Source organism: Stegostoma tigrinum, chromosome 9 (assembly GCF_030684315.1).
Source record: "Stegostoma tigrinum isolate sSteTig4 chromosome 9, sSteTig4.hap1, whole genome shotgun sequence".
NCBI lineage: Eukaryota > Metazoa > Chordata > Chondrichthyes > Orectolobiformes > Stegostomatidae > Stegostoma > Stegostoma tigrinum.
The window spans coordinates 13,125,159-13,197,247 of record NC_081362.1 but is presented as its reverse complement, the minus strand read 5'-3'; the positions used below and the strand labels follow the sequence as shown (position 1 = coordinate 13,197,247).

At 40.5% G+C, this 72,089-nt stretch overlaps 1 protein-coding gene and 1 long non-coding RNA gene across 4 annotated transcripts; one reads left to right on the top strand and one right to left on the bottom strand.

The window, feature by feature from the left end:
• Nucleotides 1-37,545: 37,545 nt before the first annotated feature.
• Nucleotides 37,546-42,200, top strand: LOC125454626 (uncharacterized). The gene is made up of 3 exons (XR_007248060.2): nt 37,546-37,969; nt 40,031-40,204; nt 40,725-42,200. It is a non-coding gene; the product is annotated as an uncharacterized LOC125454626 (long non-coding RNA).
• Nucleotides 42,201-42,964: 764 nt separating this feature from the next.
• LOC125454990 (homeobox protein Nkx-2.2-like) lies at nt 42,965-53,845 on the bottom strand. 3 transcript variants are annotated; one of them, XM_048536418.2, is made up of 3 exons: nt 53,810-53,845; nt 44,570-45,186; nt 42,965-44,269 (listed from the first exon to the last, which is right to left on the bottom strand). In XM_048536418.2, exons 2-3 carry the CDS (start codon nt 44,826-44,828, stop codon nt 43,686-43,688), a joined length of 843 nt encoding a protein of 280 aa, XP_048392375.1. In that variant the 5' UTR covers nt 44,829-45,186; nt 53,810-53,845; the 3' UTR covers nt 42,965-43,685. The 3 variants fall into 3 exon arrangements, with proteins under 3 accessions (XP_048392375.1, XP_048392373.1, XP_048392374.1); XM_048536416.2 differs by lacking the exon at nt 53,810-53,845 and adding an exon at nt 52,838-53,141; XM_048536417.2 differs by lacking the exon at nt 53,810-53,845 and adding an exon at nt 46,354-46,571.
• Between the last annotated feature and the right edge of the window lie 18,244 nt (nt 53,846-72,089).

Sequence of the window (72,089 nt, the reverse complement as noted above, 5' to 3'; positions counted from 1 at the left end):
GATATCCTCTGGAAGGTGTCAATGCACAGACAATGTTTGAGAACTAAAGTGTGGTTGGCATCATGATCAATGCAGCCACCAGCAGAACTGACAGGTAAATGTGTATTATAGCAGAGGCAGTGGAACTCGACAAGGATCAGTTCCTTCAGACAAGAAGCTGAGAAAATTGATGAAGAACAAAACACTTTACTGACCAATAGACTCCAATAGGAAACAAGACCCACTTCCCTCATTTGATTGTCTTAAATGAGACTTACCTTGATCATCAGCAAAAAGAGGAACAATCATTCTCACTCAAAACTATAAAGATTATAGAAATGTAGTCTGCAAGATCCTGTCCAAGTAGAATGCACCTATTCACTAGACTACTCTCAAAGATGACATTGTTGGCAGCTGTAATGATCTGGTGAAGAGTTGTTCCTCACTGCACAGTACAAGAAAAAATGTTGGCAAATAAATGGAATTCCTCAAAATCTAAAGCAGCTTGAATTTGGCCACAACTCCATATAGCGATCCAGATTAGCACAGCGCTGGAAGGTGTAATATTAGGCTGAAGTACTTTAACTGGTTCTTAAAAATAAGTATAAGAAGATGCATGTGATATGATATAAAGCAAGCTTATTAGCTTGAATTGCTTAATATATCTAGATTGGAGCTAATTATTAGCTGATTCTACTTTAGATATATTGGAACTAGTTATCATTTTAAACCAATTACATGTGTTCAGACAAGTCAGCCTCACATCTTTTTGCCTGTTGGGGACCACTCAATGTTGTTTGATACTTGGAACTAATCTCAATTTCCATGGCGCTGGTTGTGAATCCTGTCCGATGATTAAGTCCAACAAACCATGAAAAGTCCCTGATATTAATGGTATACTAGATTTGATGTTACATGCTGAATAGCCTCTTCTGACCACTTTTACCAAGCATTACTTCTGCGCTTGGTGGGCATAAACATGTCCAGATGTCACTGCAAAGCAGCCTGGCACCAGATCCAGGATAAAATGTTATGAAGCTACTAGGTGAGCCCAGAAGGCCAATCAGCATCAGAGCAGCAGGAAAGCTGATGTTTCAGGCTGAGACCCTTCCTCAGAAATGGCCCCAGATCCCGTTCATTTTCTTGCAAAATAGTCTGTTTTCGTTCCATCAATTGCTTAATGCAATGTCCAGTTAACCCCTAATGATTTGGTTTGGAATGCCATTTGGGGTATCATGCATTCCAGAAAGTAATTAAGATCATGTCTTTGCATTTATTTTTATTTATTTTCAGATTCGCTGCTATATAACAGTTTCCTTAGCCAGGAGGGTGAAATGCTTTGGTCTGTGGATGGCTACATGGACACAGACGCGGCTGTTCTATAATGACATGGCAGAAGGTGTAATTTTTGAAACAACAACAATCTTACTGAATTTCTTCCTCTTAATTCCTTGAAACAAGGAATGGTCATCCACTGACGTACAAAGCTTCATAAAATTTCTTGGCCAAGAATATGTATAACTTATGCAGTCATGGTTACTGTGATCAAATGTCAATCAGATCCTCTAGTTGGAACCACAGTGGTCAATTTCTGCTCAAGTTTCTATTCCATCCACGATGTTTAATACTCGATCAAAAACACATTATTCCCCACATAAGAGACCGAGCATCCCAAGTACTTTCCCTTTTTACTACATTATTGTAAATTTACATCAGCTCCAAATAGATAGTTGCTTCAATGGAAATTTAATTGTTGATGATTAATTTCCATAGTGGCACTTCAGAGTGATGTATAACTACCTCACATTTGAGTTGGTGTAAACTATCCTGATTAAGTTCACTATTCATCAATTTCAACAGTTTTTTTATATATTTGGCAACAGTGAGATCAGCATGGGTGGTGGCTTGGATGAGTTATTGAGTCAAACAATGTGAAGAACTAAATTATCTTCTAGATTCACTTAGTCAACGTGCATCATTGATACTTTGCCATTTGAATTGCTCCTGTTAATTTAGGTCTTTAGTGTTGCTCAGTCAATTTCCTTAATGGTGTCATCAGCTGTCACTGTATAAGCACACAGTAAAAGCAAAAGGTGAGAATTAATCATCATTTTTCAAAGTATTTTATCTTTAAAAGGTTACTGGTGATAATACTTCCTTTTTATGCTTGCATTTTGTCGGCTGCAATCATATTACCTCCACTGACAATGAAACCTTTTGAGAATAGTGTTAATAAATGAGCAGAGGAAACAAGAATATAAAGTAAAGCAACCTTAAGCAACATTATTAATCTACCTGGAGGGTAAATTGCAGTTAGTGATAGCTAAATTGTGCATATGCTCTTCATATATGCATTCACAACTTAATTACAGTTATTGATTCCATCCCTATTCCTGGCAACCAGCTGACATTAACTGAGCCTGCTTAAAACCCTCATTTAATCCTAAAAGAACTTACAATCTATCATTTTTCCCATCATTAAGACTGTCTAATTACACCTCAGTAACATTATTTGAATTTTCGCCTGTCTCAGCTCATCTGCTGCTGAAATCTTCTTCCATGCCTTAATTTTCTTTAGACTTGGCTATTATATTGCATGTGTGACTGGTGTCCCAAATTCTACACTCCACAAACTTGAGGTCAGCCAAAACTCTTCTGTCGATTCATTAACTTGCAGCAAATCCACATGCTCTATCACCCTTATGCTAGCTGACCTACATTGACTCCGAGTCAAGCAAAATCTTGCTTTTAAAACTTTCATCCTTGTTTCCAGAATGTCTCCAGCCTTACCTCTCCCTAACATTATATCCTCTTCTGACGCTAAAATCCACCAAGATGGCTGTGATTCCTTAATTCTAGGCTCTTGTGCTTTCATATTTGTAATCATTCCACCATTTATTCTTAAGTCTTTAGTTGCATAGGTCCTAAGCTTTGGAATTCTCTACACCAAAGTTTTTGCTCAGCTGACTTAAAATATCCTATGCAACTCAATGTTACACTTTGATTTATAAGGATCTTGTGAAGTGCCTTTGGGCGTTTCATTATGTTAAAGGTGCTAATAAATACAAGATGTTGTTATAGACAAAATCAAATATTCACTTGGGTACAGAAGTGGTGGTCGCTGCATAATTGGTCAGATTGTTTAGATAATTGACTTTGCTGTTCGGTGTATGACATCATGATAGTATAACCCAAGAGTGTATCTGCAGGGCTCCTTGCTGGCTGATTTGGGTGCTATATTTTGCACATATCCTCATGTTCACTTCAACGGTCTTTTGGAAGATAATGTGAGAACTAATTGGCGAAATAAGGTGTGAATTGTTAAGGTTCTGTTTTTTATTTGCTCAGCCTCGGGTAACTGTCTGTGTGGAGTTTGCACATTCTCCCTGTGTCTGCGTGGGTTTCCTCCCACAGTCCAAAGATGTGCAGGCTAGGTAGATTGGTCATTCTAAATTGCCCGTAGTGTTCATGGGTGTGTGGGTTATAGGGGGATGGGTCTGGGTGGGATGCTGCAACGGGTGGTGTGGACTTGTTGGGCCGAAGGGCCTGTTTCCATACTATGGGGAATCTAATCAATGGGGCATGGTATCGCTGGTTAGGCCAGCATTTATTACTCATCCCTAATTGCCCTGAAGAGGATGCTGGTGAGCTGCCTTCTCAAACTGCTGCAACCTTTGGGATGTATGGACACTCACAATGATGTAAAGAAGGGTGTTACAACATTTTTACAAGGAGACCCTAAAGGATTGGTGTTAAAGTGTCGAGCCAGGACAGCGTATAGATTAGAAAGGATCTTGCAGGCGATGGTATTCTCATTGATCTGCTGCCTTTGTCCTTCTAATGTGGAGGTTGTGGTTTTGGTAGTTGCTGTTGAAGGAGTCCTCAGTGCACCTTGTAGAAGGTACACGCAACTACCATCGTGTGTGGCGGTAGAGGGAGTGAAGGTTGAAGGCGAGGTTGATATTTCACAAGCAGCAAGTAGAGAATTACAGAAACAGTCAATTTTTAATTTGTAAGCACTTGATTAAATTAATCTTTTCTTCTCAAAATAATTGGACAAAAGAAGAAGTTCTGGATAAGCCTGCTTTTGACTTGGGCTGACTTTCCTATTTTTGATACGTCTTTGACCTTAGACAATTTCTATTAATTGCAAGCCCTGATCTCCTTGATCTTTTAGCTTCAACACAAGAATAGACCTTTATTCCAACTGCCTCATAAGCTCGGGCTTTTCCTTTCTTTCTTTAAATTCTGACCCCAGATGGACAGCATTTTGACACCTTCCTGTGCAGAAATTCACTGGTAGGTTACAAATAAATTGACTACCAGGGAAGCATTCTCCCCAGTCTCCTCATGCTGTGTTCACATGAATAGAATTGTCTTTGCCACAATGGGTGTGAATGGCACCGAGCTTTAATGAGATGACATCCCTGGTTACCCTGGCTACAGTGTTTGGGGTGAGTCTATAGATTATCATTGTTTTAGTTTGAAATGAATTGAGTGACTGATATCCAGTAATACACATTCACCAAGCTGCAGCTCAAATATTTTCTCTTTATCTGTAAAAAAATCACATTGCTTGAAAACAACATCCTTCAACATGACTCAATCCTAAATTCTTTCCTTAGAGGATAACTTTGAAATTACAAAGCATGGCAATAATGACAGTGGAAATTTCTACTCCTTGACCTGTTAATTTTACATCTGCAATATCATTTTATTATTGACAAGGCTAGAAGATGAATTCAAATGAAAGCCATGCCATAGATTTTGCTGGTGCTCAATGTTATCTGTGCAAGGCAGAATTTATTCCATACCTGTCAATGGTTCTTATTATTCAATGGCACTGTAATATTCTTTTAGCCCCAGTATCGAATGCCTTTGGTTCATTATTGTTTGAAGTGGAAACATTGAAGTATTTTTAAAGATAGCAACTAAAGAAAACAAGCAGAGATATGGTAAAGCATTTATAACAAGTTTTTTTCATGACTACTATGGAATAGTGCCAACACTGTGGCTCAATTCCTGCACCAGCTGATGTTACCATGAAGAATTCTCCTTCTCAACCTCTCCCCTCACACACGTCATGGTGACCCTCAAGTTAAACCATCATCAGTTGACTCTCTCTAATGAGACAGCAGCTCTATGGTGACTTTACCTTTATGACTACTGGACGTCTCAAAGCTTTTTACAGCCAACGAGATACGATTGTAGTGCAGTTATAGCTGTAATGTAGGAAACGCAGTTGTTAGTTTACAATCAACAAACCTCCACAAACAACAATACAATTATGATCAAATAGTCAAATAGTCAGTTTTGTGATGGTGATTGAAGGATAAAGATTGTTGGATAAATAGGGATAGCTCTTTTGCTCTTCTCTTAAGCTATATAAAACTAATTGCCTCTCTGTTAAGGGGACACAGAGAGAGAGAGAGAGACATGATGCTTCATGGACTATAGCTAATTACTTTCCACAGTGACATGGCACCTTTTACATCAATCTAAGCAAGCAGGTGGAATTATAGTTTAATACTTCATTCAGCAGACAGTACCTCACACAGATCGGCACTTGCATGGTACTGCACTGGAGTGTCAGCTTTGATTTTTGTGGTCAAGCCCTGGAATGGGATTTGAACCCAGACTGTGTGATTCAGAAATAAGTGTATAACCAACGTAGCCAAGATTGATGCAAGCTAGGAATTTTTAAAAAACCGGACAGCATCAGTTGATAATCCACTTGCATTACGATTGTGACAAGTTCTACTTGGAGATATTTCTAATAAACCTGTTCAAACGTACTAATGCACACTTCTGGAACAAGTGGGACTTGATCATGATCCTCCTTGCTCTGATGTAGGGACACTACCTATACACTACAAGAGCCCTAAATTCCCAATATATATTTAATAACACTGTCCAAGACAACAGCTTGACTGGACTGGATGTGTGTAATGTTTCCTGTAAGTTCAATTGGCTTTTCTTCAGAAGCATCATGGATATTGCCTGAAATTGTTTAAAAAGCAGAAAGAGCTGGAAAATCTCATAGGTCTTGAAGCATCTTTGTAGAAATGCAGCATTAACACTTTGAATTAATTATGATGGGGAGGTAACAGCCAAGTAGGATCAATGGACTGTTATTCCAGAGACCCAGATATCATTCTGGGGACTAGGGTCCAAATCCTGCCATGGCAGATGGTGTAATTTGAATTTGACAAATATCTGCAATTAAGAGTCTAATGTTGACCATGAAACCATGGCTAATTGTCTGGAAAAAATCCCATCTGGTTCATGAATGTCCTTTAGGGAAGGAAACTGCCATCCTTACCTGGTCTGGCCTATGTGTGACTCCTGACCCACAGCAATGTGATTGACCTTTAACTGCTATCTGGGCAATTAGGAATAGGCAATAAGTGCTGCCTGGTTGGCAATGCCCTCATCCCATGAATGAATAAAAAAAAAGAATTCTTCAGAACTGAAGGAGGGTAGATTCTGCTTGGTTCTGTATTTACATTTCTAAGAATTATATTTATAACAAGGTCGACCTTCATGGTATCCAACAGCAATGTTATTGAACAAATGATTTGAATTTTCATCAAAACAATGTGGATTTTGTAAATATTTCCGAAAATAGAAAGAAAGAATGACTTGTATTTGTATTGCACCTTCCACAATCACTCAACATCCTAATTTGCTGTATAGTCATTGAAATACTTACTGAAGTGTAATCATTGATGTTTCATAGGAAACACAGCAGCCAATTTTGCGCAGAGTATACATTACGTGAATCTAAAAACAAGCTGATTAGAAACAAAACATATTTTAAAAATTGTGTTGTAAACCATCAGAAAAATACTTTACTGCAGTGTTTACAAATAGTCGTGATTTGTTTTCAGAATTTGGAATTGTTCCAATAAAATTTTGCTCAAAGAGATCTGCATAATGTAGTATTGTAAATATTTTGAAAAGTTCAGAAAAAGTAATGAATAAACACTCATTTAACATGTTCAAATGAAACTATTTTGCCATTTATCTCAGATACAAGTATTTGTTATGAGAACTAAACAAATTAACCATGAATTGAAATAATGTGCAAAGGAAGTTCATATAAGTGCATTATAGCTTCAGTGATAATTGCACAATATAATTTCAAGGTCTTTATAATTTAATGAAGACTTTTGTAGGATGTCATGAACCATGAGGACAACACAAACATTGGTAGTCATCATCGGAGCCCTGACATTGAAATTCAGTGCAATGGATCTGTTGCTGTGTTGTTAAATTTGCATACAAATAGGAAAAGAACTAAAGATGTCACAAGAAAAATAATTTTTATGAAGCAATTTGTCATGATCCAGGACACATCACTTGTAAGACTGGCTGAAAAGGATTTCATTGTCATTTTCAAAATAATAAAGCCTTGAAGGGGGAATCTCACAGGCTAAATAGGAATTCACAGAGAGAGGGGACTAATGGGAGGACGTAATCAAAGAGTTACGGTCATCTGAACGGCCAATGGTGCTGTATTGTGCAATGATTGTATTTCAAGATATGAGTTTGGACTCTAATTATAATTGTTTCAAAACAGTTTTTGGCAAAGCAAAGAACATTCACTGTTCCAGCACTGCAAAACACTTTAAATCTGACCAGACTAATGAATTAAATTAAGTTAAGGAATGTCCTGAAAGTGACCTTTATATGTGGCAATCTGTTCCAATAATAGTGCAAATTGAAAATTAACTACACATGAAGTAAACACTACTGCAAAACCATTTATTTTCCAGACAGAAATGCAATATTTTGCACTATGCTTACACGTTAACTTTTCTGTTTCCTTCCAGTCGTTCAACTAGAGAGATAAATTTATTTGATAATAATTAACTAATCACTGTTGAAATATTATGATTGCTGAAAAACTGTAAGAAAAACAGAAAATGCTGGAAAGAAGGACAGGCAGAATTTATGGAGAAAGGAACAAAATTAATAGACTAAATATTTGAACTGATGGTTTAACGGTGATCTCCTGTTTCTAAGTTAATCCCTAATGGCAAATGCTTTGTGAATTTTGTGCTTACAGCTGATTTGTTTCTTAAAAATTAATTAATTGGTCGATCTAACCTCCTCTGAATGAGGATCTTTGCATCTTGGAGACAACATTGTTCTTTTTAGCTTTTGACTCAAAGAATGATTTGATATAGAAACATTTTACAAAGTGCAGTGTGGCACGTATCATTGCACTGTGCATTATTTCATAATCTTCTAAGGCTTTGACTCATTACCAGTCCATTTTCCAATCTTGCCTGAAGTCTAAGCAAACTGGCAGAAAACAACATATCTCAGCTAGGATTGTTCCTGTGCCGCCTCACAACAGCCTGTTTAAAAGCGGAGGTGGAATTATTTGTGAGCCAGCTATTGATATCTTATTCAGCCGCAGCTACAATGCAAAAATATTAATTGTCATTATTGATTAATAATTAAGTGCCAAATCTTTAAATGTTTCAAAGGCTGGCCTAGAATCTACGTGAATACTGCATCAGCGCTTATAGCACACAATTTACTTTGGCCAGAAGCAGATGGCATTGCAAAAGTAGTTTTAAAATGTTTTAGGTCAAAGTTGCCTAAAGTAATGAAAGGGGAACAATTGCACTAGGCTTCCTCTAAGCTAATTTTTGTGGCATTACATGGAGATATTATAGCCAGCTGTGCTCCTTGGATATTTCTGTCAGTACTTTTCATCAATGACATTAACACATTGGTGTTAGATTTACAAAAGAAGGTACAGATGCATGTTATATTTATCTCTCTCGTGGCATGAAGGGTTTTCAGTGATAAGTTAGTCTTGTTATAGCAGCAACATTACACTTGATCATTTGTTGATGACTTCATTCAGTAAGGCAAGATAAATGGAAGCATTTAATTGAAGCCACCAGATATCCAGTCAGGAGTTCATGTACTTCTTTGCTATACCAGCTCTTACAAAAAATGCCGATATAAAATAATTGATATCAGGTCATTCTAGAAGTAATGCCCTAGTTATGGACTAAGAGAGTTGCCATTTAGCAAAGCAATCGCCGAACATTGGTTTACCTATTAAGAATTCAGTGGAAATCCATCAGCTCTGAAATTTTGTGTTGAGATACTAGCGTGTGATCATTTTCAATGAGCTAGTCAGAAATTCCTGTGCTTTTATGTTTATTGTGACTTACTTCTCAAACTTCCTGGGGAATTGGACAGAAAAAAAAGCATTTCAGACAAATGCACTATCTTTTGATAGTTAATGTCTCTTGGAAAAATGTCTCCAGTTCACACAAAAATGTGTGAATAGTTAATTGAATGACAGAAACAAGAAGTAAGGATTGATTAAAAAATAATATTTAGTTTCCCTATGGTATCTTCAAAGTTTTATTTTAGTCAGCTTTGACAAACAAGAAATCAGGAACCCTTCACTGATTAAGAATAGGGTAGCCAGTTCTGAGAAAGGGCCACCGGACCTGAAGTGTTGACTCTGATTTTTTTCTTCACAGACGCTGCCAGACCTGCTGAGTTTTTCCAGTAACTTCTGTTTCAGCCAGTCCTCTTGTTGTGCAGAGCAAAACTCAACCATCTTTAAGTAGGCCAGTAATCTGCACAAAGAGACTAAAGTAGATCCTCTTGGATAATGAAATTATTCAGACTTATCGGTGAGGCCTACAGCATTGAACTCTTTGGTTTCTTTCCAATACAACAACAATGCGTAATTATATAATTGCTTTAATACCCCAAAGCACTTCATAGGACCCTAATCAAACAAAACAAAATTGACACAAAACTATAGAGGAAGTCAAAGTCATATGGTCACAGAGCTGTGATCAGACCCCTCAATCCAATTCCTCCATGCCGACCAGATATCCTAAATAAATCTAGTCCCATCTGTCAGCATTTGGCCCATATCCCTCTAAACCCTTCCCTACTCATATACCCATCCAGTTGCCTTTTAAATGTTGTAACTGTACCAGCCTCCACCACTTCCTCTGGCAGCTCATTCCATACACACAGCACCCTCTGTGTGAAGAAGTTGCCCCTTAGGTCCTTTTTAAATCTTTCCCCCTCACCTTAAACCTATACCATCTAGCCTTCTCACCCAGTACATGATGCAGAATTCTCATTATGGCAGAGAAATATTTTTTAGTTTATTTCAATTTTGTTGAAGCGCTGTTGCAGTTTTTAAAGTCCAGGAGGAGAGAGAAGTGAGAGCCTATTTTACGGCTTATCTGAAAGTGATGAGCACTAAAATTAGCCCCACAATATCTGCTTAGCACAGCTGTAAAGGTATGATACAATCACTTGGTAACTGGTACAGTAGAAGAAAAGAACATAATGGATGCTTATCCTTGTTAAAATAAGTGATATCAAATATTTTTTGTGGATTATTTCTTAGAATTACAAAATGTTTCTCATCTCATTTGCAGAATTGTGACTCTGAGTTTGAATTATTTAGCTGGTTCCTCCTCACAAGCACTTTCCAGATTTGGCAATGAAAATGGGAAGCAATCCCGAAAAATTTGTACATACGTTGAAGTATTCAATGAATGTGCTTTGCACAGGGGCAAATTGCCAAACACGTCATCACCTTAACACACAAACATTAATGATAGTAGTAAATAATAAAATCACTTGTCAGGTAACTGTGTCATTGTGAGTGTGGAATTACCAGCAACGTTTGAAGTTTGCCGACCCATATGAAGCTGATTTACTTGAGATTCCAAGAACTGTGCATGATTCAAAGACAGACCTTTAATGTCATAATAATATTTATAAAACAGTGTCAAATACATATTTTGGGCCTAATTAAAATCATATTTTTAGCTGTCCTTACATTCCAAGGACTTGCTCATTCTGTACTTTATGCTTTTGCAATTTTGCCACCATTACCAATATCTTGAGTAAATGCACTTATTTTGCCCAACTGTTTCAGACAAGGTAGTATCTCATTGAATTTACTGCATCTTCAACTCTAAGCTACCTGAGGTAAAGGAGAGAGCTGGACTCAGCTCCATTGTGCATTTCATCTTAAAAGCTTATTTGATTAGTCACTAGCTGTAGGTTCAAAATTGTCTGGACCTTAAACAGAGGATGCCCTTGTTGTGCAGCACTTAAAAATCTTTTTCTCTTTCTCAAGACCAGACAATGAAATCTTCTACTCGTCCTTGGGCTTTTGAGAGTAGGATTTCAGTGCAATTTGTTCTTCCACTTTGAACTGTGAAGAAAAAAGGGTAAATGTGAAAACATAAATTCTTAAGTACGTGTATTTTCAGTTTTACATAATCAGTTTCTGTTTAACCAATTGAAATAAATGGAAACAGAAAATAACAGGATGGTGCTCATTTCCTCGCATGCAGTTACAGTTGCAGATGCTATTTTGCAGCAATCATTCCTTTATAGACAACTTCTTCTTCATAACTAAATATTTTTGTAAATGTTAGTTACCAGGAGCACTGGTGCTGGTACAAGGACTGCTTGCGTTCTTCAAAACCTCAGACATTTAATCAAAGTAAGATACAGAGTAAAGATTTTTCTGATCCAGAAATGTGTTTCACTTCCTGTGTCAAAGAATTCAACTTGCTAGATCGTGCAACATTTTCTTGTTCCCTTATTAATAAGCCTTGCCTCCTTTTCTGAGGGATATTGTCACTTGGTCACAAAGTGGCAGCATTTCTGTGCTGTGACTGTATGCACACTGAGAACTGATCTAGAATTAAGTTCGTAAGATCCTTTCATTAAGCGCCTTTATAAGCAGTAGTGCAACTTTCCAAAGCACCATGCTAGAGTGGATTAATGTTTCAAAGTGAGAGAACAGCGTTCTTGCACAATGCAAACTACATTTTTCTGAATAAATAGCCCAGACCATCATTATGGATAAAATCCAAAGATAGTTGAAATTATGATGGGGAATAGGGTAGTGGCAGAGATATTTCTTCAATATCACAATATTTTGTGCATGACTTCACAATAAAGAGATACAAGTCGCATCCCGAAGCTAGAGATTAACTAAATGCTTAAAAAAAGTAACAGAATTAACAGCATTAATGTCAGCAGAGAAACTTAAGGGTTTAAGATCTGAAAATCCCCAGCGTCTGACAACCCACATTCTAAGGTCCTAAACAGATAGCTGTAAACATTGTGGATGTTCTGACTATGATTGCCCACAATTCCCTGGCTTCTGACACCAGCAGATTGGAAGCTAGTAAATGTAAAGCCTCTGTTTAAGAAAGGAAGGAGAAGGGCAATAGGGAATTCCAGATCAGTTAGCCTGACATCAGTTGCTAGGAAACTGCTGGAGTCTATTCTAAAGGAAGTTTTAACAAGGCACTTACAAAATCACTATATCAGATAAAGTCAACATCATTTTATAAAAGGGAAATCATATCTGGAAAAAAATCATGGATTTTTGAAAATGTAACAAATAGGATAGATGAAAAGAAACTAATAGAAGTACCATACTACGATTGCCAAAAGACATTCAGTAAGGATACCACACAAGGTTGATAGATAAGATGGGGACCATGGAATTGGGCAACATTATGCTAACTTTGATAGGGTGTTGTTTCGCGGACAGAAAACGAAAAGTAGGCATTAATGAAGCATTCTCCACTTATAAGTTTGTGATTATGGCGTACCATAATGATCAATTCTGGGACCTGGGTACTTAGAAACTGCATTAGTTACAAAGAGGCAAGAAATAATTTGTCAAAGTTCACCAATGATACAAAACAAGGTGGGATTAAAAGTTGTGAGCAGGCACAGAAAGGCTGCAAAGAATTATATACAGGTTAAGTGAATGGGCATCAAGATGGCACATGGATTAAAAAGAAGACTGAGGCTACTGACTTTGGACATGAGAACACAGATGCAGAATATTTTTGCAAGGGTGTGAAACTTGACTATGTTGATGTTTAAAGAGTTTCGGTATGCTCATGCAAGGAATATAGAAAGTTAGCAGGCAGATGCAGCTAGTAGTCAGAGAGGTAAATGGCTTTTTGGTTGTATTCCAATAGGTTTGAGTGCAGGAATAATGAAATCTTGCTACAACTGTGCAGGGCTTTGGTGAGACTATACCTAGAATACTGTGTGCAGTTTTGGTTTCCATGTTTAAGGCAGGATCTCAAGTTCAGAGGGATGCAAAGATAACTGTGTTCATCCTCAGGAGTTGTTTGGTAGGATCTTGGTAGATACTTAGGTGACTGCTACAAGTGATCTGCAGGTGTAATGTTCTGCCACAAATAAGACAGGATGCCAGACTTAACTGAGTTTGGAGTGAGTTGTGGCTCAGGATTTCCTCTCCCTCATGAGAAGCTGCACATTTTTAAAATTTTGTGTGCCAGTTGCACTGATCTTTGTTAACAATGATTCGAAGTTGATACCTTAACTCTTAAGTGAAGCCTTTAGAATGTGCTTTTTTTTGATCACCATAACGGTGCACCCGAGGCCCAAGCTCTCCGTAAAAATACTTGCTTTAGTAAGCAAGCATTTGGCATTCTGGCTATGGGAGCCAGCTTAACTAAGTTGCGAAAGGCCTCAATCTGATATGAATGATTGACAGGCCATTTTGGACAACCACCTCTGTATCTGACATCTTGCACTGCTTTATAATTTACAAAAGCTTCTGAAGGCAACTGCAATGAAGGATACATCAGGTGTGAAATCAGGAGTTGGGTGAGTGAGGTAATCATGAGGGATAACCTCTCTCTGAAGTCTACTTTTTACTTACAATTAGCAGTAAATTAAAGTTACTGTTTAAAACAGGTAGGCTATTGTTTATAGGAATTAAGTTAAGACTCTTAACTGACTTAAATTTCTCTTAACAAGTTCTTTTAGAGAAATTATAACTAATAAACTAACTAGCTTTAACAGATTTCTCTGTTCTAGCAGGGATGACTCATTGTTTTTCAAGGAGTATAAATATGAAGACTTCTTAGTCCTGCAGAGTTGGCAGGAGTTGGGTGAGTTGGGGAATTTGAAACAAGTTAATACATATAATTGGCGAGAGAGGTGATGTGTTATGCCTGCAGCATATGGGAGCTCCTGGATGCCATGGCAATCTATGTTAATCACATTGGTGGTAAGTGACCTGTGTGGCTGCAGAGTTTGACCTGGAGGCTAAGCTGTGGGTGCTGAGATATAGAAGAAGGGGGATGTGACTGAGACACTTTGTTTCAGAAGGCAGCCAGAACATTTAGGTTGCATTGTCTAATTTTGTCACTGCTCACTGATAGGAGTGTGTGCCTGTGAGTCAGGCCAGTAAGGGGAACAAGAAGATGGGAGTGAAGGAACCTCAGCCTTTGTAATTGTCTAGTAGGTTTGAGGATATGGCAAAGTGTATTAACAGGAGTGAGGACTGTAGTGTGCATGAAGCAACTGACCATGATGACATGGCACAGGAAGCCATTCAACTCCAGGGTGTGAAAAGGAACGTAGTGGTAGTTGGGGGATTATATTCAGGGGAATAGACACTAATTTCTGCATCTGGGTGCTCAAATCCAGAAGGCTGTATTGCCTGCTAAGTGCTGGGGTTCAGCATATCTCTTCAGGGCTGGAACCTAACCTGCAGTGAAAGGGAATGAACCAGTTTTCATGGTCCATGTAGGAACCAATGATGAGGTTGTAGACTTGCTAGCCAAGCCAGTGTGTTTGGTTGTAGACGTTTTGTCACCCTGCTAGGTAACATTGTCTGTGCACCTCTGGTGAAACATTTGTGTTCTGTCCCGCTTGTTATTTATATGCCCCGGTTTGCTGGGGTGGTTGGCATTACTTCCAGTTCTGTTTTTCAGTGGTTTGTGTGTCAGATCCAGTTCAATGTATTTGTTGATGCAGTTCCGGTTGGAATGACAGGTCTCCAGGAATTTCCTGGCATGTCTCTGTTTGGCTCATGCTATTATGGATATGTTATCCCAGTTGGCTTCATGTCTTTCTTTGTCAGTGACTATTGAGACCAATGAGAATTAGTCATGTCACTTGGTGCTCATTGGTGTTCGTGTATCTTTATTGCCAGTTTTCTTCCAGTTTGGCCAATGTAATGGTTTTCACAGTCCTTGAATGGTATTTTGTATATTATGTTGGTTTTATTGGTTGTGGGTATGGGGTCCTTTACATTCGTCAGTAGCTGTCGCAGGGTGGTTATTGGATTGTGGGCTACCCTGATGTCTAGGGTCTGAGTAGTTTTGTGGTCATCTCTGATATATCTCTGATGTAGGTCGGGTGACTAGTGTGTCTGGCCATGTTGTGCCTTCTTGTTGTGGTCTATCGTCGAGGTAACACCAACGAGCCACCAAGAGGCATGACCAATTCTCACTGGTCTCAACACACACGGACAAAGGAGGACATGAATTTGACTGGGACAACACATCCGTAATAGCACAAGCCAAACAGAGGCATGCGATGGGATTCCTGGAGGCCTGGCATTCCAACAGGAAATCCATCAACAAACACATTGAATTGGACTCGATATATAAATCACTGAGAAACAGAAGTGATGCCAACCAACCCAGCAAACTGAGATGTATAAATAACAAGAGGAACAGAACACCAACAAATATGAGCAGAAAAGTTAAGGGCACATCCTACTGCTGCATGGGAGAGGGGTGGGGTGAGGGACAAGGGCAGTGGATCATGCTATGCGGCCACTTGGCAGCATTATCTGTGTTGACTGCAGTTGGGCAACGAGTGGGAAATCTCCTATAGAGGTCTGTTGGCCAATTGGAGTTATGCTTCATCAGTGTATGTTATCAACAATTGCAGGTCCAAACCAGATCATTCAAGTTAATTGGACATAGCAACAAGCGGTTGCTGAAGAGTGGTAAAGTGTGTGAGGTCAGGCTGTTTTACAAAATAAAAGGACCTCGTGTTGGGAGCAAGTTCTTTTGCAGCCACACCTGGGTTTGTTTTTGATCACCAAGCACAGAGGAATTCTTGCAAATAGTACTCAGAGAGGCAATTCAGCATGTAACGTCAAATCCACTCTACCATTAATATCTGGGATATTTCGCAGATTGTTGAATTTCATCATTGAACTGAGTTTGTGACCAGCGTGGAGGAAATTAAGATCAAGCTCGAAGACTCAGCCATCATTGAGGAGACCCTAAGAGATGAAAGGACGAGACTCATCTGTTTGTATAGATCTAAGTAGTTTAAGCTACTCAATTAATAAGCTAATAAATAAGTTTTAATATATATTAAGTAGATTGAAGCTAATAAATTAGCATTATATTGGCGTGCACGTGGCTTCTTGTATTCATTGAGATAATTCCTTAAAGAACTAATTGAGGCACTTGAGCCTTACATAATAATGGACACTGTGAGCAGGGTCTGAGCAAAACGTTCAAGAAGGAAATAAATGTTCTAATGGAGGACACATTCCATACCCTGGGGTGATCTACCAATGATGGATTCAGGGCACTACCATACCTATTGGCTGAGTGAGGGCTCCCACAATTTTAGAATAAGGATTTGGAGCAAAGTTCCAAGGGAGTACCACATGCCATAAAGGACCATCTGGAGGAATCAGGCTTCCCCAAGCACTCCAAGAGTGTTTCTACATGGAGTGGATTCTGTTGTCTGGCCTCTGTATGGTATCTCATGAGGTGTGAGAACTAAAGGAGGTGAATGGTAAATCGGATGCTGTTCTGGTCATAGACAGAAGATTGCCCTGGCAGACGTGGCTCAGACTGCTCAGGACAGGGTGAATACAGCTGAGACAAAGCAGATTAGTAAAGCCTGCAATTTAGCCACTGTTCTGTATTAAAAAGCAGGTGAACCGATACAACTGGAAAGTTAATCCAGTGGAAGTGTGATCTTTTAAAGCTTCAGCAAATTGGGACCCAGATCAATGGGTCAGGGCTGTTTGGTATTCCTCCATTTCAAAGTATGAGTGGACTGGTGGGGAAGAAGACCCTAGTGGTGATAACGTACCCTTAGTGTGCCCCTAAATAGATAAATAGCCATGAGTTCCACAATGTACCTGGATTGTATGCGGCTACACTCTGACAGAATTGCAGGATCTGGGAAGGATGTTCAGTCAGAAGGCGGGGAGTCATTACGGATTTGGTTAATCTGGCTATAGGGTTCAGGAGCATCCAGCGTTTCTTTAACAATGGAGGAACTGCAAGGTATGGAACTTTTTCCACGGGTCCAAACTTGATTCACCATCTTTGCAATTAGGGCTAGAAATAATGCTGTCCATGAGACCAGTGAGTTGGAAACATCATCCACAAGGATCAGTGAGACTGTGAGATGTAAGTATCCTGATGCCAGTGATTGGGAGGGGAACACTGTCCTATAGGGTACTATACCAGAGGGTACTGTCTAATTGCAAGAGTTAGCTGTGCAAATAGGGTTGTACACTTATAATTTCCAGGGACCAATCCATGAAGTTTTCATGGCTGGGTCAGTTCATGTGCAGTGGACCTGCACGACTGCAGTAGGTGCTGGTGGCACTGTTGGAGCAAGCACAGGGTAGACCAGTAGATGAATGTTGTTCGGACAGTCAGCAGATGTGGAAGAAGACTGAACTAAGATATGAGAGAATAGAATAAGGGGAACCCAGGGAAGAGGTGGCGAATGGAAGTGGACAGTAACACAAAATGAGATGTTGGCTGCTATATTGTGAGGAGGCCAAAGTAGATAGTATTACTCACCAGTGTGATGCATTCCCTCTGGAAGAAGCATTTTGCACTCATTAAGGGATTGAAGGGATTACCAGCCCCAATAATGGTTTCAGGAAAAAAAAATCTAATTTAGATGCTATTCCCCAGGAAAAGGAAGGTATGCCTGAGATCCCCAGGTATGCTAACTTGGAAGAAATTTTGATCAGATCTGGAGAGTCAGTAATCTCCTCCATTAGAGAGCAGACAGGGGTTCTGAGATGTGACTAAAAAAGGGAGTCCCATCTGGGGACCCGAGGCCAGAGGTCCCTATTGCAATTTATTGGAGAAGCGGGAATAAACAGCAAGTATGACCTTGCTCGATTTGGGGGTGGGGGTGGAGTTGGGATCGGGGAGAACAGTTGAGGTTACAATCCTTCACGGAAATCCTTCCAGATATCCGGGAACTAGAATGATGATAAACAGACTGGGGGGAGGGAGGGATGTAAACACCAGCAGTGTGAGTGTGGGTGTGATTGGCAGTCAAGAGTAGAGTCCCTGGGATGGTATCTGTGTTAATATCTCGTGCCAATGCGAATATTGTAGGGATAGGTGTCCTGAGGAGAATGGAAATATGGACCTTGATGGGGAAGTTCTATTTCGATATAGGATGGGGGGTTGTGGTGGTTTGGGAAGCCAAGTGGGAACACCTTCGCAATTTCACCCCCTCCTCCACAAGCCATCAATATTAATTTTGCTCCCTTCAACGATACAAACAACCCACTGCATTGGTGTCAATGTTATCTGACACCCTGTAGGAAGCTGGAGATGAAGCAATGACTATCTTGACTCGACATCTTTGAGATCAGGGCTTGGAAATTAATCCCAAGAAAATTTAGCAGTCAAGCCAGAGTGTTGTCTTCCTGGGAATCCTATGGGCCGGGGAGAATGTTTTTAAAAAATCAGCGAGATGCAAGCCCTTGCCGCTAAAGAAATGGCCCAAGGTTTTGCAGGGCTATTGGGTTAAGGGGGAAGGTATGTGTCCTGATTGTTATCAAGTCAGCCAAATGGACCTCATAGATTGGTCTAATCAGAGAGCCCTGGCTGACCAATACAAACAGGAGTGTCATAAGCGTCGCCCTTATCAGGCTTTGCTGGTGAATGTTTCATTAGCCATAAGGATATTTTCCTGGTGGTGGAGAACATAGAATAAAGTCTTCACGCAATGGTTTCTTTTTTACTGCGTCGCCATACATTCACATACCGACATGGGTGATTTCAGTAAAAGATAAGCACTACTGCTGGGCCTCCTTTGGGGGAGAAACAAATAAACAGGAGTGTCAGCGTTTCTGTCGACTCGGAGAACAGGGTCTGACAAAGCTGGATCAGTGTTAGGGTCTTTACATGAGTACATTAGGGGCGACTCGGTGACAGGATACTGCCCTCTGTGGAGTTATTTCAGTATGTCCCTCATTTGACACATGTATGTCATTACTCGGAAAAAGGAGGCATTCAAAAGGGCCCCATTACAGCCCGGGGGTACTGGAGCTGATAAGGAGGCAATAATGCAGGTGGTTCCATTGGCTACTCATGTGCCAGGAGTACTCTGAAATTGCAAGTATCCATGACAGACAAAGCAGCAATTTGGAGACTGCGGTAAAATTGGCCAGAGTGGTAAGCCTCTGCTGGGAGTTTGGTCCTGCACACTGCCTGAAATCGTCCAAAGCTATGCTTTATTTGAGGATCAGCAGTTGGCATGTTACTGGGCAGTTGTGGAAACTGAGGGAGTGATTGGAACAGATTAAAATTCTTTCAGTGCCGAAACTCCCTATTTTGCCTTGGGTGTTGTCTGAAGCTACCACCAACAAGGTGGGATGAGCCTAACAAAGTTCCGTAGTAAAATGGAAATGGTACATCGCAGACAGGGCAGCCAAGGGCTGGGATGGAGTTTCAAGTCTCTGTGAAAAGATTGTCTGTCTTCCCAGTGATACAGAAATACACCCACAACCCGATCCTAATACTGACTTATCAGTAAGATGGGGTGTACTTTTTGAACAGTTAAATGCAGCTGAAACAAAGCGCACTTAGTGCACTGATGGCTCCTCAACCTACCATCGCAGCAAGCCTCAATGGAAAGGTGTGCAGAAAGGTGTGGGTGGTTCCAGTTAATTGATGAAGGTAGCAGGCGTCATCCTCCCCTAGGAGCAGAACCAGGAATGGTGTATTGCCTTCACTGACTCCTGGGCCGTTGCCAATGCTTTGGCACTTTGGATGACAAGTTTGGGTCGCAGCAATTAGATGATGCATGACAAACCTAATGGGAAAAAATCTGATCAGAAACACACCAAAGCTCTATTACTATGTACCGTGTTGATTCCCATACCGAGACCTCTTCTGAAATGGCCAGACATAATGGTGCAATGAAAAGTCTTGCAAAGCTACACACTGCTCAGCAAAGTACATGCAGAAGATCTCCCCTCGTGGACTCAAATCAAGTTTGGATATTTGGGTGTGGAGCGAGGGATCCCACTAATACATGACATTACCCGTGAAGTAGTGGAACAACACAATACTTGCCAAAGATGAAATGATTGCCCTTAGCATCTACTTTAAAGAAATTGGCCCGATCTGATAATTGGACCATTCTGGGCCATTGACCTTTCATCAATGGTATCAGTATATTTTGACCCTGGTTGGATACATATTCAGCCCTAGTAATTTTATTCCCTTGTGTGAAAGCAAACCAAGCCAGTATAATAAAAAGTTACAATCGCTGATTTTACAATATGGGAAGCCAATGGAAATGCAAACTATAATGGGTCACATTTTGCAGGACAAGCAGTACAGCAATGGGCAATTCATTATGAGGATCCAATAGGGATATCAAATTCCCCAATATCCACAGGCAGCAAGGCTGGTGGAATGTATAAATGGACTTATTAAGCAATACATCAAACTACTGACACCTATGCACACATGCAAAGTATAGTTACCCGCTAAGGCACTTCAGGCTAACATCATACTCTCCTCCCTCCCTCCCTTATTCGACCTCCCTCACACACATTACTGCCCCCCCTTACCTCTCCCCTTTGCCTCTCAAACCCACCATTCCACCTCCTTTGTTACTGAGACTCCCAACCCTTGACTTACCTCAGCTCCTTGACGTGGTATGTCTGCCTGTAATTTCAGCATTGGCCATGACTACCACTGGAACTGGAGACTTCTAAGATTAGTCCTGCGAAATCCAACCTGTTAATTCTGTTTCTCTCTGTAGATGCTACTTAATGCTGAACATGTACGGCATGTTCTGTTTTTATTTAAGTTGCAAATCTACACTGAAAGGTCCAGAACTTTAAGGATACATAAACCTTCCAGCTTCATTCTGCATTTGATCACTTACAACTCTTTTACATTTTAAATTTCAATCCCATTCTTAGATAATTCCCATCAATTTACGAAAATAACTGGCCTACCCACAACTTTAAGTTTGCGTCGAAGTCATTTTACTGTGTGAATGAAAAAATGGATTTATGAACCCTGCTTGAGATCATTATTTTCAAATTTAAGGACTCTTCGGTTGCATTCACAATTTATTATTAATTTCCAGAAGTGGACTAAACACTCAATGCAACTGTACAATATGCATTTACTTCTGGAGTAGTTGAGTTGAGTTTTAAAATAAAAAAAAACTTAAGTTTCCTGATGTGCTATGCCATAATGTTGTTGCTTTTCAGGTGGAAACTATGGAAAATGGAGTGAATCTTGCCTCAACGACATAATTCTTGAACCCTTAATGAGGACCACACACAGCAGCAGTGCCACCTCGATACAAAATGTTAGATAATGTACTCTTGTCTCCTTGAACACACTTGGGCTTATTCTACATATAGTCTTCTTGATGTTTTCCCCATACATTCATCATTGATTCACAGCAGCACAGCATCTATGCTATTGTTGCAAATGTCTGAGAGCTGGTTAAAATCTCCTGTTTCACAATCAAATCACCCTTGAGTTAATGTTTTGTATTTTTGGCTACCCTTGTCAGGATCTTCGTATTGTATGTTTCCTGTGAATCTTCAACAATCAAATTCAATCCATCTTGGATTCTGATTGTCCTATTATTATGTTAGTGATTCATGTACCACTGAGCTTCATCCTAGGGTTATCTGCATTACCACCTGCATTTTATTTTTAACACAACCACTTAATTTGTCCTGATCCCTTGGATATTAAATTCATTTTTACCAGTCAGTCTCTTAGTTAGCTTACTCCTATCCAGGAACAACATCAATGGTTTTCATCAAGTACCAACGTGGATAAAGAAAGGGATTCTCTCTATTCCTGGTTTTCCTTCCATTTTCTCTCATTACCTTTTTTCAGGGTGACAATCCAGGAAAATGCTCCTGGTTTTCAACTGGACTTCATTTATTTTGCTCAGGCATCTATTCAACATTAAGGCTCTTTTGAGTTCCAGTGGTAGCATTCCTACTTCTGAGCCAGAAGGTTTTGGTTTTCAGAAGGAAAATTGAGAAGCAACATTCTCATCGGCTCAAGAAACACATAAGCAGATTCTGCGAATGAAGACAATCCAGTGTGGATCTTGAGGAACACAGCAGGCCAAGCAGCATCAGAGGTGCAGGAAAATTGAATTCTGAAGAAGGGCCCCAACCTGAAATGTCAACTTTCCTGCTCCTCTGATGCTGCCTGGGCTGCTGTGCTCTTCAGTTCCACACTGTGTTATCTCCGACTCCAGCATTGGCAGTTCTTACCAACTTCTGTGAACAGAGACTGCTGAACCACTTTCCCTGTTTTCCCCTCCTTCCAAATGCCTATCCTTCTTTCTCCCCTCTGTTTGTGTTCTGTGTTTATAGGTTAGGCAAGTTTAAAAAGTGATTCAAGGTTTAATTGGTAAATTATATGCCAAAAGTTCATAATTGCTTGCTTACAGTTATACACTCATGATTTGAAATAAACAGTGAATAAATAATAATACAGAAACTTGGTCCATATTATCTCTCAATCTTTAACTGAAGATTGTGGGGATTCTTGTGGTGCCATGGTAGTGTCCCTATCATTGAGTAGAAAGGTGACCATCTCTGAACAAATTAATGAGAAAATGTCTATCTGAAGGTCAGGTAAACTGGAGAATCTTTTCATATTTTAAAGAAATATTTAGCTTTCATAGTGACTCCAGAAATAATGGGGTATGTTTTCCAGTGTGCTAATCCATTGAGGTATGACAACTGTTATTCCATAAGAGTCTTTTCTTTCAACCATATACTAACATTGACAAGAAATCAAACATGATTTTGGATGTCCTGTCTAGAACTTGGAAGACCAAATTAGACCTGAAGAAATATAATTGAACAAAAGTTGAGGAATGAGCGTTTGCCAGCGTGTGTCTACTAGTTTTTATTTCTGATTTTTAGAATGGAATGAGAGTGAATTAAACTTCAAAGATCATGTAGAGGAAGTGTAATGATGATGGATCAGGACACTAAAGTACTTATGGACATATTATACATTTAATTCCAATTTGTGATTTTAAAAGAGAGCTATTTTAGCCAATAAGATAACACAGATGTTAATTCAGAGTAAAATCAAAGTTGCTGGAAAAGCTCAGAGGTCTGGCAGCATCTGCGGAGGAGAAAACAGAGTTAACATTTCGGGCCCGGTGATCCTTCCTCACCGTGGATAACAAAAGGAAAAATGAACTCACTCACTCTAAGAGTTGCCAGTCAGCCAATATTAAAAGAAATAAGGGTAAAAGTATTTCAAATAATCTGCAAAGTCAAGAATCTCAAAATTGACCACTCAGTTATCAACACAAATGCCAGCGACACTACCCAATGTAATGGCTGTAATGTTCTACTATCTACTCTTTGTGAATGACTCTGAGGCTGATCTGCACATTTATTCCAACTTTTATCTTTATGAATCTCGTGTTTCATTCCTAATCTCTGTGTATGGATACTGTGTTGTGAACTCTTCTTGCAGTCAGTAAATGTTCAGCTCACTCTTTTGTTAATTCAAGAAACCCTTGTTACATTAGCTCCTCCTGAATCATGTCTTCTTTTGCGTCTGGCAGAAGGGTATCCGCGAGGGAAGGGAACCTTCTAAAATTGTTATGACCAACCAAGGGGAAGGGTGAAGATAAAGGAGGAGCCAATTCATCTTAACTCACCCAGAAGGTTACTGATTTGGGTTATTTCATTTGGAATTGCAACAAATTAGGGAACGTCACCCAGAGGTCTGTGTAACAAATGAGTGTGATCTTCTTTGGACTCCTTCCCATGCGAAATATCAAACTGTTCACTTTCTGTGCTCTGTTGCTTAACCATTAGCCTGCAGAGAAAAGGCAAAAGAACTGCAGATGCTAGAAATCTGAAACAACAACAGAAGTTGCTAGAAGATCTCAGCAGGTCTGGCAGCATCTGTGGAGTGAAATCAGAGTTAATATTTTGGGCCCAGTGACCTTTGCAAACACTGCTTTATGACTGGTTATTCTGCTGTACCTTGGATTTTGCCTTTGAAAATGTTGAAAAATTAATGTAATTGTTTTGCAGCCTATAGGGAGTCTGATAGGAAGCTGACCATCCTGCTTTGTCAAACACCTTGAAGGGGCTGTACCCAAGGCATATGGAGTTATATGATTACAACCATTGTCCCCAAACCCTCCACATTTGCCCACACCCAGTGAACTCTTAGCACCAGCACTGATATGGACTGGGAGCTTTCCATATATAAATAATTAAAGCTGAAGTCAGATAATTTTCTGATGTTATTCCATTATAATGAGAACAGAAACGAAAACAATAAGTTTTAGAGAAACTCAGCAGTTCTGACAGCACCTGTGTGAGAAGAAAAACTCACTTAATGTTTTGAGTCCATTTTACTCTTCATTGGAACACCTTGGTAGGTGCCTAGAGAGCTTGATATTGTATCCTTACAGTTTCCACATCACAGCATTCACCCTTAAATATTTCCTCTCAATAATACAGGAGGTCATTGCGTGATAACGAATCACACAGGGCAATAACTAAGAATAAGCGGCATTTTACTTTTGTTGCCCATCTGATTGTAAAATTATTTTCCGCTGTTTGGTATCAAGTAGTGGAAATTCAAATCTGATTGATCAATTTATGTAAAGGAGAAAATAGTTTTTATTTCAGATGTAATTCTATATCCTCAATGACAGGCTAATACTTGAGGTGCAACCTTTCTAATGAAACATTAATCCTTATCTCTCTTTAGATGCTGGTCAACAAATGGCATTGTCTCTTTCATAAATTTAGATTTCTGTTATTGGTGTTGCAATTTTTTAATGATTATTTTCCTGTGATAGCTCTAGAGTATATTTCTACCTTCACAACTATGTATAATATGTTGGAAGGTGAGCCTGATTCTGATACCTGGCCTGCACCAGAAATATTTTATTGCCTTTTTCTAAAATGCTGTGCATTTTTAGCACTTCTTAATTTTTGCATTAAACTGTGTTGATGTTTGTAACTTTATTTTCATAAATACGCATTTGTATTGAATTGTGAACAATGTGACTTTTTATCATGGAACCAGAAGGAATACGAACAGAAGAATCAAGATCAACAAGTTATCAAATACTGGAGGAGAGATAACAAATAACTAAACAAGAAAATGGAAATGGAGGTAAATGTAGATAAGAGAATAGGGGTGCCATCTGTTGGCCCATGGTGACAATTTAGTGTAGATTCCATAGCTTCTGGGACAGAGCAAAAGAACCACTTTACAACGTTGTTCTTCAGTGATCAAGAGTACCAATTATGAATTCAGAAAGCGCAGTTTGCTGATCTTTGATCCCTGAATTCACAATCAATTTGCCCATTAGTTCTTCAATGTGATTGATTGTTGGAAGTCAGATTGAGGAATATTCAATGCAGATCCCCACTCTGAGGTTTACGTCATAGAAACATTCATAGATGAATTCAGAAAGATCTTGTAATGAATACTGGAGAATGCATGCAGATTGGAAATGCAGGCTGTAAGCACTGCAGCATGAAAAACCTAAAACTAAGTATACAGTTTATATTAGAATTTGTACAGGTAGAATAGTAGAAAATAAATAGAAGTATCACCTTCCTGGACCTCTCAGTCTCCATCTCAGGCAACCAGCTTGTAACTGATGTCCATTTCAAGCCCACCGACTCCCACAGCTACCTAGAATACACCTCCTCCCACCCACCCTCCTGCAAAAATTCCATCCCCTATTCCCATTTCCTCCGCCTCCGCCGCATCTGCTCCCACGATAAGACATTCCACTCCCGCACATCCCAGATGTCCAAGTTCTTTAAGGACCGCAACTTTCCCCCCACAGTGATCGAGAACGCCCTTGACCGCGTCTCCCGTATTTCCCGCAACACATCCCTCACACCCCGCCCCCGCCACAACCGCCCTAACAGGATCCCCCTCGTTCTCACACACCACCCTACCAACCTCCGGATACAACGCATCATCCTCCGACACTTCCGCCATTTACAATCCGACCCCACCACCCAAGACATTTTTCCACCCCCACCCCTGTCTGCTTTCTGGAGAGACCACTCTCTCCGTGACTCCCTTGTTCGCTCCACACTGCCCTCCAACCCCACCACACCCGGCACCTTCCCCTGCAACCGCAGGAAATGCTACACTTGTCCCCACACCTCCTCCCTCACCCCTATCCCAGGCCCCAAGATGACATTCCACATTAAGCAGAGGTTCACCTGCACATCTGCCAATGTGGTATACTGCATCCACTGTACCCGGTGCGGCTTCCTCTACATTGGGGAAAACAAGCGGAGGCTTGGGGACAGCTTTGCAGAACACCTCCGCTCAGTTCACAACAAACAACTGCACCTCCCAGTCGCAAACCATTTCCACTCCCCCTCCCATTCTCTAGATGACATGTCCATCATGGGCCTCCTGCACTGCCACAATGATGCCACCCGAAGGTTGCAGGAACAGCAACTCATATTCCACCTGGGAACCCTGCAGCCATATGGTATCAATGTGGACTTCACCAGTTTCAAAATCTCCCCTTCCCCTACTGCATCCCTAAACCAGCCCAGTTCGTCCCCTCCCCCCACTGCACCACACAACCAGCCCAGCTCTTCGCCCCCACCCACTGCATCCCAAAACCAGTCCAACCTGTCTCTGCCTCCCTAACCGGTTCTTCCTCTCACCCATCCCTTCCTCCCACCCCAAGCCGCACCCCCAGCTACCTACTAACCTCATCCCACCTCCTTGACCTGTCCGTCTTCCCTGGACTGGCCTATCCCCTCCCTACCTCCCCACCTATACTCTCTCCACCTATCTTCTTTACTCTCCATCTTCGGTCCGCCTCCCCCTCTCTCCCTATTTATTACAGTTCCGTCTCCCCATCCCCCTCTCTGATGAAGGGTCTAGGCCCGAAACGTCAACTTTTGTGCTCCTGAGATGCTGCTTGGCCTACTGTGTTCATCCAGCCTCACATTTTATTATCTTGGAATTCTCCAGCATCTGCAGTTCCCATTATCTCAGAAGTATAAGTGGGGTTTAAATTTGGGAAATAGCCAGACACAATTCTCCATTGCTCACTTATACGTTACGGTCTGGTATTACTTTTGCTGCTCACCAAGATGAAGTTTACATGACAATGTTGCTGGGTGTTCCATCGTAAAGTGTGATAACAAAGTATTTGTTGGAGCACCTGCATTGTATCCGTTTACTGAAGCTCCAGAGGCCTCTGCATCAACAGGCTTATCTTTTTTCTCAAAGGTTGCTGGTCAAAGTCCAGCAGAATATTCAAGTTTGTAGGACACGGACTGTACCCCTGTCCACAATGAGCTCCATTGTGCTGGGTTAACGCCCTTCCCTCTGGGCCACAAGCCCCAGGCTCAAGTGCTAGCTCAGGCCTTGATGGCCCCAGAAAACATGTTAAAATGTGCTCAAACAGGGTGATTATCATTGCAAATTCCTCTGATATATGTGTGGCAAGTGGCAGTGTTTCCTGGTTAGCCACCAATGTAACAGCTTCCTCGCATTAAGAGATTGCGCACCCATGTACTCTTTATGAACAAAGGTGATGTAGTGTAAGGGGCTCCCACACACCCCGTGTCCAATCCTTCTATACTTTAAGATAAGCAAAGAAGAAGAAAATTATTATTTACATCAGAGCCTTCTGGAGTAATGTTGCCATTAACAGCTCAGAATATTTTCTTGCACTGCTAAAGATTTTGGGGTGAAAACTGTCTAAAACACTTCTGGTACACTCTGCTAAGCTCTGCCAGACTAAACTGGAATGGTTATAAATTAGGCTGGGACGCAGCTTGGAGTTGGAAATTTAATGGGAACCAACAAATGAAAAATATTCGCTCATTTTCCTTACAATGCCAGTGTTATTATAAGGAATGGAAGCAGGAATTCCCTTCCCTTGTATTTGCCTGATGGGCAAATTTGTATGCTCATTGAGAAAAAATGTCTGTTAGCCAGAAATCCAGGCCGGCATTATGGAAACATTCCTACCTTCTTTCCTGGGAGAGTTTGCTGATATTTCGTGGACATGGCAGGAGTCACTGGATTGTGCTGGAAGAAATAAAATCTGCTGGTCTTTAGTGGTTTTGTCTCGAGGCAACTCCAGATCCATAGCAATTAGGTTTAGACAACCACTGCCTGAAATGGCCAAATAAGTTAACCTGATGTATCAAACTACTGCAGGAAGGTTGAACACTGGTGGTTCAAGAAGGGGTCCCACCACCACTTCTCAAGACCAATTAAACATGGACAACAAATATTGGTCCTGTCCATAAACCATGAAAAACTATTTTAAAAAATAGTTTTGAGTTGATGCGGGTTTCGATGGCACAGTTCCATCATTGTGGAGGGACTTCACTTCGTGGGATTTTCAGAAGTTTATATAGTTTTAAAATAAGCAACCCACCAACTTGTTAGAGATTGGGGTATGGTTTACAACTTCACTATCTGGGGAATAACGTGACAGAAAAGATCATCAAACCATTCAAGCATCAATGCATTTTCCATTATTTTGAGAATGAACATTGGCTTTGGAAGTGCAAATATTGCCTTAAGCACATGAGTCATTTGTTATTTTAGAATATCAAAGAGCTTCTGACTTAATAGAGTGGTCGATTTAAGTTTTGATATGTGACTCATTCCATCTCACTGCAAAAAACATTCAATTGTTGAATATAATATGCATTGAATGAATAAGTGGGGCCAAAGATTTGTTTCTTGGTTTTCTATTACTTTGCTAGATAAATACCAGTCACAGTGGGAAAATGAATGTTGTGAACAACTTTACTCAAAATGGATGTGGTCATTTATGTTCTAGTTTTGTATCCTTATTCTAAAATAACAAATGACTCAGATACTTCAGATAAGATTTGCATTTTGGAAACCAATTCTTTATCCCAATATGATGCAAATATGAATGGGGGCTTCAATGGCTTGATGATCTACTCCATCAGGTTATCTCTCAGAGAATGAAGTTGGAAATTACACCCCCGATCTTAACTATTGGAATTTTATTTTGCAAGACTTGCTGAAACCTTAGGGGCTAAAGTCCTTGCTTAATGATGGAACAGAACTGCACAGGTTTGCATCATCCCAACCTAATGGTTAATATTCCTTCAGGATATAAAAGTGTTTCTGGTAAGGCTTGGAGTCATACAAGATCCTTCATTCAAGCCCCACTCCAGAGACCTGAGCTAACAAGTTGGTACAATACTAAGGGTACAATCCTGAAGAAAGGTTATACCTGAAACGCTGGCTGTTCCTTTCCTCCAGATGCTACCTGGTTTGCTGTGTTCTTCCAGCCTCCAATCTGTCTACCTTGAATTACAGCATCTGCAATTCTTTTGTCTCTAACCAAGTTTTACCCCTGCAAAGTCTGTTCAACGGATGTCCACTTTGAAGAAGTTCTCTGCCTCCCTCAAATGTGAGCTCACTGAGTCCCTTTCTCACTGCCAAGTGGCTGTGACCTCTTCAGCCCTTCAGCTCTTCAATCACACTGTGAAACAGACCTGCTACTACAGCCATGTGACCTTTCTCAGCTCTTGTCTTTGCCACCATCTCAAGTCCTGAAGGAGGGTTATACCTGAAATGTTGACTGCTTCTTTCCTCCAGATGCTGCTTGGTTTGCTGTGTCCTTCCAGTCTCCTGTTTATTTACTAAGGCTAAATGCCTGTTGTCTTTTGGCTGAGACCTTCAATTAGGTCTGCCATCTCAGTTGGACATAAAAAGATCTCCTTTGAATTAAAGCAAGATGTCTTTCCTAGTGCCATGGCAAATACTTAACTCTCAACAATGCCTAAGTCAGATATAGTGTAGAAGCAGGCCCATTTGGCACATTGAGTCCACATTGACCCTTTGAAAAGCATGCCACATGTACCCACCCTCCCTACCCTACCCTATCCCTGTAACCTTACATTTCCCATGGCTAATCCACCTAGCATGCTCATCCCTGGACATATGGGCAATTTGGCATGGCCAATCTACCTAACCTGCACATCTTTGGATTGTGGGAGGAAACCGGAGCACCTGGAGGAAACCCACACAGACACAAGGAGAATGTGCAAACTCCACACAGACAGTCACCCAAGGCTGAAGTCAAACCTGGATCTCTGGTGTTGTGAGGCAGCAGTGCTAACCACTGAACCACCGTGCCATCCCAAATTGAACTCCTTTCAAATTGATTTAATCAGCTGAAAAACATGTTGGAACAGCCTGAGTTCATAACAGGTACTTTATACATACAAGCCTTCCTATTTATTTCTTGGGGAGGCAATGGCCTAGTGGTATTGTTGCTAGACTATTAATTCAGAAACTCAGCTAATGTTCTGAAGACATGGGTTTGAGTTTTGCCACAGCAGACGAAGTAATCTGAATTCAAGTAAAAAAAGCCTAGAATTAAGAATCCACTGATGACCATGAAACCATTGTCGATTGTTGGAAAATCCCAACTGGTTCACTAATGTCCGTCAGGGAAGGAAATCTGCCATCCTCACCTGGTCTGGCCTACCTGTGACTCCAGACCCACAGCAATGTGGTTGACTCTCAATTCTTCGTTGAAATAGCCTTCCAAGCCCAACCTGCAAAATCCTCTTTACTAATGCCTGCGTCTAGGGCAAAAATTGGGAGAGCTGTCTCACAGACTAGTCAAGCACCAGCCTGACACAATCATGTTCACAGCATCATACCTTACAGACAATGTACCAGACACCATCATTACTGTCCCTGAATATGACCTGTCCCACCAGTGGTGGTTTAACCTGAGGGTTGCAATTAAGGTCAATATAATACATTTTACTTTAATCTTTCCAGTCCCAACTCACCAGATTATATCCTGTTTTGTAGAAAGTTGTCTACTTTGTCTTGTTATTCACCAGTTTTGTATTTAATCACCTTGGAAGTAAATCAGGCACTTCTCACGTTATTGTGATTAATTTGTTTTTATATTTAACATTTTCATCTGCTTATGAAACAAGGAAGTTTAAGTCATAGAATAGAACCATTGAATGGTTACAGCATGGAAAGAGGACATTCAGCCCATCATGCCCATGCCAACTCTCTGCAAGAGGAACTCACTTAGTTCCACTACTTACCTCAAAAGGCCTACATATGTTTATTTTTTCAGGGCTTGTCCAATTCCTTTTTGAGGGTCATGATAAAATTTGCTTCTGTCAAAAGCTCAGGCAATGTATTTTAGTTTTACCCACTTCCTGCACAAAAATGTTGTTCATTGTGTCGCCATTTGTTTGCTTGCTAACCACCTAATATTAGTGTCCACTGCTCCTTTGGCCAACAGAAATACCTCTCTCAAAGTCAATATAAAGTATGAATGGGGCCCTGAGCCAATGCTGACCTTGCAAAAAATGGCCAGTTTCAGAATCAAGTAGTAAGAGGCTGACTTAAAGACACGTCAGTGCATTATCTAATAATTCTGCAAAATAGTTCTGCAAAGAAAAGCATCAGGGTACATGTCATTTAAATTGGAATTTCTGTAGGAGCATAACAATATCTGGCATGGAATGCTACCAGGACAAAAACAGGCATATCATGAAACTTTCACTTACTGGAATAACAGTCGTCTGCACAAGAATAAAACTAATGCTAGGTGAACAAAGTTGGGGGGGGGTTGCACCAGAAAAATGAATGTTTTCACTAAGGAAGGCTATTGATGAGAGAATTTAAAACAGATAAATTTTTAATAATAATATAATTCAGAATTTTGTACATTATTATATTAAGAGTGTAAAAGGTATGTATAAAATTGTCCTTTTGTTAGGAATATTTAAATTGGCAATGGTCTAAGAAAATTAGCTTAGAATTGCGTCACATTTAGTTCTCAGCTAAACCAGCTAAATTTTTGATGCAGGTACTGTTTGGATTTGCTTAATGAAGTCACTATTATGTGCACAGTTTCCTTAATCAATATGATTCCTAATAATTAACATTTAAGAACCTCAGTGATTTGATGGATAGATTTTAAATAAGCCCATCTCAAACAATAACAAAAATGGGAAATAACACCTGCTGATCTGACTCATTGACATTTCTGTCTATGGATTAACCTTGCCTTCTGCAGGTCTGCTTAGCATAGTGAGAATAACACCACTGTCAGACTGGATCTAGGCTAATCAGTGAGACAGACAACCAAGGTGTTTTCCCTCGTTAGATAGAGTTTTTTGACTACTCAGTCCTACAGCTCCTTCCAAGCCCACAGTTTTGCAGGTGCTTCTTGTAATGTATGTACTCAGACAATTAATATTCTTCTTAACTTTAAACAGACGTAATACTTACATATTACTTTAACATGATTCTATATGGGATTGATATTTTTAACAATGATTACATTTTCTTCATATCCAAAAATGCCCCATGTTGTTGCCTTTCTGTGATACTTTTGCCTTACCTGTTAGATCTCTTACTATAATTGTTGAGTCATTGAGCTTCATCATTTGTGCCCTTTTGTATATTCGGGGTCTTACCATCCTCATCTGAAACTACATTTTTTTTCCTCCAGAAGAGTTCATGAATAAGCTTTCCATATTAAACTGTGAAAACATGTCTTTCAAGGTCAAGGTTGATTCATTTTGAACATAAGTTGCCGAATGCTGCGATTATTGAAATGTTGAGCATTAATATTAGCTGGTTAGCTGACTGGCTACAGGACAATCTTCAAATAATCAATTTAAAAGATAGTTCAGGCCTTGTATTTTCTGAAATTGATCTTTTTGATACTCCATCTTTGTACATTTCATTAGCAGTGGGCAAATTATGAACTAAAGAGCAACTACTTTTCTTGTCTTTTTCAAACAGTGAATTATGTGGCCCAAAGTATTTGAATACCTTTCTTCATGTGTCCATGTTTTTTAAAATCTGCTCAAGAGAATGTGGTGTCACTGGTTAGGTCCAGATTTATTGTATGATGTAAGCTGTGTGCTTTATATATATTGTAATATAACTTATCTTGTAGTTTGGATTCTTAACAAGGTGGCATGTGGGTTTTGGTCTGTGTATTCAATTAACTTGTTAATTGTTCTCGAGCCATGATATTTTTCAGATCAGTATTTGAAAAGTGGGAATTCCTGAGATGTTAATTGGAATTTCTTTGCTTTGTTAGTTTTACAAGTGGACTGAAATAGCATTGAGGAGCATTAGGTTACTTTCAGGTTAGAAAAAATCAGGAATGCCTTTTGCTTATTATAGCTTGGACAGCTTTTGGTTTCAGTGTGTAGACATCCTGGCTGGAGTTAAATGAATGACACAGTCCCTGACAGAGAAAGGAGTTCATGCAAATCAGTTAGGAGAAAGTTACCTCAGTGAAGGTGGTGTTCATTTAAAAGTTTCAGATCAGAAGTGTTTGGTTTGAGCCATGAATTTTCAAAGCTGAGAATATCTATATTTTTTGAATACTCAAAGAGGCAATCAAACTCTCTTGCCTGAAAATTTTAAGGAACAATTAAGTCAAGTCTATAGATGGGATAAAGAAAGGATTTCTCTCTCTGGTGCTTGAGTATTGTACGGTGCTGTTTTAGATAGGGTTACATTTTACTGTGTGTTTTAAATCTTATGTTATTTGTAAATAGTTTATTTGACTTTACGTCCATTTATTTTGCCTCATGAGCTTCTGTTTTATTGGTAAAATCCAATCTGCACCATAGTGAATGACCAGTGAAAGATCACCTTATTTAAAAAAAAAGCAAAATAGGATCAATCAAGCCAGATTTCAGTCTAGGGTCTGACTTGTCCACTAAGAGCAACAGCTTGGATCATTGCTGTTGTTGATTCCTAATTGCGCTGGAGCTGGTGGGGGTGAGTAACCTTCTTGAACTGATGTGATACTGGAAATTAATTACATCTATACTGCTGTTCGGAAAGAGGTTTGAGGATTTGACCCCGTGACAATGGACGAATGGCAATTTGATTGAAACTTTACTCAGTGTGTGACTTTCAGGGGAACATGTAGGTCACAATATTCTCATGCATTTGTACCCTTGTTCTTCTAGGTGGTAGAGATTGTGGATTTGGAAGATCCAAGGATTGGTGAATAACTGCAGTGCATCTTTTACACACGACACTCTGCTGCCATTGTGAATGTCAAAGGTTGTGGATGGGGGACCAAACAAATGGGCTGCTTTGTGTTGGATGGTGTCAAGATTCTTGAATAGGAGATGGAAGGCTATTTGGTCCATCATGCCTGTGCCAGAATTTTAAAAGAGTTGTTTAATTAGCACCATTCATCTGTTTTTATTTTAATTTTCCCTTTCAGGAGGATATCCATCTATCTTTTGAAAGTTTCTTTTGAATCTGCTTCCATTGCTATTTCAGACACTGATTTCCAAATCAGAACAATGTTGCTTTTTGGTTCTTTACCAATACCTTCAATCTGTGAAAGCTGTTGCCTGGAGACAATTTCAGCTTCATAAATTAGAGCATCTCAGCTGACTGCTTTGCTCTCTGGGATGTGAGGAGTACTACCCGAGCTTCTCCAACTTCTCCATGGAACTGTAGCCCCTTGTAACTGGATAAATCTCCTCTGTCCGCTCACCAAGCCTTATAGGTCTATTTTTGTTGTTGTCAGGGCTCTCATGACGCAAGGCTATGAATGCCCAGCTCCCACTTGTGTGCACAATGCTGCTGTACCATTTGATTAGGCTGAGCAAGATATTTGGATTTATTTGACTAGCTGCCAAAGGAAAACACTACAGTTTTCATGTTGAAAATAAAAGCTAGAAGGTACGTCATGCTGATTAACTTTCGAGGTCAAAGCATTAATTGCAGTTTAACAGCTTCATTTGTTGAAGGTCTGTGAATGTGTGGGTAACAATGAAGTGCCATATTCTTTGTTAAACAGAAGTGAAAGGGATCATTTTGAAACCTTTTTTCCCCTTGTTCAATGCACTAAGAAAGCATCTCACTATTGAGCACAATTTAAATGATTTTTCAGCAAGCATTATATTTTGACAGATTGGATTTTTCTATTCATCATTTAAGGACACAACATATCCAGAATATTTTACAGGGGTTAAATGAAGAAAGAACAGTTTTATAATTATTTAGCACCTTTCACATCCTGAGGATGTCTCAATTATAGCCATTTGATCACTCTTGAAGTGGAGGATAATGTAGGGAATTACATTAACAAATTTGCAAACAGCAGCATCCCACAAACAGCAAAGAGATCAATGCACAGTCGACTTGTTTCAGTTGGTTTTGACTGGAGAGTAACTTGACCAGGACCCCAGTTTTTTGTTGTTAAATTAAGGTAATATGCAGTACAGTAATTCCAAACATTCCATGTTGCACAATACATAGGATTCAAACATATGTCCAAAGGTAACTTTACTGTTTAATGACAAATATCTAAATTAATGCAGTTGCATTTTAGATAGCAGGTTGAAACAGAAACTAAAGGAGATAAAATTTGAGAAATAAAATTCTTTTCAACAATTGTTTGGGTTTTCATTCAAAATAATCTTGGTGATGGCATCTTGACCTGCGTGAAGATCTGAATTAATTGATTTCACAAATCAGTTGCACTCTTAGAGTCTCTGGGTGGATTTTCACCAGGCCTCCTGGTATTATCACTGGACTGTTATTGCAAAAACCCAGGTAATATTCTGGGCACCTGGGTTTGAATCCAGCCATGACAGATGGTGGAATTTGAATTAAATAAAAATCTGTAATTAACAGTCTAATGATGTCAATGAAACCATTGTCAATAAAAAAACAATCTCGTTCGCTAGTGTCCTTTAGTGAACTGCCATCCTTACCTGGTTTGGATTACATGTGACCTCGGCCCATAGCAATGTGGTTGACTCTAAGCTGCCCTCTGGGATGGGTTATAAATGCTGGCTAGCCAGTAGTCCCTATCCCATCAATGAATTGATTTTAAAAAAAGACACAACAGTTATGTGGTTTAAGCCTTTTCATTAGCAAATGTTTCAGCAGGTTACCAATATGTGTAAATATTTCAACAACCTCGAGGTACTTTAGGACATCCTCCAATGGAGAGCAACCCAATATTTTGTTGAACTCATTTGTAGCACATTTATAAACAAAATTCAAGCTTGCTCCATGCTCCTTGTCTGGATTTGGGGAAATCAAATGATGAACATTGCAGAAGAGGTTCGGGCTGATGAATACAAAAGTGAATACCATAGACCAGGTTCAAGGTTATTTTTTTGGCTGGGGACAGACAAGAGCGTGGTTGATGGCACGGCCAGATCAACCATTTAGTTAACGAATGGCAAAGCGGACCTAAGAACTGATGGGCCTGATCTTGCTCTTGCTCTTCAGTCTATGCTTCCCTATTTTATTTCCCACTATGACCCCCATTTGAGCCTGTAACATTGTTGCAAACCATGAAGGAGAATTGCAAGGCAGGGTGGGTGTGGCAGTGAGAAGGATATTTTCTCGGGCGAATTGGATTGGGTCTTGTATATGTGGGGATCTGAATGTGAATACAGGTTAACATTCAGTCATGGACTTCTGCCTTGGTGCTCGACCCCCCCACTTTTGGGAAAACCTGTTCTAAGTCCTGTGTTGCTACTGAGCTACAGAAAAGTGTAACTGGCCTGTTACAATATTAAAGTGTAACGAAGCTCCGAAGATTGATGCATAAGCGCTAGATCGTTCACTTGCACGATAAAAAAACATGGGGCTTTCTGGATACGGAATTGAAAACCATTACGAAAGGCGGACAGTGACCAAATAAGAGCTCGCAGCAAGTCAGCGGTAGTTCTGACACAGCCGCCTTTCCACATGTAACCCTGTTCAGCCACATTATGGAACACGAGAGAACCACATATTATCAGGTCGAGAAAACTTCCGGGAACTGACTGGCCCGAAATGCATAGCACGATTGCCCCCTTTGGTTGAAATGGACCGCTACAGCCTTTAATTCCAGAACTGTTCATCCTTTAAATTCTTCTTCCCTATACAACGAGTCAAGCCCAAGCAGTTTTGGATATTTAATCTGACATGTCTAATGCGCTGTCTACATGCCGCACTTAGAACAGGCAGAACAATTATTTTATTTGACTAAAACCGTAATTAATCTCCACTAATCTTCAAATTGCTACTACGGTTTCATTAAGCCATTTTGAGCAGCTGAAATGGTTCATGATAATAATGGAAATTGGAAATAGAAGCATGCAGAGAATAGTCTCAAAGCGACATTAGTATTAGGGTATTTACAGCCAGGTCGCTTTTCACTTGCACTCTTCATAAATGCTGTAATGCAAAGCAGCGATCTTGTGAAAAGCCGCAATTCACACATACTTGAGAGTGTCGAGAGGCAGATATTTCAATGGTTTTAATGGTCATACGTTGGTTAATTTCAATCTAATCATTGGAGGTTGTAAAACCCAGAGATGTTTCAGTAACAAATGTGCAAGCCTTTCTTTCTCTCTGTAAAGCAATACACGGACGCCACCTCGCGGCTCACTTGAGAAGCGCCCGAGAGGAAATTTGGATTCCCGACTCTAGTGACGAGATGTGGCGAATCCTGTGGAAAGGGCCGAGGTCACCAAATTCTGCAAGAAATGGACGATCAAAAACCCAGAAAAGCCAGCAGTTGCCTTGAAAACTCTGCAGAAAGTATCAGAGCTAAAAAAATCAAAGTTTCACAAAATTATAGCTGTTATTTTGATCATTAAGAAACTGCGCCACAACATTTTAAATATGCAGTTTTAATTCAGCTGGACCATCTGCTAGTTCTGCGACAAGGACCGTAAGACTGTCAGTTCTTACAAAGCTCGGTAGCAGCGCAACTAACGAATGGGTCGGCAGACCTTCACATTTAAACACGGTTTAAAACTTCGGAGCATTTACTTTGAAGTTGCAGAATGGAGAATCAAAAGGTACAGTATCAGTCCACTATTTTGTTTATGCCTATTTATCTATTACGCACGGCGCCTTATGACTTTGTAAATTAATTTGAAAAAATAATTAATAGTGATGTGCTACAGTATCACACACCATTAGAAAAAGGCCTAAGTAACTGACAAGAGGCGCACTTTGTATATTAATTTGTATAATTGTGTATAATTAGGTAATGGTAGTGGAATAGCTTTATTTAACAGCTGAGTAAACGAGATTGCGATGTAACAGACATCTGCTTTGCCAGCTCAGATCTGCCAAAACGAGCCTTCAACAGGGCAATTCCTGAAGCCTGATTAGGGAGAAAATGGAACCTTTGAAAGTGCAAACAGGTTGCAACTTTATCTGGAACATTTTCCAATTATAGCATTCACACTTTGATTGCTGCTTGATCAGCACATTTCAATCTCCGAGCCTTCGCTTTCACATCTGGCATCACATTTCTACAATAAAGCTCAATTTCTCTCCATGCTGTAAGTGGCGGAAATGAATGACGTAAACTTTTTAAGAAACTGTGCAAATAAATGAACAGAGCTGTTGACCTTCGGCTTCAAGGAATAAACTCAAAAATAACCCGAAAATTCCGAACATTATTCAGTTGTGCAGAGGTTGCTTTAAAACGCTATTACGTTTAAATTAATAGCAATATTGAATACCCCAAAATAGACAACAGGCAATGCCCCTTCCTGTAACAGGAGAGCAAATGAAATGTACCAGCGGCCTCTCGTGGTGAAGTCACTTATTGCGTTTGTTAAAATATATTTAAACGGCTCTTGAACGCACAATGATGATGAAGCTTAACTTCCTTGTTAATAGAACAAGCAATGAAAAACGAAAGCTGAGTCTAATTGTGAGCTTATGACAGGTAATAAAAGAAGATTGTTTCTCTCCACTTGAAAGGATCTTTGTTATGTAAGAGTGTTGGATACACTTCTCCAACTTCCAGCTAAGTAAAATATTGAATGAATGAATGAAAGGAAAGATCAGATTCACACCGACATCAGTACTACCTCTCATATCGCTAGGTGTTGAACAACACTGTACAGTGCTGAATAAGGCTGTTCCAACGGGAACCTTTGATAACTCAATCTTGACGGCTCCTAACCTCTTAATGGGCAAGATTTCCCTTAAAACGTTGGCCTTTGCAGAGATTGACTGTAAAACGAATCAAATGCAATCACCCTTTTGTTTACCTTCGGTACTTAGGCAATTATATGATAATTCACCTTAATAAATGTAACAACAGAATAAAGTCCATGCCCCAGTTATTATGCTGTGTAAATATTCTATTTGTTTTACAATAATCAAGCACTTGCAAGTCAGACAAATGTGAGTTTGAAAAACACGTCTGGCAATTAAATGTAAATACTTAATATTTTATATTTACATTCTTCATGTTTTCTTGCCAGAAGCCTTTTACCTAATATATCGTCGTCTCGATCGCTATACGCGAAAACGTAAAGCGACCACTACCGGAAAAGAAAACTATCTTTGAAAGTCTTAATTACAAACTGTATCGTCCATGCCCTTTCAAAACAAAAATAATCTTTACCTTTCTCTTCCTCTATTACTGAGTATATTTTGTACTAAATCTTTCACGCAACTGTTAATATTGCGTATAACTTGCCAATAGAAAGACCCAACTTTTCATGAGGAGAGCATGTATTCCATATAATTTATTATTTGCCTCCAGCCAACTCCTAAAGTACACAGGACAAACGTGTCTGCATCTTAATTTTGTCTTAATAATGTAGAGTTAAAAATTATTAGAATTGCAGGAACAGGTTTATTTAAAGAACGATAGCTTGTAACATAATACAAACTCTTCAAACTAACAGGAAAGAAAATATTGTTCAATGTGCAGAACCATGAACAAAATGTGAGATTTTGCGTCGTTTTAACAGACAATAATCATTTTTATAAAAATATTTTTGACCGCTATATAGTTGCCTGTAAATTTGAATTGGATTTGAATGAGAACTGGTTTTTTGAGTTTTTTTTAAGAGAACTCCGTTCTGAAAGTTGCGTTATCTTTATCCTAGGTAACGTGAACTGGAACTACGGGGCACAATACTTGCATTGTCCATTTCGAAAGTCAACTCAGACACCAGTGTCCGTAAACGCACGCACAAAACAGCCTATTGTCAACTACCAGTGCAACAGACATCTCCGCACAGACATTGCTCAGTGAATCCGAGCGCAGCTTTTACAAATTGGTAACAAATCTCTCTCTACATTAAACGACGTGTGTTTTTATTTCCTTAATTTGAAACACTGGGATTGCGAGAATTGAAATGACATTGCAAGGCCGGTGGGGGTGCACTATAGTTTTAGACCCAAATAGAACGTGACTAATAAGGAGCGACTGGGTCAATTGATCTTCAATTAACAATCTCGTGCACAAAATATTCACACTTGTATGGGCGATAATACTAGATTTGTTTTAGATCTCATTCGATTAAAGAAAGACGACAGCATTTGTACTGGGGAACAATTGGGTTAAATTGTTTGCCAAATTATAAAGAAACTAATTGGTTTGGGGTGAAGGGGGATGCATTCTGTAACTACATAGTAACAGAAACAGTTAAAACATGTTTGCACTTCTCTTTCCTCTGAATTAATGCGACACATTGTGGTCTCTATATAGGAGGGGGTGGAGAAAGGATCCCTGTTTATCAGTGAAAGAGGAGTTCCAGAATAGATATAGCACGAATTTTTAATTTGTCTTCCTTTCAGAGACAACAATGCTGGTTTTGAAAGCTCGACACAATTTGGGTTTTGTGAGGTTGCCTTTCTCCACTTGCTGAGCCCAGCTGCACATATGGAATACAGCGTGTAGAACACGGAATGACAATGGCACCAACTGACAACCACGACAAAAAAAAACGCCTCCATACCTCTCCCTCAATCTCGGGATGCACAAGTCTCTTTGAGAATGGCTGAATAACGCCGATACCGACTTTGTACCTCGTTAGTATGCACGCCTCTAACATCTCTCACTACCGACTCGCTCCTTTTGTGTTGTTTTGTCTTCCTACTGTATATTGTCTAAAGATAGACTAACACAACTGTCAACGTGTGAAATTTAGAAGGGGATGAGGCTGCACAGATTCTAATGCATTTAATTGACTTGGTAGTTGCCTATAAGAGCTTCCCATCCCTCCCTGCCCTATTAGGTTACTGAGGTACGAAAAACTTGCTTTATTTTCCGTGATACACAAATGCCTGTTGAACATTGAAATTCCCGTTTAGCTTAAACTTGTTTTAGAGAAAATCAGAGTTTGGTTTTGACCGTTGTCGATTCCCAGAGTGATATTAATGGTTTAGTTTGTTGGGAAAATATTTCTGCACACAGGACTTTCGGGCTGAATAGCACATCTCCGGTTCAATTAGTTTTGTTTTCTCGAAGTGCTCCTTGAAGCTGAATATTTCGGCGAACCCTTCCTCTCTGTTGTAATTCTAGGTTCTTGGTTGAAGGATTTTGGGGCAGGGGTGCATTTGAAATCGGGAGTCCGGGAAGGTGTTTTTGATAAATTTCCAACTAACCGCCGGCTCTGTACAGAAGAAGTTAGAAAGGTGGTGGCGAGCTGGCGTCCCGCAGAAGCTAACGGACGAGGACTTTAGGAAAATTCTGCGAAGCGGTCAGTTTGGAGGCACGGCTGGCCCGTTTGAACGGGCTGTGTTGAATGCAGTGCGCCCGAGATTCGGAGCCCGCTGAAGATGTTGAATTAAACCTGAAAATCGCCAGTAGGTTTCCCAGGAAAGTCAGCTGGGAATGAAGAGTTTGTACGTGCTTTGAACCGCTGCAGCCTCCCGACAAACAAAATAAAGTTTTTTTTAAATTCAAGAATACGTCTCAGGCAAACTATCGTGCGATTGTTAACAGTTTTGTAGTCTCCCTTACTGACCCTAGATTTGGATTCTGCGAATTTCAACGTTTTCTCCAAATTGGAAGAATTTGAATGGAGTTTGTAGACGACTGGACGAATAATGTGTGATCGATCTACTGGACTCTCACATTCGTTCATCACATTCTGCCTTGCCTTCGCAGTCATAACACAGTGTGGGAAGTGAGGCAGATTCAATAGAAAGCTTGAAACGCCTCTTCGTGACTGCTTCGTACGTAAAACATTTTCAAGAGTTATATTTAAAATGAACTCTGTTGACTCTTCCAAACCTTTCGGCAGCTGGGAGACCCCTTCGGTTAAGTTGGGGGGGGGGTGTGGTTGCGGGAGGAAGGGGGCAGGGATTAATTTATTTTGTTTTGAGAAGGCCGGAGTTAACCTTCCAAATGAAATAACTCATCTACAAACAAAGGAGGTAGAAGAACGGCGTTGCAGGAGAGTTCCCCCTTTACCTGCCGTTTAACAGCTTGAGTCAACTGCTGGCGCCCTCGAGAACGTCAAAGCCACCCAATTGAGATCCCTCAGCTGAACCGCGCACTCTATCTTTAAGTGAGCGCGTTTATTTTACTCTAGCAGTGATTTCCCCACTCCCCAGCTCGGCCTATGAGAGGAAAGAGCAAGCAACCGGAGAGAGAGCGCGCCGTTACTGTGAACTCTTGCCATCAGGCTGTTTTGCTTCCCCGTTGCCCCCCCCCCGTCATTTTCGTGAGAGGGAGAAGAAACGACCCGGTTTCAAAGAATTGATTGCCACCTCTCTTTCTCTTTGTCTATCTCTGTCAACAAGCAGTTTACTTCTTCAAATTATTACCCACAGCGTATTTTGCTCTCCCTATACAGTTCTGCTGGGGAATTAACGAGGGGCAATCGATGGGACTACATTTCAAAATACGGTAACGGAAAAGGACGTTACTTAGATGTAAATAACTCAGAGCCCAAATCTTGGCATATGTCAACAACATTTGTCTCCCCCAAGCACGCAGACCGCTGAATGCTACCAAGTGAAGTAAAACGGATTGTTTCTGTTTTGAGACACAACATTTTATTAAAATTCTGAATGTAAAAAAACTGGGAAAATCGTTCATTAAAGGCGCCTTGTTTTTTTTCTCTCTGGCGTTAATCATATCATTGGGTTTGAAAGCCTGGGCTCCCTCCCCCGCCCCCGCGAGTGTTTGACACGGTCTCTACTATATACATCGCAACATATTGTCATTCAGAAGCCAAACGAAACGCTCAACAGGCCATTTCTAGGCACCGTCAACCACTGTCACACCACAGCCTCCCTCTTCAGTTTTGTTTTAAAGCAAGGAAACAAACCCACAACCAAAACGCCGCGCCTCTTCGTTACAAAGCCCCATAAATATTTCAAGTTTCATATACAAAAAATTGCGAAGGTGAGATAAAATGTCCTGCACGTCTTTTTTTGTTGTCGTTTAAAAGTGTCATTTCGTTTGCACTCGCTTTGTCTCTTAAACACGAACATAAGTGACGGGATTACATTCCTACAACACACGGACATACTTTACAAGTCACAAGAACGTTGAATTCGCGGGTCTAAAGTTCCGGATTCATCGTCAATAATATATTCTGTAAACAGGTAACAACGAAAAAAATAGCTCAGGTGAACCACAGTTCCGAATGTTATGTGCGGCCGTGTGTCTGATTCACACACACACACACACACACACGCGCGCACTCACTCATACACACACACACACATGCACACTCATACATTATATATATATATAGAGAGATATTTATAGAGCCCCAGTTATGGCAGTCCTCAGGCAGTGGCTCACCCCCAAGTCCATTGTTGACTCTGGACCAGCGGGTGTGTGTGATATTGGGGGTTGCTGGCGGAGCTGAAATGGGAGTTGTACTGGACGTGTTGGAGTGACTGTGTGGTGTAGGCTGGGAAGGCGATGCTGGTCTGAAAAGTGGCTGCCGTCAAGTCCTGTGTTTTGAGAGCACTGGTCACCATGCTGGTGTGACAGGGTTTACCGTCTCTGACCAGGACAGGGACCGCCACCCTCCTCGGCGAGGGCAAGGGGTTGACATCCATACCTTTCTCGGCCCGGGCCCTCTTCATTTTGTATCTGTGGTTCTGGAACCAGATCTTCACCTGGGTGGGAGTCAGGCGGATGAGGCTAGCGAGGTGTTCCCTCTCTGGGGCGGACAGGTACCGCTGCTGCCTGAAGCGTCTCTCCAGTTCGTAAGTCTGAGCTTTGGAGAAAAGCACACGGCGTTTACGCTTCTTCCCCGACTCGCTGCCATTGCTGGACGTCTCGGTCGCATTGTCTGGCGACTCGTCCGCCGAGGGCTCCGAACACTTACTGGAGGAGTTCTGTTGCTGCGAAGCGGCGGTGGAAATCCCATGCACTGCGGAGATGGAGAGAGAGAGAGAAGGGGGGAGAGAGAGAGGGGGGGAGAAAAGAAATCATTCGCAAAACGCACTCCCCCACCCCCCCCCCCCACCCCCCAACCATGTTTGGTTTTCATCTTACAATCTCCTGGACGCCAAACCTTACACACCGTTGTCTCATTTCAGATTAATTGTTGCACTAATTTAACTTCGAGTTGGACTAAAAGCTTCCTAAGCACACGCAAAAGAAAAGATAGCAGGCCAAGTCGCCTCCGCCACTAATATTTTAAGTTTAATTACGATAAATTAGCACTTACGTGAGTACTGTATACTTTCAGTTGTGGCCAGCCACCGGGTATACGGGTTATCGGTGCTGTCATAAAACGGGTTCTTCAGTGGAAGCCTCTGCACGGTCTCCAGGGGACCTTGGCGAGCGAAACCCGAAGTTTTGGCCGTCCCCGTCTCTTCCCTCTCCTCCTCGGCCGTTTCGGCCGCCGATCCATCTTCATCGTTGGTGTCAGGTAAGTCCAGAATGTCCCGGACGGAAAAGCCAGTCTTTGTGTTGGTCAGCGACATATTCTGGCCGAATTTATGCAGGCAAAGTTGCAACGAGAGACGCACTCAAGCACGCACGCACACACACAAAGCTGCGGGCAAGGCGGGATCGGTGAAATGCTGGCCGGGTCTCAAGTTCTTGTTGAATTGTACCATTTAGTTCAAACCAGTTAGCGTGCGATCTCCGTCTGTCCGCCCTCACCGAACAGCACCATTCTGTAAAAATAACACACACACACACAAAAAGTCCAGCAAAAGAAAACGATCAAAGCTTTCTCTCCCGGTTCAAATCCCTGGCACGGCGCACACTGTGATGTGGAAGGAATGAGGCATGGTGAATTCTGCTCAAGTCCTATAAGGTTGGTCAACGAACGTGAACCTGCAGAGAGACAGAGAGAAAGCATTTTTTTTAACCACACAAATATAAAAGAAACCAGTGCCAAAGGTTGAACACGTGTGGGCGGGTCTTGGGAGTCAAGTGGATGAAGACTATGAGAAATTGTGGGGGGATTTGGGGGAAGGGTGGGGGGGGGGGGTTGTTAGGAGGAGGTGGGAGAGATAACTGAGTCTTCACTATTGGTGCTCCAAGCTCCGATGAGTAGGCTAACGTGTCAATTAATTACAAAGATCGAAAGGACTCCCTTTTTTAAAATATTTAAGGCTCGATTTGCATACAAAGAACCTCCAAGTAGCTTAATACTCTGCCTACTTGAAAACGCTATTTAACAAATTGCTCTAGAAAGTGCTTTGCATTTATTCCTGGCTTTTCACGGCCAAGAGAGAGAGAAAAAATACAGGCAATACACCAGGAAAGAGTTCTGTCTCTGCACCAGAGAGAGAGAGAGAGAGAGAATTCTGACAGCTCTGGTTCCAGCAATTTGAATCAAAGAGCAGGTATATTTTGTAAATGTAGCAACATTACCATTTGGATAACAGATGGGCGAATTTGCGAATTGGAGCGGCATTATAGTTCCAATCTACAAGATAGGAGAACTTTTTTGTCACCTCGCCAATTCGTCATTCTTCCTTCGAGCCCAATTCCAAAAAAAAATGAAATGAGGGTGGGGGTTTGGTTTGTTTTCGTCAAAGTCACGATTAGATCGCTGTCCAACTTGGTTAATGTCATGCATTAAACAAGATGGAACCCCAGTCTATTCACTCCATGCCCAGCACATTCGAAATCTAACCCGAGGCGGGGGGAAGTAGCTCACTGAAGGGGGGTTTGATCAGTTCTTTAATTTCTCGCAGCGTTCTCAAGATCGTTAAAAAAGAAACCAAAGGTACTGGGGAATTTGCGGGCATTTTTGTTTAATATAAAGGGCATCTCCCCCTCCCCCTGCTAGAAATCCCAACTCAATAGCCGTGTGAAGCGGCGGCGATACAGGCGAACGATTTATAAGAGTTGATCAGTTGATTTCTCTCTCTCTCTCTCTCTCTCACTCTCTGCCGCTCATCCAGTATGTGATTTGGGTGACAATACTGCAGGTTTTTACCAACTCCTCGGCGCATCTTGGGTGGTCGAACCCAGGCAAACATAGATACAAACCTATTGCTAAGCTGCGGACAATGGCGGAAATGTAGACAAATGTCCGGCTCCTGTTGGAAGCCTTTGTCCGAGGCCAGTTTTTGCATTTATTTCAGTCGCGACATAATAGATGATTGACGCCCTGGTGCAATGTGTTCTAACTGTTTGGAATAAATCCGACGTTGCTCCTAGTTGTCATGGCATTCAACTGCTTTCAATAGACTATCTCTTCATTCAGTTTTGAACCCTGCCACAATATTAAGGCAACGCCTTCATGTTAACGCTCTCTGTTTCTCCCCCACCTCCAACCCTCCCACTCTGTCTCTCCCTCTCCTTCCCTCCATGCCCATGAATTGATTCAGAACATCTTCGATTAGAGAATCGATGGTTTTATCTGCCACTAGGACATTGGAACCAGTATCCTGGACAAGTCAGATTCTCCGTTCTGCGCGGTGTGCAGTTATTTCAGTAGGGGTATTTGTAATGACACATTATCATTCGTCTGTGACAATAAGAGGTGTGTGTGTGTGTGTGTGTGTGTGTGTGTGTGTCTGTGTGTGTGTGTGTGGGAGGGGGTATGCTGGCGGGGTGTCATTCCATCGCCTTAACACCATTGAAATATGAAAATTTGTGTCGATGTTAAATGCTCGGAATGACAAACACACACAATCGCTAAACTACAGTTTGGCATTATCGATAAACTGAGTTTGTACAAAGTGCCCTGTTCATTCCAATAATCAGGGAGATGGGGGGGGGGGGATGCAAATTTGGATATAGCAAATCCCATGTGCGGTGCGTTTAGTTATCCAGTAATTATCTACATCACAGTATAGAACTGCCCAATTATCCTGTCGTTCTGTGTACACACAAACGCTGAGGAGCAACTTTTAAGCGGAAGATTTCAAGCTCAAAAGTCCAGACTCTTGCAAGATATTGAACGTAATAGAGAAGGCTATTTCTCACATCTTCCTTATTTTTCTTTCATTCGTCGTTTCACCAGCTTAAATCATTGCTGAGCAAACCTATTTATACATATCATACGTTTTGTTGTTTCTTTTAAAAAAAACATACAATCCATTAATTGCACAGAAGTTGTCTGTCACTGTATCCATTTTTCCCTCCTCCATGTCATGATCAGGGTTTAAAGAGCAATTACTCAGGGCAACAGCAGTAAATCGCAGAGTAGAATATTTAAACGATTGTGAATGGTCCCAAGCAAAGGGCCAAAGTAATCTTAAAGTCTGGTTTTCTACAAGGGGTTCTTTTTGGAGAAAAGCAATATAAAGGAGAAAGTCATGCGTTGGAATAATGAGATGTTCCAAGACGCGGAAACTTCAACTATCTCATTGCCACGTGTACATCATGACCACAATCCTGTTGCTTTTGGAACAAACACAGAATCTGCGGGAGAAACTCACCATATCTAGCAGCATCCGTGGAAAGAAAGCACAAGTTAACATTTCGAGTCCAGTGACCCTTCATCAGAACGGATAGCAGCTAGGAAAAAGTTGTATTTATGGCGCATCCTTTGAACTCAGTGACTGAACCTGTTTCAGCGCCTTATGCAGACCTGGTGATGTGATTTTGTCACCGGAGTGGTTTTCTGTGTTTTTGGGGAGGTAGTATGGTGGTGAGATGGGAGTAAGGAAGCATGTTTCCTGACTGATTAACCATTCATCACTGGGTAGCAGGGGGTGGGGAGAGAAAGAGCTCCATTGAAAAGCTCACCAACTGAAGACATCTAATCAAGTTTGTTGATACATTGTTACATTGCCAACAGAACCGCCTGTGAACCTTCTCCTGCTACACCTGCTATCGATCACGCTCCTTTCAATTTTCTGATCTCTACCCACGATTGCAGCAAACTATCCCAAGCTCCAAAGTCCATCTATGTCTCCACAGTTTGCCTGGTGAATACTGAAAACTTTGGAATCCGCAGTTGACATTCACACGCACACACACGCACGACATTGCATCGGCCCTAAATGTTGTTGCAGGGGTTTTGTCTTAATTCTTTCTGAATGGGTTCTCCTTTTTAAAGTCTGTTACTTTTAAAAAGAAACAACGATAATCGAGTAGTTATTTATTTCTTTTAAGGTATGCCTTTGCCTCCCTGCCGCACTTCTGTAACTCCTGCACAAAAGGCGGGAAATGAGTATTGGCGAGGACACAGTTAACCATGGATGCATGATAGTGTGTGTTAAACGGCAGAAAAAAGAGCTGAGGATAGGGAGATGGTAGCAAGTGCAGCGAGGACTATGGATCTTCACATTGTGTGCTGGACTTGAACTGTGTCTTGCTCTCCGGGGTGAGCTCTGAAACAAGGAGAGATAAATGACCTTTACACAAAATCTTAATCCCCTGCTGAAGAGACTGATAGGATCGAGGGGCTATTTCAACAATCTAACAAGAGTCTGAAAAGGAGCGGTAAATGTGCACAGGATAAGTGGCCGTACTTCAGCTCAAGTACCCTCTAGTTGTGTTTACCTGTTTACTTTCGCAGGTAGATTAAAACCTCTGCTCGCCAGAATGTGCCTTTTCACTGGAGCCGAACGGGCAGGCTCTCTGCTCCAGTCCTGGTGACTGAGCGGCACAATCAACTTTTGAAATGGTGAGTGTCTGAGTGGAGAGAGAAGGCAAGCAGTTGTTTTCACCCAAACCAAAGCCAAACGAAGGAGTATACCTTTACGCATTTGACTAGGCTTTAGCACAGCGTTGGAAGTAATGATCTTGAAGAGATGCTCCAGGTCAATGCGGCAAGTAGCTGTATTTTTAAAATTAAATTTGGGATATTTCGGTTCGGCGTAATACAATCAACATACACACGTTTAATGAACTGGAGGTCTCCAGTTGCCTCTACTGCAATAATTTAGTAATGGACTGGGATTATAGCATTGCAGACAAGTGAATAACTCCGATTCATGTTAACCTGACAATTCCAATCAGCAGTCACTGTCGTTAATTAACATTGCTTTCGGGAGTGTTGTCCATGCGATGCTGTCTAGAGGTGATGGGGATGGAGAGAGATGGAATTAAACTCTTTGGACCCTAAATATTTCTCACCATCATTTCCTATCGCACAGATTTATTCTTTTTAAATTGTTGAATGTTAGGATGACAAAAAGTGAAAAAGATCCTACGCATAACTTAAAGGCCGGACCTGGAGAAATCATTGAATATTTACACAGACATTCATCTGTTTCTGAACACCATTGAAAGCGGCAGGCCTTATCTCATAGTTAAAACCAGTTTATCCGTTCCAAATCCCTTTGTCCTCGCTGTCGCTGTTAAATAGCAGAAAGTTGCAAAAAAAATGTAAAACCCGTTCCCGTGAGTAAGGAGATGTCCGTTCATAAAATATAATTGTTTTATTTTGAGAATGTAGATGGCATGTACGGGCAATTAGCACAATTGGCCAGTGAATATGTGGGCACCCAGTTTTCACAGTTACAGGACCTCGTGGCAATCTTTTCGTTTAATGAAATTGTGGAACGGATTATGCGCTGCAAATTCTCCCTGGCTCGAAACCTTCAGTAAACAATCATCTGACTGGTACACAGATCCTTCATTTGATTTCTGTTTGAAGGAGATGTGTCGGTTACATTTTCTTAAAGGCTAAATCTCGAGACTTTTTGATGCGAAAATGCTCAATTTAATTTCTGAATATTTAATCTTTACTGTCATTACATGTCCTTCAGAATTCAGATAGTCGTCTCTTGGCCAACTTGCGTTTTTTGGGTACGGATAAATAGAATTAACGTTAGAATAGAACAATGGCAGTGAAGGTAATAATCGCCCAGGCTAACACGTTAAAAGGAGATAATTGGCATTGGTCTTTCATTGTTTTAAGCGCCAGATACAGTTAGTTGCTTGTTCTGCAGAATAGGATTGAGGACCAGTTATCAAAGGGCTCCCAGCGTGACAATGCAGTGAAATAGGTCCTAAGGTGACATTAGAGGGCCTGATATTTGGGATTTACATGTGATCCCTCAGGGCTATTTAGTTTGCACGCTGGAACCTAATACACTCCAATAATAAATTAAGCCAGGTTAATTTTCCCAGAGGATAAGGTACTAGGGGCATAAAAAGGAAAACGAATAAACCAAATAAGCTATTTTTCTAAAAAAAAGGGGCAATTCAGTTCTGGGTTATTCAAGAAGAACGCGGAGTTATCTCCTAACGAAATTTCTGTGAGGAGTGCGTTTTGATATCACCTCCAACCCTGACAAAACACCATTCTATAATCCGATTGAACAACGCCTCCGGCCCTGACATTCGCGCCTCATTTGCTAATGCTTCATTCGAAAATAAAACATTTTTTGTCCCTCGGAGGCAAAAGCTTTTCGCTTTATTCTATCATTTTCACTAATAATTAAACATGTCACATCAGGATTTGACTCTCCATCTACAACCACCCCTCTCCCCCCTCCTCCCCCCCAGGGGTGATCTCCCCTCTTTTATTTGTTAAATCAAAGTGGTACCGTTTTACTTTAAAACGATTAATTCCCAATATTTATCCTTCCTGAAAACCGATAAATTAAATCCATGTGTGTCGACATTTAATTAATGCTTTCTGTGCGATTTTAAAAACAAAAGCCCTGTGAACGATTTACTGCCTATTTCCAATACCATTTCTTATGGCAAAGTTGGTTGTTAAACGTAGGTCGAAGCTGGGAAGTTATCCAAGCAAAACGCGTCCCGGGTTATTTGCACGATCTGACAATGAGTCCGCACACCCCCTTTTAAATAATGTGAAGTTTTACTTACTTTTCAAAAAAAAGTTCAAAAAACTTTACAGCAAAACATCTGCTTCCTGCACATAAAGTTGCAGAGTTCGGGTAATGTGGAGATTCTCACAGGAAGAAAGAGCCAAATTCGTGGAGAAAGGGGTTAAAAAAGAAGGCAGTGAAAAGAAAACCGAACAATTAGTTTTCAGCTTGGCTCTGGTCAGAAAAAGAAATGTTTTGAATTTGGACCCTGTTTCGTCAGACACACCGTGAATGGCATCGCTAAGATTGCTGTTCGAATACATCCTCCGAACGCACGGGATTTCGATCTGGAATGTCATGACCGCTTTCAAACGGGCGTCCTCCGAAGCCAGGAGGTGGACTGTCACAATAGGATCTTAAAGTCATCCTTAATAGAAGGTTTGATTGCGGGACAAGAGGGAGACCGCGATATTTAGCAAGGAGCGCCGACAGCGAAATTCCTCTCTCGGTTTCTTCAATTGATAGGGTCGTGCATATTAACAGACCATTGGGTCACTATCAAAGAGACCCTGACCCAATACCATATAACATTATAGACTCAGGGCGTTCAAAAGTGCTAAACCGGAGCACGTCACCACGCGTATATAAGGGACACATTTATGGATATCTTTACATTTCACTCAAGGACTGTGAAGCATTTGAATTAAACTCCCGCGTGGAATTGTTTAATCTCTATTAATGCAATTGCTTCCAATGGCAGAGCTATCACATTTAATACAGGTCCTAGCTAATATCATGGTCACATAAACGTCAGAGTATGGAGATATTTTTGCATTCTTCAGACTATTTGCGTAAGTAATTGTTAGTTTATACCTCTCTCCATTAACAACGATCAAACTTCTCATGTCGTTTGAGCTCTTTCGTTCCCACATGAACACAATTTAAGAATCTGACAATCTTTGATCGGGACTAACCAGGCGGTCCCATTACACGGAAAGTGCCTTGACTTCCACTCCCGCACTCGCACCAACAGTCCCCCTTCCCGCGCAGCGTGGGTGCTACACATCGATACACCTTAGATAGGTGACTTCTGTCTGTTTTGGATTTAATGGCTGCTCCGTGGGACTCGCTCAGTCATTTGCTTTGTCACGCTGCGGCAATGCAGTCAATCAAGTGCAGGGGGATGTTAGTGCGTGCGATAGCGGGGGAGACGAGAGGGAGAGCGATGGGCAGTGGGATAACTGAGCGTTCAAATACTAGCACCTGGAAGGGTTGGGAAAGCATTCAAGATTGCTCGATGGTGGGGTGATATTTGTTTTAACCTGACGAAACATTAAACCCTCGCTGCTGCGTGCAGTTCGGATTTCCAGGCTGTACAACTGCACAGTGCAAGTTAACAGTAAAAGTGCAGATTGTCAGCCGCAATGTTAGAATGTGAGAGAAACAAGACTGACCCACAAGTGGATTTCCACTCTCCTGCCCTCCACCCTATTTCAAACACAACACAGGAGATCCGCATATTAAACAATTTCAGAACACCCCCCCCCACCCAAAACTGCGAAATAAGACGAAACCGCCAAATCGAGTGGTGAACACCGTGGCTTAAGTCTGAACCCTAATTTTTTTTTCCTCTTGCTATTTGAATCCGTGCCACGTTCACTCTCAGTCTCCAAATCTCATCCGTCAACATTTCTATTTACTGATTCCGCGCAGAGCAGCTTCAGTCTACGGCCACCGCGAATCAGAGGCAAAGGTAAACCCATTAGCAAAGAAACGTGCTGGCAGAAAGTGCTCACCTGGCAGTAGGTGCAGAGCAGTTAGTGATGTAGTTTTTTTGTTTTGTAAGCTCAGATGTCGTTGGTTTAATGAAGTATCTCCAAATGCAAAGTCAGAAGTGCGTGCACAGATAAGACTGATGCGCTTTATATACCCAGGAACACACACACACACACACACACACACACACACACACACATACACAAAATGGTCCACTCTTAATATTGTCCAAGAGCGTTTACACAGCTCGGCTGCTAGCTGTGCCTCTCCACACTCTCACATTGCTCGCTGTTTGCACTTCTCGATTATGACGTTAGACAAAATACAGAACATATGTTCATTGGCAGTAAATTGCCTAGAAATGCAAACACATTTTGCTCTTTGATGGCGCTTTTAGTCGTCTCCCGCCCCCCGAAACACAGTTTCTCCTCGCTCACCCAACTTGTCCCTCTTCCACCCTCTCCCTAACCCCTCTCTCTTTCTCAACCTCTCCCTCCGTCCCCAAACTCTGTACCCCCTCCTCAAGCTCTTCCTCCCTCTCTCCCCTCCCCCTCTTTTCCTCAACCACTCCCTCCCTCCCCAAACACTGATCACCTCCTTAAACGCTTCCTTCCTCTCTCCCCACCCCCTCTTTCCTTCTCACTTCTCCCTCCCCACCTTCTTGACTCCTCCCCAAAACTCTTCCTCCCTCCCTTCACAACTCTTCGTCTTCCAACATTCTTCCCGCCCACCCTCTCTCTCTTTCCCTTTCCACCCAAACTCCCCCTCAACACCTCTTCCCCATCCAACCTCTCTTACTGCCTTATTTCAAGCCCTCCCAACGCGCTTTCCCTTTCTTCTTGAAGTACTCTCACTCCACACTCCGATCCCTACTCCGTCTCCTGCCACCCGCCCAGATGCAATCTCTTTGGCCTTCCCTCCCCTATCTCTATTCCCCCCCCCCCCTTATAACACCGCCCCCAACCTTCACAACCTGAACAATCTCAGTTCACCTTATCTTCCAACACGGATCTTTTTGAGATCTGGTCGGGTCTGTCTGACTTTTTGTCTCTCTGTCTCTTTCTCTCGGTATCTCACTCTCGTGATTCATCGATAATCTCTAACTTCTGTTTTGTTGGAAAACAGTAGCAGAACCCCGGCGCACCGAAGGGTCGGAAACTCGAAGCCGAGAAGTTTGCTTCAATTCTCTTCAATTCTTCTCGATCCGGGCTCCGAATTGAATCAATCAGTCGGTAGCTAAGAAGCGGAAGGTGCCAAATCACCATATGTGCTATGCTACTGATACGGTCCATCGCTATCGTGTACACAAGATATGCTGACATCCGCGAAATGGGGAGATTAGAGGTGGCTTTGTCGTACAAAGTGCTTTGTCTTAATCTAAAGTGCACTCAGTTTATTTTGTGTGGGCGTGGAGTGAGCCGCGAGATTGCATGTCTATAATTCAGCAACTATTCTTTAACACCTCTGTTTCTCGCTCTGGACCTCTGAGTGTAGCTTAAACAGTTAGCTGTGTAGCCGATCAAACCGACTCCCCCCCCCCCCCCTCCCTTCCACTGCCCCGAACTGATTCCTTGTTTTCTAATAACACTTAGTTTCGTCGAAGACTGTTTTGCAACCAACTGGACAAGACAGGGAGCTTTTTTTATCCACAGTTATCTATGCTCTTTGACGCTCTTAAGAACTTGAACACCCCGCACGACCGTCGTCAAAAGCCAAATTATCAGGCTGTAAACGGCGACGCTTTTTTTTTAACGGTGTCTAGCGAGGTTTGCGAAGCGGACTGTTGTGAAACAGAGGGCACAACATATGAAAATGTATAGATGATTATCCCCCACGACGCGAGGGAGAACAGAAAGAGACGCTTTTGTCTTTTAGTGATTAAAGCAACAAGGCTTGCAGAAATAAAAACATCCCGAAACCGATGAAAATTGGCAAACGGCGACTTTACAAGTCCTTTACTGAATGCACTTGCATTTGGGGGGAAATGGCTTCATTCCCTTTGCCTTGCACTGGAAACGTTTACAAATAACAACAACAAAATGTGTGCTTGTGGTTAAACAGAGGAGCCATTATAACGCAATGGCATGGTCTTCAGCCGCAGTGTGAGAAGGAATCCCGTCCACTTTGCATAGGAGTGATAATGGGAACTGCAGATGCTGGAGAATCCAAGATAATAAAATGTGAGGCTGGATGAACACAGCAGGCCCAGCAGCATCTCAGGAGCACAAAAGCTGACGTTTCGGGCCTAGACCTGTGTTCATCCAGCCTCACATTTTATTATCTTCACTTTGCATAGGAGCTGGACGGCGCCTTGCCGCCATCAGCTCAGTCCCAGCAAAAGTTGCAGTTACCTCTTAGCCATTCACGCCGAACTTAGTTCATGGTTGACGGGAGTTACATCTGTGAAGGGACAGGTAGGCTGATTAGGGTATGAGAATCGCCGCCGCATGCTCAAACAAACCCTTCGCGCCAACCGCCTTCTACTGCTTTTACGGTTCACTTTAAAAGACTAGATTGGCATTGTAAAATCCCCTTTTGCAAGCTTCTCTCTAAGTGTTGGATCCATAAAATGGTTTACTACGCCGAGCTCCCCGTCACCACTAGCTCCCCTCCCCCACACCTCACCCCACCACCTTCTTTATCAACACTTGGTACTTCATCGTTTTATAGCGAGCAGTTTAGCGACACTGGGAAATTTCACTTATCTTGTAAGACTTTCCATAACTGCGAACGGTGAGAGTTCAGGAATAATCGCCAGGTCTCGTAAACCAGTGATGAAGAGATGGCTTTTTTTATTATTGAGAAAGGCACAGTGTCAGGGACCTTTAGCCAAGAGATGCTTCCTTTACTCGTGATAGCCTTCTGTTTTGTGTTAACGATCCAGTAGTTCCATTGCCTTTCAAAATGTAATTAAATCAAATTTATAATTGCTTTCACACTTGTATTTCCGTCTCGTTATATTTCCCAACTGCGTTTTTCTTTTCTAATACACATTAACTTCTCTCAGTGGTAAGAAAAATAGAGCAAGTCTCCGTGTACACACGCTCCTTCACTTGTACACGTTTGCCAGCAATTGGACGAGCCCAAGAAACACAGTTCCCGCTTATTACTGACTGAATTCTCGCCTCCTGACCTGTATAAACATATCATGGGCTTCTTTTGTAAATACGATTCAGCGTTCAGTTTCTGCTGCTTTAGCATTATTATTTGACATGATTTCATTCATTACTAAGAATAATCATTTTGATTTAGTTCAATATAGACTTTCAATCCCAATAATCATGAGGTCGAGTGTAGACTTATCTGTTCCCTGTTCAGTCTGAAACCCAGAATGGTCCAGCAATTTCTGGTGTTAGGGTTGGACGATGCAACATGATAGACGATTGACCCAGATTGCTGAAGGAATTAAGGAACATTGACAGAAGTCCGCCAGTCTTTGCAGAATTTACGATGCCATGAAAGAAGCAGCATAGAAGGGCCCTTGCGCAGTACTTAGCTCAGTCTATAGCAGGAAGGTGCTGTGCGAGTGTGGAATTGGAATAATTCTATATACCTCTGAAGTTTGGGGATTAATTTTCACTGGGCTGGAGTTAATTGACAAACCATCCACCGCAATCAACTGATTGGGATCTAACCTACTTTCAGGAGCAAAGCTGCAATATGCCTATTTTCTGTCCCCTGGTCTTGTACAGGTATTAAATACATTCTTGGTGCCGATAACGTGCTTAGGTAGCAAAATGATAGGGCTCTCGCTTTGCCTGGATGCCATCTATAATCAACTTGCGAAGAGAGGTCACGGCACAATCGTAGAGTGGTTAGAACTGGAACCAAACCGGCCTGGACTAGAGGCAACGATAGCAGCACTGTACCGCAAGAACTGTCCAGGAGCTCAGCTATCAGAACAGCGGCATTACCACCATGCCGCTGCTTCTCCATCTGGCTGTCATTTCTATTCTGGTGATAAATTCAAATGGGCTATAATTGAACGGAGCTCTAACGCAATGTTAGGGTCATGGCGTGAGCTAATTGAAATAAGTGAAACTGATTAAGTGTTCTTAATTCATCTACTCCATCCTTTCTCTTCGAGTATTTTTTAATCTTTCAGCGGTTACCTTCTCCACAGTTTCCAGCCTTCTGCTCTTTTAATTTTCCATTCAGCCGCTAGGAGGTATTAGAGAACATCACAGTTGAATCACTTTTCGTGTGCCCCATCTTCCCTACATTGGGAGTCTACTCGGGATGGTTGCAACGGCAATAATTAGTTGCTTTAAATAGAGTGCCTTTCTTGTAGTAGAATGCCGGAAGACACTTCGCAGGTTAAATTATTCAATACAATTGATCACTGAATCATACAAAGCGGTATGGGGACAAGTGACCAATAGCTTCAACAATAAAGTACGTTTGAAGGTGTGCCTTTAAGGAACAGAGAAATCGTGAAGTGGTTTAGAGTTGCAATTTTGGATCTGAAGGCCTTGGTAAACATAGGTAATGCCAATAATGGCGAGAGCCAAGAATATTAGCGGTGCTTGAAAGGCCACTTTGCAGGAATGCAAAGGTGAGGTCCAAGATCAGGCTATGTATGACAATAGAGGACGCTGAAGAAATGCACAGTACCTTTGTGAGTTTAGAACAATGATGGGAAACAGGAAAAATTGAACAAGATACCAGTTTTGCACTTAGCCTGACCTCACGTTTTATTGCAGTTAATGAGAAAGAAAATCAAGCTGGTGTAAAAATAGTCTGCTCCTCTACATTTTCATTTCTCATAGATGAGATGTGGCCATTGCTAGCAAGAACTGAATTTATTCTCCCTTCCTAATGAATGCGTGGTGAGTTGCCATCTTGAAATGCTGTAGCCTGTGAGATGAACTCCAACAGTGTTGTTAGCTGAATAATTATGACACAGCAATGAGGACAGAATGGTGACACATTTCCAAGTTGTGATGGTATGTACTTTGGAGTAGTATTTAACAGTGGTGGTTTTCCTTTGCTGATGTAGCTTTTGACACTTAGTAGATGCCATGGATTTGTGAGGTTCTCTCAAAGAAGCCATGTTTATTCTCTATTTTACGTCATAATTGTGAATTAAAATGATCACCATTCTGTGGATAATCTCAAAACACCAGAATACAAGATATGGGAGCAAGAGTAGATCATTTGGCTCCTTAAACCTGTTTCTCCATTGCAAAAGCACATGGCTGATCCAGTTGTGGCCAGAATTCCACTTTCCTTCACTCCCTGGCAGATGAAAATTCAAAATTAAACTTGAATATATTCCATGTCCTGTATTCAGTGCTCTTCGGAGTAGATAATTCCAAAGATGAATAACTTTTTGAGAGCAGAATTACATTCTCATTTCCTTCTTAAATGGGAGACCCTTTATTTTAAAACTGTGACCCTTAATTCCAGTTTCCCCCGAAAGGGAAAACATACTTTTGGTATTTACTCTGTCAATTTCCTTCAGAATTTTATATGTTTCAATCAGATTGCCACTCATTCTTCTAAACTCCAATGAATATCGCATCAATCTGCTGAACATTTCCTTATGAGACAAACCCTTCTTCCCAAGAATCTTAGTGAACCCTCTCCAAACTGACTCCAATGTGAGTATATCCCACTTACATTATTAACTGTATTTTCAGTGTGGTCTTACCAAAAGACTTGTACATTTCTAGCAAGACTTACCTACTTTTATACTCTATTCTCATTGCAATGAAGATCTGTAGCAGGGGATCTCTTTTAATTGCTTCTGCTTACTGCAGTCGGAAGCTAATGGGCCAGACAGAGACACTCCTTAACAAACTAAATATTGCAAAGCAATAAAATCTTTCACTTCAACCAGAAATCATGAAGGATGGCAGTATATATTTACCAATAAGCCCTACTACAATTTATTAATTTGCAATTAATTATGTCTATCATAAACATATAAGAGCACTCTCTGTGAATTATTTTGAAGTGCAATCATTATTGTTTTGTAAAGAAAGAAAACTTTTGCTTCAATCTCCAGCTGTGTTTATATTAATTTACATTCAAGGTTTGAGAAGGTGAATTCAGACTGGGTTCTTCTCCAAATGCAATGACTCCTGTTGCAAAGTGTGCATGTGCTAAGTTTCAAAATGGATAAAATTGAGTGTGTCTGTGATCTCTCTCCAAGTAGAACAGATATGGATGCTTCTTGGTCAAATTCACAGTGAACACTTGGAAATCTGTTGGTAACTGTGGAGCTGTACACCACCTACTTCAGCACTCCCAGTCAAAGGAGACAGTCTTGTTGTAGGGCAGGGTCAGTTTATTGTGTTTAAATATATACGATCAAGGTTGAATAATCAGTTTAAGTGTTAAATGCTTGGAATTGAGAATAATTGACCAGCATAACTGTGTTCAAAAGCATGAAATACAGGTTTATTAATGAAAAATTGGAATAAACATTACAGTAGTTATTTAATAAATATAAAAATAATAACAGCAAATACCTTGGATGAATATATTGAAATCTAAATCCTAAAGTTTTCTGAAGAGGCTACAGTTAGAATGACAGAAAATAGTAAGGAGGAATAGAACTAGATTAATATGGGTATACCACTTCAGGACACTGAGCCAACAATGAGCAATCTCAGTCAAAACAAGCACATATAAGGTAACTACTATTTGGGGCAAAGAACTAAAACAGGTATCAATGTTAAACAGACCACAAAGCATTTTGAAAACAAAGATAACTGGTTTACAATGTTGTAAAAAAGGCAAACAGGTAATGCTTAGCATCAGCTGAAGCAAATCTAAAGACTGAATTGCTATGTAGAGGTCTGAATTGGAGTACTGCATATCATGCTGTGTATAATATTTTAGAAGGATATGAGTAACTTTGAGATGTTGGAAGGTGAGACTGGATGTGAGGAATTTAAGTTAAGCGATAGTTTAACAGAGTTTGAATTGTTTACACAGGAAATGGGAAACTGTCTCATAGGATTCTAGGTGATGTAAAAATGTTCTGAAATTTACATGAGATGCTATTGGAGTTGACAACAAAAAATGAAAATTGACTGGGACTTCAGGAACATAAAAGGAAATTCAAAAGTAAAAAGAATTATCTCATACCTATTTCACACAAAATATAGATTTAAACTAAAATAGCACTGAAGAAATACAACAAAGGGTCAACTGAGATAACAAGTTCTCAGATTTCAGAATATGGTGGTCTAGAGCAACAAAAAGGGAAGGATTCATGGACCAGTTTGCCACTTCGTGTTTCTAAACATTCCAGTGTTTCAAATTGTGAGTTAACAAAAAGAAAGCTTGCATGTTTTGTTCTTTTAATCAATGGTATTGTTTACAGAAGAAATTAAAAATGCATCACTCTCTTTTGTTTGAATATAATTAGCATCAAAATATGTCTGTGTTACAAAATGATACATAGTTCATTCTCCCAAGTGCAGTGATGTTTCTTTTGCATCACATGAATAATACCTTCAATGTAAAATACTTTAATATATTTAATATAAGTTTAATATATTTATTCAAAATTACCTACGTAATGTATTAGAGTTTATCTCTGCTACTTGATTGTAATGGCATAGATGTAAAGAAAATATATGTTATCTATGCAGTTATCCACTATATCTGATTGTTTGAATAAATTGCTCATTTTAAAAAAAGTACTTCTGCTGTCTGCAGCCTTCTTCTTAGCTCTCAAAGTTCATTTATTTTGATGTCTTATGAAAAATGGTCCCATCCATGTTCCATCCTCAAATTGAACATTAAAAAATTTTTGGTATGTTCCAGAACTTATTGTGATATTTTAACTTGTGGGTTTTCTGGGTGTTGCTTTCAGAGGGTGGGAGACATGATTTTTAATATTAGAAGATGGTCTGTTTTAAAAATTAGAAACATTACATTGCAGCATTTTAAGGACATTTCCCAAAGTGAGTTACTTTTCGATTGTATTCATAACAACTGCGGGGAATGCCTGTGTCCTTCATTTTAATCTAATTTCTGTTGTACCTGGATCAGAATTACATGACTTCAGAAGCAAAAGTTCTGTTTCCCTATCATTAATATTCAATTTCTTGATGAAGCAGAACATTCCTTAGTTGTAATTTTCCAGTAAAATTAGAATGAGCTATTTTTGTTTTGTGATTTTCTGTATATTTGTCTGCATAAGTATTTCCATTTTGAGAGTTCAGTGAGATTTATTCACTGTGTATTGAGTATTAGCTCAATTCTGAACTTGTAGCAAATTAGGTTTTTAATAAGGTCAAGGCTAACAGATTAAAATGCATCAATTGTAGGAACATTTTTGACATTTTATGGTCTTGGATTTTGATAAGATTAGTTTAACTATCTGCAACAGGGCTGATTCTAGGTCATAGGGTGAGCGGAAAATTAGAAGCTTGCATCTGATTGAGCTCGGCATTGATCCAGTGCTTGTCAAATATTTCAAAACTGTTAAATAATTATAGTGCTGCAATAGCACTCCAGCATGGCTAGGGTAAAGGTGTATTCCCACTGACAGATCTTAAAGAGTGGAAACACTCCATTTTCAATGGATGGAACTTTCTCAACAGCATTAGATTGTCTTGATGTAGGCATCTTGCTCCTTATGCCTCCAACGGTGGACAATGTAGAAGTTTAATAAAAAAAGTACAAGAAACTATCTTTGTCCAGTGCTGCCTCTGAAGTGCATCATCAGGATCTTGCTGTAAAGAGTGCAATTAACCTCTTGTGGAGTCCATCAGTCTCTCTAAATTCAAAAGTTATTAGAAAATTCTTAAATTAATGTAATGTTCTAGTCAGGAATTAGAATTTAATTCAAGTATTTTTGTTTGGTGAGTCTTGAGGTTTCAAATGCTGCCAGTAGTTATAGCAGCAAACATTTCTCTGAATTGTGATTGAATTAATGTTTGTTTTGATTCTACTGGTTTCTATATGTAAGAAATTTCAGTAAACTTACCATCATTAAACATATTTGTGTTCAACCATGATCTACAAATGATTATCATCAATCATTGTGTTGCTCACTGACCTATAAATCACCAGTCTGGATATTGCAACTGGAATATTGGACTAATTTTGGGTACCACACCATAGAAAGGGTATATTAACCTTAGAGGGAGTGAGCCGTAGATTTAACAGAATGGTATTTATACTCTACAAGTTAAATTACCACTAGCGATTAGACAGTGTAGAGCTGCATTTCCTGGAATTTAGAAGAATAATGTGATCAGGTGAAAGATTACACACCAGTAAGGGAAACAGATAGCATTAATTGGGATAAACTGTATAACTGCAGACTCAAAGGCTAAGTGGCATGGTCTAAAAACTTAGAAGATCATATATTAGTGAAACATGAGATGATTTTGCATGGAAAGGATGGCAGTTCAGAACTCGCTTCTGCAAATCAAATTGATGCTAGCTAAATGGTTAATTCTAATTCTAAAACAGGGCGGCATGGTGGCTCAGTGGTTAGCACTGCAGCATCACAGCACCAGGGACGCGGGTTCAATTCCAGCCTCGGACAACGCTTTGTGTGGAGTTTGCACATTCTTCCCGAGTATGCGTGGGTTTCCATCGGGTGCTCCGGTTTCTTCCCACAGTCCAAAGATGTGCAGGCTAGGTGGATCGGCCATGCTAAATTGCCCATAATGTTCAGGGGTTTGTAGGCTATAGGGAGATGGGTCTGGGTGGGATACTTCAAGGGGCGGTGTGAACTTGTTGGGCCGAAGGGCCTGTTTCCACACTGTAGGGAATCTAATCTAAAATCTTAGAATTGCTAAATATTTTAAGTAATACAGGGAAATGTTTAATATATGGAATGATATCATGGATCAGCCACAATCTCATTGAATGGCAGAGTTGGCTGAAGCACTGAAATGCTTCATGACTGTTTTTATCTTCCTCCTGGAAACAACAACTCCAGGCAGATATGCAAAAGTAATTGATGAGTCTGCAGCTTTGAAACAAGTGTTTATTTTTTGTTAGGTTACACTACGTGGTAACTAAATTATAAATGTACTCTTGCATATACAATGTGCTTTTCAATTCATAATGTATCTTACAAATGTATATACTGTCTGCAATCGATTGCATAATACAAAAGGTTGTTTTCTGTTCTATATTTCTTGTTGTTTTCTTAGCATGATCTTGTGAAATGGAACATAACATTATTAGATCCTTAAAAACACAAACACAGTCCTGATCTGATTAAATAGCAGCCACTGAGTAGTTCATAGAATCCGGACAGTGTGGAAACAGGACCTTCAGCCCAACAAGTCCACACTGACCCTCGGAACATCCCACCCAGACCCATCTCCCTATAACCCACCTAAGCTACACATCCTGAGGCACAATGGGCGATTTAGCATGGCCAATCCACCGAACCCGCACATCTTTGGACTGTGGGAGGAAACTGGACGACCCGGAGGAAACCCATGGAGACACAGGGAGAATGCGCAAACTCCACACAGACAGTGACCCGAGGGTGGAATCATACCTGGGTCCCTGGTGCTGTGAGGCAGCCGTGCTAACCGCTGAGCCACTGTGCTGCCCCGTACTGCTCCAGATGAGGCTTGAACTCACGACTGCACGCGCCTTTATACTGTCATGTAAGTACCGTGTGCTGACCGATTGAGCCACTGGGGCGACATAGGGAGTACTCTCTGACTCTTCTGGTGATCTGGGAGACATTTGTCACGGTCTTAGTCTGAACCACCTCACACAGTGGAGGACGCATTAGTGCTCATAGAACAGAATCTTCAACTGAATTTGTGATTTATAACTCTAAGCTTATATTTAGTAAATCGCAAGAGTGACTCAGTGGGAGTGTTTTGGCCCGATAACTAGCATTCGCTATGATTTTCTTTCTAGCTGCATGGGCCTCTGAGAAACCTGGCAGCAGCTTTTGAAACTGGAAGTCAGTGCCACTATTGGCATGTCAATGCTGATCACTTTACGTAGGTCAGCTGCGCATTTAGCTTAGAGGAAACATTACCCATAAACCAGCAATCAACGGGTTACCATTATGCTCTGCTATTTCCAATCTAATTAACTTTGGAAATACTGTCCACAGTTGCTTTTAAATTTTGGTCAGAATATCTGGATTCAAATCCCAGATGCACCAGAAATATCTGACCACATGTCCAATTGGACAGAGTCAAAATACTTATATGGAAAGAGGTGACTGCATTCCTTGGTTAAGGGCTGTTGTGATGCAGGGAATAATTCCTTGCTCCTGAGCTAGCTAGGCTGAGATTCAGGTCCCATCTGCTCCAGAACTGTGTCGTGATATACCTGAACATGTTGATTCAAAATATTTATAATGAGCAAAAGCATGAATATATCCCTAAGATCTGATTGGCTGACCGAAGTTGCTGAATATCACATTCATGCTGCCAACAGCTACCTCCTGTGTTTCTGTTTGGTCGTAATCAGTGGAACTCTTACCAACTCTGACAAATAGCTGAATTGGTGGCAGCCTCATTCAGAGTATGAGGTTTTGGGGTCATATACCATGTCAGGTATAAGCAATAATCCCAGCCGATACTTCAGTGATGGGGAGTTGCAATGTTGGATGCCCATATTTCAGAGAGATGATAATAACTCGTATTTTCAAAGATTTTAACAGTCCTGGCCAACAGTTTTCCCAGAACAACAGTACCTAAAAAAAACAGATTAAGTAATCATTATCACACTGAATGCTTGGGAGACCGGATTATCTGCCATTTGTTTTTAGTTTCCTACGTTGAAAACACTTACAGCAATTCCAAAGTACCACTTGGGCTCTAAGGTGAAATGCGACACTGCGAGGCTGTAAAAGGTTCTATTTAAATGCAATTCTTTCTTGTAAATCATGACGGGTCTGGATAGGGTGAATGGTCAAGGTCTTTAAACCAAGGTACAGGAATCTAAAACATGATGGCATAGTTTAAGGTGAGAGGGGACAGATTTAAAAGGGACGTAAGGGACAACGTTTTCACAGAGAGGATGGTAGGGGTATAGAATGAGCTGCCAGAGGAGATGGTAGAGGCTGGTACAACCCATATAAATACTTTGGCTACAAGAGAGAATTGAAATTCTGAGGTGAGAATGGACTATCCTACACCTGCCTGGATGGTGGATCTCCAACATAGTCTGCACTACAGCTATACTTGCACCAGATAGACTTCTGTGGCTCAAGAAAGTAATTCATCACCCCTTCTCAAGGGCAAATAAGAATGGACGGCCAACGGTGGTCTTGTCAGCATTGGTCACTTCAAAGAAAACAGAATTGAAATGAAGGATTCAATTTACTTGTTAAATGGGTGCTATTGACTAAGATATGACTAATATTTTGTCTTCCAACTTTAAACACCTGTCAAGTGTTGCTGGCATTTTTGTCAATATTAGTGAAATGCTAAGGTCATCTACACCAGTTTGAGGCCATCATTATCCTCCTGACAACAGATGAATGAAGTTGAAATTAACCCTGGTGTATTTCCGTGAGTAAAACCAACATTAAAAATAGTCATAGGCTGGGATTTTGAGCCTGCAATAAGAGCAAAGTTGTCAGTTCTTAATACCATAATGGAATAACTTTGACTGGGATGTATATCTACATAGAGTCATACAGCATGGAAACAGATCCTTCGGCTCAACCCATTCATGCTAACCGAGTTTCCCAAACTAAGCCTGTTCCACTTGCCTGCAATTGGCCTATATCCCTCTAAATGACCTATATCCCTCTAAACTTTTCCAATTCAAGTATCTATCCAAATGTCTTTTAAATGTATTTGTACCTGTACCAATCACTTCCTCTGGCAGTTCATTCCACATATGAACCACCCTCTGTGTGAAAAAGTTGTCCCTCAGGTCCCTTTAAATCTTTCTCCTCTCGTCTAAAATTATGCCACACAGTTTTGAATTCCCCCACTCTAGGGAAAAGACCTTTGCTATTCACCTTATCATGGCTGTCATGATTTTATAAACCTCTATAAGGTCCTCTGTAACGTCTCCCACCCCTCAACTGCCTAAGGTCCAGCGAAAAAGTCCCAGCCTTTCCTTATCACTCAAACCCTCAATTCCCAGCAACATCCTGGTAAATCTGTTCTGAACCCTCCCAATTTAATAATATCTTTCCTAGAGGGTGACTAGAACTACAACAGGACTCCAAAAATGGCCTCCCTAACATCCTGTACAATCTCAATGGGATGTCCCAATTTCTACACTTAATCATCTGAGCAATGAAGGCAAGTATACCAAATGCCTTCTTAACCACCCTCTCTACATGTGATGCAATTCTCAAAGAATTATGTACCTGAACCCCTCAGCTTCTCTGTTCAACAACACTACCCAAGGCCCTGCCATTAACTGTATAAGTCCTGTTTTACCAAAATGAAATACTTCACATTTATTTAAATTAAACTCCATCCATCACTCCTCAGCTCATTGACCCAATTAATCAAGATCTCTTTGTAATTCTAGATAACCTCTTCACCGTTCACTATACTATCAGTTTTGGTATCATCCGCAAATTTACTAACCATGCCTACTGAATTCTCATCTAAATTGTTTATACAGCAGTGATTTCTGCAGAACACCTCTGATCACAGGACTCCAGTCTGAAAAACACCTCTCCACAACACCCTTTATTGCCCTACCATCAAATCAATTTTTAATTCAACTGGCAAGCTCACTCTAAATTGTATGTGTTCTAACTTTACTGATTAGTCTACCATGTGGACCCTGATCAAAGGCTTTACTAAGGTCCCTGTAGACAATGTTTACTGCTCTGCTTTCATCAATCTTTTTGCTTAGGTCCACAAAAATGCAATCAAGTTAGTGAGATATGATTGCCCATGCACAAAGCCATGCTGAGCATCCCTAATCAGTCCTTACGTTTTCAAATGCATTTAAACGTGATCTCTCAGAATCACTTCCAACAATTTATCCACTGCTGATATTTGACTCACTGGTCTATTGTTTCCAGGCTTCTCCTTGCAGTCTTTCTTAAATAAAGGCACAACACTGGCCATTCTGCTGACACCTCACCCATGGCTGTAGATGATACAAATATTTCTGCTACGGCCGTGCAATATTTTCCCTGACTTTGCACAACATCCTGGTATACGCTTGATCAGGCCCCAGAGATTCTTCTACCTTTATGCTTTTTAAGACCTCCAGCACTTCCTCTTCTTTCATGTGGACTCTTTTCAAGACATCAAAATTTATTTCCCTGACTACCTTAGCCTCCGTTTCTTCCTCTGCAGTAATATTTGTCCAGCAACTTTCCCATCTCCTGTTGTTCCACACATAGGCCTCATTGATCTTTCAGGAGTCCAATTCTCCTCCAGCTGTTCATTTGCTTTTAATGTACTTGCATAATCTGTTTGGATTATCTCTAACCTCATCTGCCAAGGGTATTGTATTTCTCCTTTTCGTGCTCCTGATTTCCCTCTTAAGAATGCCCCACACCCCCTATACTTTTCAAGAGATTCACTTGATCCTGTTGTCTTTACCTAATACATGATTCCTTCATTGCATATTTGTAGTTAAATATGGATAGCTGAAAACTGCTGTCAGAGAAACCTCACTTCCTCAAAAAAGAATGCTGCAAATCTCCTTGTCGTTAGGGACGGCACTGAAACAAATGTTATGATATGAAGTTAGAATACTAATAGATTTATTCACTGCTTAAGATGACTGAAAATGGTGTATGTGTAGGATGTTATTCATCCTGAAGCATGTTCATTTTAAGTCTTGTCTCTTTCATCCCATCGTACCTTAAGCCTGCCTGTATTTCCCAATCTTTGTTTTCAGCTTCTGTATATGATTTATATCTAACTTGTGATACCTGCTTAATTTTTCCTGATTTAGACTTTTTGTAGCTTAGTGATAATTCTTCAAAATGTTTGTACACCATTGCTTGCCCTAATGGGCTGCAATGAAGAGGAGGAATTTCTTCACTTAGGGCATTACAAATCATTAGAATCCTCTACCCTAGAGAACTATGGAGGCTGGATCATTGAATATTTTCAAGCCTGAGTCAGACAGATTTTTGACCGCAAGGGGAGTTTGGGATTACAAGGAACTAGTTGGAAAGTGGATTTAAAGCCACAATGATCTTTTTAAATGGAAGAGCAAGCTTGAACCACCAAATATCTTACTCTTGCTCCTATATCCTATTTTCTTATTCTCTTATTTGTTGCATTATGCCAGAAAGTAGTGGAAGGATCTTCTCTAAATTACAAGAAAACATTGTGGGCAGCCATTAGAGAGCAGAACAGTAAATGTCATTCCTTTTCTACTGACCAACAAATCTGGCCTATAGTGTTTAACATGAATGAATTAAATCAACTGACTATTTTAAATTATATGAAATAAAATTGGAAGTTTAAATTTTTGGGTGCTTTTCTTTTGAAGACAGCCAAATTAAAGAATACCTGCATGATACTGGAAAAGGAGTCAATCAAAACAAGAGTCAAAACTTAAAAAAACAAAAAAAAGGCACCAGGGGCCTATTTTAGATTGGCTTCTTATCTTAAGCTACATATAAACCAGACTCAAACCTCACAAGTGATTTCTTTCTTTTACCTAGCATAACATCACATACATTTATCTCTATATTTTCTATAATTTTCTTTTGGCACTCAGAGGCACTTAAGCTGTATATAGAGAATACTTCCTCAAGGCTTCCTCTTGTGCTGCGAAAGTACCAGGCATTAATTGTTCAGCTGTAGAATGAAGTGGGGAGTCAAGAGAAATCACTTTCAGTGTTGAGGTACCTTTGCATGCTGCAATCTTTTTTTTAAACATGCCGTTTGCTTCACAATCAAAAGAGATTTACCATGGAAACTGAAGGCTGTCAGTTGGACTGAATGGATTTCTGCCACCTGTCTGCTCATGAAGACTGTTGGGAAACAGATATTAGATAGAGAATAAAATATAAGACATTCCATAGAAAAAGGATACCTCAGTAAAGGAGGCTACTTGGTCTGTTATACCTGGGCTAGTTCTGAGAAAGAACAATTTTGCTTCGCCCTACAAGTTCCCCATCTTCAATCACTTGCACATCCCCCTTTGAAAAGTAATAATGGAATCAGTGTCTCCCACCTTCTCAGATAGAGTGTTCCAGATCACAACAACTGAGTGAAAAAAAAATTCACTTCACCTCCTGTCTAGATCTTTGTCGATGATGCAAAATTGATGATGATCTCTCATTATCAAGTGACTCAGTTGAAGGAATAAGATTGTCCTCATTCCATAAATTATATCCTTTCATTATTATTTCATTTTAGTATGGATATCAGAAGTTAAACTAAAGTTAGTTGAGCATTTTGACCCTGGAAGGCAGGCACCAATGACCATGTCACTTTATTTAAAATAGATACCATGGTTGTATATGATTCATAACAGCAGTGCTAGTATGCCCAAGTGACTCTAAGCTCATTCAATGTCTTTTACTTCATGGATTGTTTAAAGAGAACTAACAAAAACATCACATTACAGTCTGACATTAGTTAAGCACTTTCATTGTGATTTATGCACACATTATCTTATGTGTGCGGTATTGTTTTGCATCTTTTCAGCTCTTTTTGCTTCAACCACCTCATGCATGCAGTCAGAAGAATTATAGTTCCTTCTTACAATTTTATCAGGGAGGCATTAAAAGTTAATTCTTTAATGGCTTGCTAATGTGATGAAACATTGTTACACAGTACGAATCAATAAAACATTTGATACTGCAATGGCTTCTTTATATGTGACATCTCAGATTACTCCATATGGATGATAAAAATAACCAAAACTGAGCTGGTATTAGCAGAGACTGAAAATGAGGCCTGTATGGTGTCATTGTCGCTCTAACAGTTATCCTGCTGTGGCTGTGGAACTTAATCAAGTGGGTGGAGCAACTTTGCCACATTGCAGTATTTCTAGACTATATATTCATTGTGTTCAGCGAAATTGTGATGGTTGTTAACACATTCGAGAAGAAATGTGCTTTAATGTTCCTAACATTGTTAAAATAATTATGATGATTTTCTTCTGAAAATCAGACCTGGCCTGATCCTGGCCAGTAAAGCTTTTGACAGATCTTGCTTTTGAAACATTTATAGTTTTTACTTTTGTCAATACTCAGGCATATGAATGGAATTATTCAATCAGCTGAATGTGGGTTTGCAACTTAGTTATTCTGCAGGTATCATAAAGTGTTGCGTCTAAGGACACCCTGATGTCAGGCTCCCAGGCTGTCCATGCTGCCATTCTACATGATCGTTGCATTGCTGACTTGTACAGACCTTCTGCTCTCACGATCAAACCTTAAAGAGCAAGAAAGTGACTTGGAATCTAGCAATAAATGCAAGAATTTATTCCTGGCTGCAAACTCCAGCACATCCATGGTGGGAATATACAGGAAGAGTGGATGACCTCCCTCTTACACCACTCACATACAAAATGGACCTAGAAGTCTACAATCAGCATGTTGATCATAAGTCTGCATGCCTTTCAATGATAATGAACTAAAAATTCCACCTTTGAGAGTTCCTTGCCAATCACATTGTTCTGCAGCACAATTCAAGCAGTGCCAGAAAACTGTAGTGGTGACAGCTGAGATTACTGGCAGACTCATGGAAGATGTTTTCCCGAGATACATCTCTACATTATGGATGGCAGAGACTGGGAACTCTAGTGGGTCAGGATGGGTAGTGGAGTTGGTTGATTCATCTTTATCCACACTGCTTGTTACATCCTCAAAACACTATAATAAACTTGTCAAACATAGTTTTCTTTCACAAAACCACATACACTCTCTGATGAAGAGTCATCTAGACTTGAAGTATTAGATTGCACTCCCTCTATTGATGCTGCCTGACCCGTTGTGATTTCCAGCATTTTTTTTCATCACATTCATCCTATTTGATTGTAATATTTCAACCCAGTTGAGTCCATAATCAAAAATATAGAAAAATAAAAACAGGTAGTCTTTACATATTGTCCCTGGACTTCTTTAGTTGGCCATGGATGGTTCATCTTTCTTGTACAGCATACATTTCACAAATTCTTTTTAAGAACTTGAACTTGAAATATCATCTAAAAATATCTATTACAACTTATATACGTTTCACATTTTACTATAGTTTTCCAGCACACTTTAGCTAAGTTTGTTCTTCATTCTTTTGTAATTGCTTTTTAGTTAGAATTTAGCTTCTAGTTTAAGATCTAATTTTCCCATCCTCAATTTGAATGTTAAATTCTATCACGTTATGATCGGTATTTCCTAGAGAATTTCCTATTTTGACATCATTAATCAATCATAATAGATCAACAGATTGAAAATAGTTTATTCCCATGTTGTTCTGAGAAGCTGTCGTAACTGTTCTTTCTGGACTAATCTGAAGGTTACCTCCGCCAATATGACATGTTCAATCAAGACAAAGATTCAAGTTTCCCACAACTATTCCAGTATTTCTCTTAAAAACTTCAATTTCTTTCTTGATTTATTCTATGTTTTATGTTGTAGCTACTGCAGGGTTTCAATAAACTACTCCCATCATTAAATTTTTTACCTTGCTTTCTTTGATCTCCACATTGTACATCTGGCAAGGTTACTGTCATTGACTTAGAGAGCTGAGACAAGAGAAGATGACACATTACTAATAAAGACATGAGTACAACTTAAATAAATAAGCAAACTTACCATGCCAAAGAGAATAATGTCAATTCGGACATCTCAATTTACTTTTAACAAAGAACAGGAGTATACAACACAAAGTAAAAAAAATTTCAAAGATGTTATCATAAACAGCAAAAAGTGAAAAAAAAAACAGTCCTTTTCCCAGCAATGTCATTTACAAACATTCGCGTCCAGTGAAGCATCACTTCTATCTTCTCTCTTTAATTTCTTAATTGAAGAGGTCACATGCATTTCCTTTCAGCAATTTGTAGTACATTGAGCAGATGTGATTCACTTGATTTCTTCAAGAGACATGCAAAAATACAGACTAATTCACTGATTCTTTCCAGCCTTTCTTCTTGGACTGCTGAAACATCCTAAGATTTCTTTCGAGCTTTGAAGGCCTGGATACTTCTTTTCAGTTCTGACAGATTGGAGAATAATGAAAACTAAAATCTGCCTTCCGATAGTAAGAATATTTTCATGTAAATTCAACCTGCTGGCAGCCCCTGACAATCTGTTTCTATAGGTCATGATACTTAAATTATGGAATATTCAGCAATTAACACCCCAGGTAGCTGATTGAATCAGTTTGGAATAGCTCTTTTGACCTCACCATTCACCAC

Coding starts and splice junctions, on each gene's coding strand:
- LOC125454990 (XM_048536418.2), bottom strand. CDS start 44,828: ATGTCGCTGACCAACACAAAGACTGGCTTTTCCGTCCGGGACATTCTG. Junction 44,270..44,569: donor TGAAAGTATACAGTACTCAC/GTAAGTGCTAAT, acceptor CCATCTCCGCAG/TGCATGGGATTTCCACCGCC.